The 71,069-nt window shown below is 40.5% G+C and overlaps 1 protein-coding gene and 26 non-coding genes across 27 annotated transcripts; 1 reads left to right on the top strand and 26 right to left on the bottom strand.

The window, feature by feature from the left end:
• Nucleotides 1–3,269: 3,269 nt before the first annotated feature.
• TRNAF-GAA (transfer RNA phenylalanine (anticodon GAA)) lies at nt 3,270–3,342 on the bottom strand. The gene has a single exon. It is a non-coding gene; the product is annotated as a tRNA-Phe (tRNA).
• Nucleotides 3,343–7,424: 4,082 nt separating this feature from the next.
• On the bottom strand, nt 7,425–7,497 carry TRNAF-GAA (transfer RNA phenylalanine (anticodon GAA)). The gene has a single exon. It is a non-coding gene; the product is annotated as a tRNA-Phe (tRNA).
• Nucleotides 7,498–11,057: 3,560 nt separating this feature from the next.
• On the top strand, nt 11,058–13,643 carry LOC147858953 (uncharacterized). The gene has a single exon (XM_087325842.1). It carries the CDS (start codon nt 11,092–11,094, stop codon nt 12,868–12,870), a length of 1,779 nt encoding a protein of 592 aa, XP_087181968.1. The 5' UTR covers nt 11,058–11,091; the 3' UTR covers nt 12,871–13,643.
• Nucleotides 13,644–20,528: 6,885 nt separating this feature from the next.
• Nucleotides 20,529–20,601, bottom strand: TRNAF-AAA (transfer RNA phenylalanine (anticodon AAA)). The gene has a single exon. It is a non-coding gene; the product is annotated as a tRNA-Phe (tRNA).
• A 1,089-nt stretch (nt 20,602–21,690) lies between these two features.
• On the bottom strand, nt 21,691–21,763 carry TRNAF-GAA (transfer RNA phenylalanine (anticodon GAA)). Its single transcript has one exon. It is a non-coding gene; the product is annotated as a tRNA-Phe (tRNA).
• Nucleotides 21,764–24,081: 2,318 nt separating this feature from the next.
• On the bottom strand, nt 24,082–24,154 carry TRNAF-GAA (transfer RNA phenylalanine (anticodon GAA)). Its single transcript has one exon. It is a non-coding gene; the product is annotated as a tRNA-Phe (tRNA).
• Nucleotides 24,155–24,685: 531 nt separating this feature from the next.
• TRNAF-GAA (transfer RNA phenylalanine (anticodon GAA)) lies at nt 24,686–24,758 on the bottom strand. The gene has a single exon. It is a non-coding gene; the product is annotated as a tRNA-Phe (tRNA).
• A 531-nt stretch (nt 24,759–25,289) lies between these two features.
• On the bottom strand, nt 25,290–25,362 carry TRNAF-GAA (transfer RNA phenylalanine (anticodon GAA)). The gene has a single exon. It is a non-coding gene; the product is annotated as a tRNA-Phe (tRNA).
• A 531-nt stretch (nt 25,363–25,893) lies between these two features.
• TRNAF-GAA (transfer RNA phenylalanine (anticodon GAA)) lies at nt 25,894–25,966 on the bottom strand. Its single transcript has one exon. It is a non-coding gene; the product is annotated as a tRNA-Phe (tRNA).
• A 452-nt stretch (nt 25,967–26,418) lies between these two features.
• Nucleotides 26,419–26,491, bottom strand: TRNAF-GAA (transfer RNA phenylalanine (anticodon GAA)). Its single transcript has one exon. It is a non-coding gene; the product is annotated as a tRNA-Phe (tRNA).
• Nucleotides 26,492–26,943: 452 nt separating this feature from the next.
• TRNAF-GAA (transfer RNA phenylalanine (anticodon GAA)) lies at nt 26,944–27,016 on the bottom strand. The gene has a single exon. It is a non-coding gene; the product is annotated as a tRNA-Phe (tRNA).
• Nucleotides 27,017–27,548: 532 nt separating this feature from the next.
• On the bottom strand, nt 27,549–27,621 carry TRNAF-GAA (transfer RNA phenylalanine (anticodon GAA)). Its single transcript has one exon. It is a non-coding gene; the product is annotated as a tRNA-Phe (tRNA).
• A 532-nt stretch (nt 27,622–28,153) lies between these two features.
• TRNAF-GAA (transfer RNA phenylalanine (anticodon GAA)) lies at nt 28,154–28,226 on the bottom strand. Its single transcript has one exon. It is a non-coding gene; the product is annotated as a tRNA-Phe (tRNA).
• Nucleotides 28,227–28,758: 532 nt separating this feature from the next.
• Nucleotides 28,759–28,831, bottom strand: TRNAF-GAA (transfer RNA phenylalanine (anticodon GAA)). The gene has a single exon. It is a non-coding gene; the product is annotated as a tRNA-Phe (tRNA).
• A 532-nt stretch (nt 28,832–29,363) lies between these two features.
• TRNAF-GAA (transfer RNA phenylalanine (anticodon GAA)) lies at nt 29,364–29,436 on the bottom strand. Its single transcript has one exon. It is a non-coding gene; the product is annotated as a tRNA-Phe (tRNA).
• A 532-nt stretch (nt 29,437–29,968) lies between these two features.
• On the bottom strand, nt 29,969–30,041 carry TRNAF-GAA (transfer RNA phenylalanine (anticodon GAA)). Its single transcript has one exon. It is a non-coding gene; the product is annotated as a tRNA-Phe (tRNA).
• A 532-nt stretch (nt 30,042–30,573) lies between these two features.
• On the bottom strand, nt 30,574–30,646 carry TRNAF-GAA (transfer RNA phenylalanine (anticodon GAA)). Its single transcript has one exon. It is a non-coding gene; the product is annotated as a tRNA-Phe (tRNA).
• A 531-nt stretch (nt 30,647–31,177) lies between these two features.
• TRNAF-GAA (transfer RNA phenylalanine (anticodon GAA)) lies at nt 31,178–31,250 on the bottom strand. The gene has a single exon. It is a non-coding gene; the product is annotated as a tRNA-Phe (tRNA).
• A 530-nt stretch (nt 31,251–31,780) lies between these two features.
• On the bottom strand, nt 31,781–31,853 carry TRNAF-GAA (transfer RNA phenylalanine (anticodon GAA)). Its single transcript has one exon. It is a non-coding gene; the product is annotated as a tRNA-Phe (tRNA).
• Nucleotides 31,854–32,374: 521 nt separating this feature from the next.
• TRNAF-GAA (transfer RNA phenylalanine (anticodon GAA)) lies at nt 32,375–32,447 on the bottom strand. Its single transcript has one exon. It is a non-coding gene; the product is annotated as a tRNA-Phe (tRNA).
• A 3,564-nt stretch (nt 32,448–36,011) lies between these two features.
• Nucleotides 36,012–36,084, bottom strand: TRNAF-GAA (transfer RNA phenylalanine (anticodon GAA)). Its single transcript has one exon. It is a non-coding gene; the product is annotated as a tRNA-Phe (tRNA).
• A 533-nt stretch (nt 36,085–36,617) lies between these two features.
• On the bottom strand, nt 36,618–36,690 carry TRNAF-GAA (transfer RNA phenylalanine (anticodon GAA)). The gene has a single exon. It is a non-coding gene; the product is annotated as a tRNA-Phe (tRNA).
• Nucleotides 36,691–52,807: 16,117 nt separating this feature from the next.
• TRNAF-GAA (transfer RNA phenylalanine (anticodon GAA)) lies at nt 52,808–52,880 on the bottom strand. Its single transcript has one exon. It is a non-coding gene; the product is annotated as a tRNA-Phe (tRNA).
• Nucleotides 52,881–53,412: 532 nt separating this feature from the next.
• TRNAF-GAA (transfer RNA phenylalanine (anticodon GAA)) lies at nt 53,413–53,485 on the bottom strand. The gene has a single exon. It is a non-coding gene; the product is annotated as a tRNA-Phe (tRNA).
• Nucleotides 53,486–54,621: 1,136 nt separating this feature from the next.
• TRNAF-GAA (transfer RNA phenylalanine (anticodon GAA)) lies at nt 54,622–54,694 on the bottom strand. The gene has a single exon. It is a non-coding gene; the product is annotated as a tRNA-Phe (tRNA).
• Nucleotides 54,695–55,848: 1,154 nt separating this feature from the next.
• Nucleotides 55,849–55,921, bottom strand: TRNAF-GAA (transfer RNA phenylalanine (anticodon GAA)). The gene has a single exon. It is a non-coding gene; the product is annotated as a tRNA-Phe (tRNA).
• A 533-nt stretch (nt 55,922–56,454) lies between these two features.
• On the bottom strand, nt 56,455–56,527 carry TRNAF-GAA (transfer RNA phenylalanine (anticodon GAA)). Its single transcript has one exon. It is a non-coding gene; the product is annotated as a tRNA-Phe (tRNA).
• Between the last annotated feature and the right edge of the window lie 14,542 nt (nt 56,528–71,069).

Raw genomic sequence — 71,069 nt, 5'->3', positions numbered from 1 at the left:
ACTCAATGAGGTAGATCCATGTGTGCCGCGTATAGTCGTCGATGAAGGAGACGAAATATCGACTCCCGCCAAGACTAACATTCTGTGCCAGTCCCCACACATCCAAATGGATAAGGTCGAGCTTGCTACGGCTCCGGTTACGTTCAGCAGGGAATGGAAGCCGGTGTTGCTTCCCGAGTTGGCAGGCTTCACATACTTGGGCCTTCCGGCCGCTAAACTTCGGCAAACCGAAAACAACTTGTTTCGTTTGCAGGTCTTGAAGCCTCCGGTGATTCACGTGGCCTATCCGCGTGTGCCACAGGTCGATGTCTGATTCGACCTTCTGTCCTTTTGCAAACAGAGCGGTTCTGACGTCATTGGTGTCGAGGATAAACATCCTCCCGTCTCTACGCCCTTGCGCAATAATCTGGCCCTCTTCCTCGATGAAGCATCCGAGGTGCGTAAACCTCACCTGCATCCCTTGGTCGACGATCTGTCCGACCGACACCAAGTTCTTCATGATCGTCGGAATGTGTAATACGTTCATCAGCTTCCCCTTCTGTCCGACATGGCTCAAAGGGACTTCTTCGACGTGCACAATTGGGTGAGGAGTGTCGTCTCCGGTTTCGACTACTCCTGGTTGATCCGGTTTCTCCAAAATGGAGAACCACTCTTTGTGGTTTGTCATGTGGTTCAACGCACCGGAATCAACATACCACACTTCCTCCGATTTGGAAGTGGTCTTCTTCATCGAGTTCGCCTCGTGCTTCATCACCAAGGCTGGCCCGTTACCGTTCTTGGATCCTCCCAATCCCTTCACGTAGTGCAAGCTTTGCCAACCATGCTTGCTGTATCCGGATTTGTCCGAATCGGTGCGTTTTCTCCAGAACCTGCTTTCTCTGTGGCCCTTTTTCCCACAGTACCAGCATTCCATTACAGATTTTTCTTGCCAGCCTCCGGCACCGCCTTGACTCCCCCTGCCTGTGGAGGTCCCGGAACTGTTGTCGGCACGTTCTCTTGCCTTTGTTATTGCTCTTGCCGGTCGCCTCCATTGCGTGCAGACACGCCTCGTCCACCATGCCCACGGGACCGATCCACCTCTGTGTACAGCATCCGGCTGTTAGTGGGTGCGCTAGTTGACGCACCAGCGTGGTTCTCCTCTACAAGGAGCATCAACTGTAAGTCGAAAAATGACGGCGTATTCTCCCTTGTACACACCGTTGTTCGGAACGCTCTGAACTTAGACGCCAGGCCCCCAAGTCAGACCTGTACCATCTCGTCTTCCTCTACGGTAACGTTGATAGAGGCAAGCGAGTCACAGATCTCTTTGATCCGAGCTGTGTAATCCGCCACCGACATGTCCTTCTGTCGGACATTGCTCAACTCCTGTCGGAGTTGCAACTTCCAGGTTGTTGTGCTCGCGACGAACACCTTCTTCAGGTTATCCCAAGCCTCCTTCGGCGTCTTGGCGTCTCGGATGTGGCTCAGCAGTTGGTCTCCGACACTGGACGTGAGGCAGTACATCACTTTTCTTGCCGATTGTTCCCACACTGGAAAGTCCTTATGTGCCACATCAGGTGTTGTTTCGTTGGCTCCTTCGACGAAACTCCAGTAGCCATGCCCAAGCAGGTACTGGTGCATCTTATACAACCAAGATGCATAGTTGGATCTGTCGAGTTTCTCCACAAGGAGCGAGCTAGCCATCCCTCTATCCATCACTTCTCTGTCTATTGTTTTACGACCTGTTAGGGTTTGCTGTCAAGCGTTTGACAGTTGCAGAGGAGGTTCTCAACCCTCACGCTCTGATACCATGTAAACGATTACTTGTAGAAGCGTTAGAAACAGAGAAAGTAGGGAATACACAGAGTACGCGGGAGAGACAGAGAGAGAAGAACGTAAAAGCTATATTCAAAAACGATATATGCCTCTGTCTTTTACAATTGTGCTCAGTAGCACTATTTATCCAAGTCCTCATGGGACTGACAGAAGTACCGCGTACTTCAATGCTCACACGAGCTTCTGACACTTACTACGAGATTATAATTGCCTACTAGTCTAAACTAATACTAGGCTTCCGGTTACCGATTGGACCCGGCTAACCGACTCCCCAGCTCACTAGCTCTGTTGCTTGCCAGCTTACCGATCCGTCTCGCTTGCTGGCTCAGCCTTATTCAGCCGATCCGGCTCCAATTGAGCTTGCCGCTTCAACATTTATCTTGTCTTTCTTGGCATATTTCTGTGATTCGTATTTCAACGCGTAGTTCATTCATTGTGATTTATATTCCACAACAATTTTGCAAAATTTCAGATATTCAATCTCATGTTCTCCCAACTTATATATCCCTACAACTTGCGAGTGTATATATTTCCAACTATTCTGAGTTAATAAAGAAAAATCTCGAATGACTGTGCATTAATGTTTCTCTATCAAGTAGATATTAGGATTACGTTTACTTGTGGTTGTGTAGTTGATTAATTGAATTAACGTTTAATATCTAGTCGCATTGATTCCCCCTTAAACATTGCGCTCAAGATGGAATTAGCATGAAACATGACCATATTGTTACCCAAAAGGAAAAAACTTGTCGACATTAACAAGATGTTTATATGTTCATTTCATTCTTAGATTTCTTGTAAAATAATGCATTCAAATGTGTCTCTTCAAAACGTTTGTTGCCTTTTGAGATGAAAAGGTGGATCGAACACGTAACCTTAAAATCTACAGTCTAACGTTCTCCCACCTGAGCTATCACCGAAACTTCCCATTATATATTGTCTATATGGTTCACAAACAAAATTCCCGAATAACTGTGTATTAAAGTTGAGCGATCAACTAGACATCAAGATTACGTTTAGATATCTAGTCTAATCCACTCCGCATTAACCATGAACGTGTATCGAACAATGATGTTCAGATATTCAATCTCACGCTCTCCCAACTTATATATCCCTGCAACTTGTGAGTGTGTATATTTCCACCTATTTTGGGTTAATAAACAATAATTTCGAGTGATTGTGGATTAAATTTTGTCGATCAAGTAGAGATTAGGATTAATATTTCGTTCTGGTTGTGCAGTTGATTAATTCAATTAACGTTGAATATTTAGTCTCATCGACTGCCCCCTTAAACTTTGCGCTCAAGATGGAATTACCATGAAACATGACCATATTGTTAATGAAAAGAACAAGTCTTGTGGACATTAATATGAGGTTTATATGTTCATTTCATTGGTAGAATTCTTGTCAAATAATGTGTTCAAATATGTCTCTCGAAAATGTCTGTTACCTTTTGTGGTGAACGTGGATCGAACACATGACCTTCAAATCTTCAGTCTAACGCTCTCCCAACTGAGCTATCCCCACAACCTCCCATCAAATACTGTCTATATGGTTCTAAAACAATATTCTTGAATAACTGTGGATTAAAGTTGAGCAATCAACTAGAGATCAACATGAACGTGTATTAAACAATGATATTCAGATATTCAATCTCACGTTCTCCCAACTTATATATCCCTACAACTTGCGAGTGTATATATTTCCACCTACTTTGAGTTAATAAACAAAAATCTCGAATGATTGTGCATTAATGTTTCGCTATCAAGTAGAGATTAGGATTAGGATTAGTTCTGGTTACCTAGTTGATTAATTGAATTAACGTTTAATATCTAGTCGCATGGATTCACCCTTAATGTTTAATATCTAGCGATAAACTAGAGATCAAGATTACGTTTAGATATCTTGTCTCATCCACTCCCCCTTAAACATGAACGTGTATCGAATACTTGATGTTCAAATATTCAATCTCACGCTCGCCCAACTTATCTATCCTTGCAACTTGCGAGTGTGTATATTTCCACCTATTTTAGTTTTATAAACAAATATCTCTAGTGAGTGTGGATTAAAGTTTCGTGATCAAGTAGATATTAGAATTATATTTCGTTCTGGTTGTGCAGTTGATTAATGCAATTAACGTTGAATATTGGGTCTCACCGACTCCCCCTTAAACATTACGCTGAAGATGGAATTAGAATGAAACATATCCTTATTGTCACCCAAAAGGACAGAACTTGTCGACAGTAACATGATGTTTATATGTTCACTTCATTCGTAGATTTCTTGTAAAATAATACGTTCAATTGTATCTCTTGACAGTGTTTGTTGCCTTTTGCGATGAACGTGCATCAAACACGTGACCTTCAGATCTTCAGTCTGACGATCTCCCAACTGAGCTATCCCCATAAATTCCCATCAGATACTATCTATATGGTTCACAAACAAAATTCCCGAATAATTGTGGATTAAATTTGAGCGATCAACTAGTGATCTAGATTACGTTTAGATATCTAGTCTCATCTAGTACCCCTTAAACATGAACGTGTATCGAACAATGATGTTCAGATATTTAATCTCCCGCTCTCCCAAGTTATCTATCCCTACAACTTGCGAGTGTGTATATTTCCACCTATTTTGGGTTTATAAACAAATTTTTCGAGTGAGTGTGCATTAAAGTTTCGCGATCGAGTAGAGATTAGGATTATATTTCGTTGTGGTTGTGCAGTTGATTAATTCAATTAACGTTGAATATTTGGTGTCACCGACTCCCCCTTAAACATTACGCTCAAGATGGAATTTGCATGAAACATGACAATATTGTCACCTAAAGGACAAGACTTGTCGACATTAACATGATGTTTATATGTGTATTCAATTATGTCTCTCTAAAGTGTTTGCTACCTTTTGTGTCGGATGTTTATATGTTCATTTCATGCGTATAATTCTCCTCAAATAATGCATGCAAATGTGTCTCTCGAAAGTGTTTATTACCTTTTCCGGTAAACGTGGATCGAACACAAGACTTTCAAATCTTCAGTCTCACGCTCTCCCAACTGAGCTATCCCCGCAACTTGCGAGTGTGTATATTTCCAAGTATTTTGTGTTAATAAACAAAAATCTCGAATGAGTGTGGATTTAAGTTTCGCTATCAAGTAGAGATTAGGATTATGTTAAGTTGTGGTTGTGAAGTTGATTAGTTCAATTACCATTGAATATCTAGTCTCATCGACTCGCCCTTAAACATTGCGCTCAACATGGAATTAGAATGAAACATAACCATATTGTCACCCAAAAGGACAGGACTTGTCGACATTAACAGGATGTTTATATGTTGATTTCAATCGTAGATTTCTTGTCAAATAATGCATTCAAATGTGTCTCTCAAAAGTGTATGTTGCCTTCTGTGGTGAACGTGGAATTAACACGTGACCTTCAAATCTTCAGTTTAACTCTCCTAACTTAGCTATCCCCGAAACTTCCTATCAAATACTGTCTATATGGTTCACAAACAAAATTCCCGAATAATTGTGGATTAAATTTCAGCGATCAACTAGACATCAAGATTACGTTGTCGTGCCTTTCGGCTCCGGATCGTTTGCGTGAGTCGGGTGGGAACCGCTGGGGTTTTGGACTAGGAAGAGGAGAGTTTTAAGGCTAATAAGAATATAAATATGTTGTAAGAAAGAGTTATAGCAAACTCGTGAATCCCACGAGTGTATTGTATTAGATTAATCAATATGAATATAAGAATATAAACTTCGGTTGAAAGAGAATGATATAGAATCCTCGTGAATCCCACGAGTATAGTTTATTAATTGGTGTTTTTTAGAAACATATCCAGTTTCCAAATATTTTTCACACACCTATTACATTGTGCTCCCCATCCTTATGTAGTGATGGGAGAGACTAAGCATAGCTACATGCTTTTTTTCTAATATGTTCATGCACACTAAATATGCACGTGATGCTTTTCTAATCCTTGCTTTTATTTGCTAAATATAGTGCTCATGCACGCTAGATGTGCATGAGTCACTTTTTAGTTGCTTGCGTTTTTCTATAAAATATTCACGCACTCTAAAAATGCATGATTTACCTTTTAATAAAGGTAGGCGCAAATAAAGGACTTATAGTTATTAAATCTATTTGTAGAACACTAAAGATAAGGTAGCATAATGGTAAAGTTGAGGTTTGGCTACGTGGAGGTACAAGGTTTGAATCTTGCCCTATGCACGTGATAAATATCTTGATATTCTTATTTTATTTATTGGTGATAAATATCTTAATATTCTTATTTTATTTATTTATATGTAATTAAATCGGTTATATTATTTTTACTTTTTCACGTAGTGTACGAAATACACTACGACAACGTTTAGATATCTAGTCAAATCCAGTACCCCTTAAAGATGAACGTGTATCTAACAATGATGTTCAGATATTCAATCTCAAGCTCTCCCAACTTATCTATCCCTGCAACTTGCGAGTGTGTATATTTCCACCTATTTTGGGTTTATAAGCAATAATCTCGAGTGAGTGTGCATTAAAGTTTCGCGATCAAGTAGAGATTAGGATCATATTTCGTTGTGGTTGTGCAGTTGATTAATTCGATTAACGTTGAATATTTGGTCTCACCGACTCCCCCCTTAACATTGGGCTCGAGATGGAATTAGCATGAAACATGACCATATTGTCAACGAAAAGAACAAGCCTTGTCGACATTAACATGAGGTTTACATGTTCATTTCATTCGTAGCTTTCTTGTCAAATCTCGAGTGAGTTGATTAATTCAATAAACATTGAATATCTAGTCGAATCGATTCCCCCTTAAACATTGCACTCAAGATGGAATTAGCATGAAATATGACCATATTGTAACCCAAAAGGACAAGACTTGTCGACATTAACAGGATGTTTATATGTTCATTTCATTCGTAGAATTCTTGTCAAATAATGCATTCAAATGTGTCTCTCGAAATTGTTTCTTACCTTTTGCGTTGAACGTGGATCAAACACATGGCCTTTAGATCTTCAGTCTGACGCTCTCCCAACTCAGTTATCCCCGCAACTTCCCGTCAAGTATTCTCTACATGGTTCACAAACAAAATTCCTGAATAATTGTGGATTAAAGTTGAGCGATCGAGTAGATATCAAGATTACGTTTAGATATCTCATCACTTCCACCCCCTCTTAAACATGAACGTGTCTGGAATAATGATGTTCAGATATTCAATCTCATGCTCTCCCAACTGATATATCCCTGCAACTTGCGAGTGCGTATATTTCGACCTATTTTGGGTTAATAAACAAAAATCTCGAATGAGTGTGCATTATAGTTTCGCGATGAAATAGAGATTAGGATTATATTTCGTTGTGGTTGTGTAGTTGATTAATTCAATTAACGTTGTGGTTGTGCAGTTAAATATATAGTCTCACTGACTCCCGCTTAAACATTATGGTCCAGATGGAATTAGCATGAACCATGACCATATTGTCACCGAAAAGAACAAGACTTGTCGACATTAATATGATGTTTATATGTTCCTTTCATTGGTAGAATTATTGTCAAATAATGCATTCAAATATGTCTCGCGAAAGTGTTTGTTGCCTTTTGCGGTGAACATGGATTGAACACGTGTCCTTCAGATCTTCAGTCTGACGCTCTCCCAACTAAGCTATCCCCGCAAGTTCCCATGAAGTACTATGTATATGGTTCATAAACAAAATTCTCGAATAGCTATGGATTAAAGTTGAGCGATCAACTAGAGATCAAGATTACGTTTAGATATCTAGTCTCATCCACACTCCCTTAAACATGAACGTTATCAAACAATGATATTCAAATATTCAATCTGATGCTCTCCCAACTAATCTATCCCTGCAACTTGCAAGTGTGTATATTTCCACCTATTTTGGGTTAATAAACAAAAATCTCGAATGAGTGTGGACTAAAGTTTCGCAATCAAGTAGAGATTAGGATTACATTTAGTTGTGGTTGTGCAATTGATTAATTCTATTAATGTTCAATATCTAGTCTCATCAACTCCCCCTTAAACATTGCGCTCAAGATGGAATTAGCATGAAACATGACCATATTGAAACCCAAAAGGACAAGACTTGTCTACATTAACAGGATGTTTATATGTTCATTTCATTCATAGATTTCTTGTCAAATAATTCATTCAAATGTGTCTCTTGAAAGTTTTTGTTGCCTTTTGTGGTGAACGTGGATTGAGCACGTGACCTTCATATCTTCAGTTTGACGCTCTCCGAACTGAGTTGTCCCCACAACTTCCCATCAAATACTGTCTATATGGTTCAAGAACAAAATTCTTGAATAACTGTGTATTAAAGTCGAGCGATCAACTAGAGATCAAGATTACGTTTAGATATTTGGTCTCATCCACTCCCCCTTAAACATGAACGTGTATTGAACAATGTTGTTCAGATATTGAATCTCACACTCTCCCAACTGATCTATCCCTAGAACTTGCGAGTGTGTATATTTCCACCTATTTTGGGTTAATAAACAAAAATCTCGAATCTGTGTGCATTAAAGTTTCGCTATCAAGTAGAGATTAGGATTACGTTTAGTTGTGGTTGTGGAGTTGATTAATTCAATTAACGTTTAATATCTAGTCTCATCAACTCGCCCTTAAACATTGTGTTCAAGATGGAATTAGCATGAAACATGACCATATTGTCACCCAAAAGGATAGGACTTGTCGACATTAAAAGGATGTTTATATGTTCATTTCATTCGTACATTTCTCGTAAAATAATGCTTTCAAATGTGTATCTCGAAAGTCTTTGTTGCCTTTTGCGATGAACGTGGATTGAACACGTAAGCTTCAGATCTTTAGTTTGACGCTCTCCAAACTGAGCTATCCCCACAACTTCCCATCAAATACTGGCCATATGGTTCAGAAACAAATTTTTTCAATACCTGTGGATTAAAGTTGAGTGATCAACTAGACATCAAGATTACGTTTAGATATCTGGTCTCATCCACTCCCCCTTAAACATGAACTTGTATCGAACAATGATGTTCAAATATTCAATCTCACGCTCTCCCAACTAATATATCCCTGCAACTTGCGAGTGTGTATATTTCCACCTATTTTGTGTTAATAAAAAAAATAATTTAATTAGTGTACATTAAAGTTTCGCGATCCAGTAGAGATTAGGATTACGTTTAGTTTTGGTTGTGCAGTTGATTAATTCAATTAATGTTGAATATCTAGTCTCATCGACTCCCCCTTAAACATTGCGCTCAACATGGAATTAGCATGAAACATGACCATATTGTTACCCTAAAATACAAGACTTGTCAACATTAACAGGATGTTTCATGCTAATGTTGAACGCAATGTTAAAGGGGGAGTCGATAAGACTAGATATTCAACGTTAATTGAATTAATCAACTGCACCAACACAACTAAACGTAACCCTAATCTCTACTGGATCGCGAAACTTTATATGTTCATTTCATTCGCACAATTCTTGTCAAATAATGCATTTTTTAAAGTGTTTGTTGTCTTTTCTAGTGAACGTGTATCGAACAATGATGTTCAGATCATCAACCTAACGCTCTCCCAATTGATCTATCCCCGCCACTTGCTAGTGTGTATATTTCTATGTATTTTGGGTTAATAAACAAAAATCTCGAATCAGTGTGCATTAAAGTTTCTCGATCAAGTAGAGATTAGGATTACGTTTAGTTGTGGTTGTGCAGTTGATTAATTTAATTAACGTTGAATATCTAGTCTGATCGACTCCCCCTTTAACATTGCTCTCAACATGGAATTAGCATGAAACATGACCATATTGTCACCCAAAAGGACAAGACTCGTCGACATTAACAGATGTTTATATGTTTATTTCATTCGTACACTTCTTGTCAAATAATGTATTCAAATGTGTCACTCCAAAGTGTGTTGTCTTGTGTGGTGAACATGGATTGAACATGTGACCTTTAGATCTTGAATCTGACGCTCTCCCTGCAACTTGCTATCAAAAGTATATATATATTTCTATCTGTTTTGGGTTAGTTAACAAAAATCTCTAATAATTGTAATACTATTTTGACAACTTTTTATTATGAGAAAGTGTTTAATACCATACAAGAGTGGAGTAAGGTTTAGCTTAATTAATGTCTATTGGAATCAAATAGGAGATTAAGGGGATATGGTAATAGCTCTAAATCACTAAGTAAAAGGAGAAAACCCAAGACAAGACAAGACCTACAAAAGTCAGCAAAGATCTTCCACACATTCCCTCTAAATAAGGTGAAGTTGTCTTCACCTTATTAAGAGAGAAAGTTGTAAGTAATGGATTCCGATGTATGTATATTTAGGAGCCACACTTGTATTTCACTGAAGGATACATGAAGTACAAGATCTCTTAGATATGCATTTGATACTTGTATATCGCAAAATGCAAACAAGCATACTATATACAACTCACACTCCACATCCTAGTACTTAATTACCCTTGCATATTAGTCTCTCTCTTTTTTTATTTCTTACATCCATTTTTTTGGCTATCAATTTTGTCTATTTATTTTGCATACTTGCAAGGTGTACATGTTTTGACTATCATGATGGTTTTCGGTTTCCAATGGACATAACCTAATCACATGCAAACAAACATGCATGCACTCTTACATCTTCTTATACGACTAACATGATGTGATTGGGACTATGAAGATGTTCTCGTAGCACACCCGGAGTGCGTCGAGAGGGTGGGTAGGTGGTGTTTTGGTCAGTGTTGTTCATTCTCGTATGTGCTTCATAATAATATATACCAAGTCTAGCTTCACCTTCTGACCATGACCTTAACCTTGACCTTGAACGGACTTCCCTACCAAGAAAAGTACGGGAAATTTGATACCACATAATGTATTATGTTTAGCTCGACCTTCTGACCATGATCTTGACCTTTACCGGACTACCCGACCCTGGGAGGAAAGGGAAATTTACTATTCCAGAATGTATTAGCTCTAGCTTGAACTTCTGAACATGACCTTGACCTTGACCTTGATTGGACTTCCCTATCCAGGAAGCCAAGGGAAATTTACTATTGCTGAATGTATTTATTATGTCTTAGCTTGATCATTTCACCATAATCATGACCTTGACCTTGACCTTGACCTTGACCTTGACCAGATTTCCCCACCCAGACCTGACTTGTCTGCTTGGCCAGACCAGACCCGACCTGACCCAACTCAGACCCAGCACAGAAAAACAGAACGAAGAAACGCACACTCTCGAGCAACAAATGTTGGGGATTCGACTGGCAACATCCATCTCCATCTATCCTGCTCCTGCAGCTCCCTGCAGACCTGTTGGCATCATCGTCTTCAATGATGAGGACGGCTGCGCTTTGACACGTTCAAGAAAGGAAAGGGGGGGAGGAGGAATCGCTGTTGTTAGTAGGGTTTTTGTTGTTCCTTCAGCCCAAAGCAACAGCAGAAGTGGCGATGGCGGCCGTAGTAATGGTCAGAGAAGGAGAAGGATGTGGTCTTCCTCTTCCAACTCCAACTCCGATTCTGAATCCCGATCCGACACAGACTCCATGAAATCCAATTTCAAGGAGGCGCCCTTCACCTTGCCCTCTTTCAAGGTATCAGAGGCCAAAGAAGCGGTAGATGTTTGCAGGATATTGCTTGAAGAAGAAGAAGAAGGAGATGGAGGCGCCGGCCTTGAGCATGCCTTGTCGGCCCTGTTGCCCAAGCTCCAGACACGCATATTGGCTCGCATTCTGAAGCAGTTGAGGCAGCCTGCTGTTGCCTGGAGCCTCTTCCGCTGGGCCCAAAGGCAGCCTTTGTTCATGCACGATTACTACACTTTTTATGCCCTAATCCATGTCCTGGGCAAGGCTGGGGATCTGGACGGCATCTGGACAGTCATCGAGGACATGAGGAATGCTGGGTTGAGAGTGAAACCCATCCCTTTCACCATACTCATCTCTGCATATGCCAAGTCCGGAATGCTGAAAGAAGCAGAAATGACACTTCATTCGATGCGTGAATTCCACTGCAAGCCTAACGTCTACACATACAATGCCATCCTGTTCGCGTTGCTCCACAACAATCGACCAGAAAGAGCACTGTTTACCTTCTCCAAAATGCTGCACTCTGGATGTGCTCCTGATGAGGCCACATTCAACACCTTAATCACAGGATTCTGTGCCAATAATCAAGTCGAGAGCGCCAACTTCTTTCTACAGGAGATGCTGAAGCAGGGTCTTTCACCTGACCTTCGGATGTTCAACACTGTGATGGCCGAGTATCTGAAGCAGGGATGCACACAGGGTGCCCTTCATACATATGGACAAGCCATGGCGAGCAAAAGCAAGCCTAATGCTGTTACATACACTATCTTTCTTCACTGGTTCTTCAGGATGGGTAAGGTAAAGGAGGCTATGCATGTGTTTGAGCAGATGGTCACCAGTGGGTCATGTCAACTAGATACAGTGTCATATACAGCACTCATTCATGGTCTTCTCAAGTCAGGAGAGAGTACATTTGCCTTGTCAGCCTTTGAGAGTCTGGCAGAGCAAGGACATGCAAATGTGGCCACTTTCAACATTGTTGTTGATTGGTTGTGCAAGGAGAGGAGAGTCATGGAAGCAGCAGTGCTGGTGCAGAAGATGGAGAAGGGATCTCCTTCCCCCGACACATTCACCTACAATTCTTTGATTCTTGGGTATGCGAAAGGGGGTCAATCGGATGTAGCCCTGCAGATTGTAAATCATATGATATCCAAGGGTTGTTCCCCAGACTTGGTCACCTACACTTGGCTTATTGAATTCTTCTGTAAGGTGGGGGAATTAAATGATGCTTGGGCATTGATCAATGATATGATGGAGAATGGTTATGAGCCAGATGCAGTTGTTTACAACCCAGTATTACATGCTTTATTTAGGGACGGCAAACATGAATTGGCAATATCTATTGCTAGTACTATGATTGAAAAGGGCTGTCAACTGAATCAGATGACATACTGTATAATGCATGGTTGGCTCCCTAATCCGATGATATCGTATCAGGTGTGATCCATAGAGAGTATTCACATAACTAGATAGAGAATGCACGTTTCGTTCTACAAATTTCCGAGGTTAATCATGATTCTCTGATGCATGGAACACTGGTACATGTGCTATGAATGAAATGAGCATGTGCAAAACAATTCTGCAGAGCAACAACAGCAACATGATGTCTGGTGCTTGAAGGAAGCATATGTTTGGTGTGGAGTAAGGAGAAACTTAGCATCCGCAGAAAGCCTTTCAAGTGTGCTTTCATGTTGTACAGGCTAACAATGATATGCCATGGATGCATGGGTTGGAGCTCTAGGCAATGACACACAACACAATCATTATCTTTGATGCTAAACCTTGTATCAAAAAATTGCAATCAAGCACATGTATTTCATGATGATGAATGAGAGGAGGATTTGTATATAGATATGTTGCCTTAGCTGGTACTACTCTTGTTCTTCTTCTTGAGACCAATGAGACTCCACCATTTCATCGTCATAGGCCTTCCTACCATGATTTGTGACCCTAGCTTGAAGGCCTGCTATGCTTTATTCTGCTGAGCATTTGGTAGAAATTAACAACATTGTCATAGGTATATTCAACGATGGCATGGACATGGGACTTGAGATCAAGCTACAAACATTCTTAGAATCACTTAGTCTATGACATACAGTGATCAATAAACCTAATGTTAAACCTTTCCCTATTTATCGTTATTTGTTTGAGCGATGTTTGCAACAATGTACTCATCCATCTCATTTGGATTTTCTAGCCTCTATGGTGGGCATTCTTGAAGAGAAGAAACATGAATCTAATAACTAAAGCTAAATGATGTCAATAAATTTTTAGTATTTAGGAAATCCTAACAACAGTGTGTCAATTATAATATCATTCTGTTATTGAATGTCTCCAGTTTTAAATGCAGGCAACTATCATAACCCGTAGGTAAACAACATTAATGTATTACGCCTTTGTTTTGTGAAACATTGTTATGTGGAGATCTTTTCCATAGTAGGAGAATTTCTGTTGCACAAACAATTCATTAAAACTTATGTTTTAAAGTACATCAATTATATAGCATGCTTTTCTGTATATCGTCATTTTTAGCTTTTCCTTTCAGAAATGATGTGATGCTAATCGATAGGGTTCGTTGACAAGTCATGATATTTTGTTTTTCCTAAATTTGCAAGTGATACTATGTGGCACAAAGGTAGTCAAGTTAATAACCTTCTACATAGTAATATTGGAATTGAAATTGTCTTGATACAAGAATTGACATGCTTCTTTTGATCATGCATTATTACTCTATTTATGTTTTTGTGTTCTATCATCTCAAGAAGAACACAAGAGATAGAGAAATTGTGGAAAAACTATGCGACATATTTTAACATAAAGGATTAATATGGGAATCTAACGTTATAAGTTTCATGCTTTGTTAATCTTGTTATTGTTTTGTGTGCAAACTACAGTAATAAATGAAATTTGATTTGGTTTTTATTAGCATTGCCCTAGGGCAGCAAATGGTTTTATTTTTAAATTTGGATCATAGTACGTAAAATTCGTGTTCGTCTGCCATATCATTCGTTTTCATACGTTGGAAAACGAACACGAATGATATGCAAATATTCGTATGTTTTTTTTTTTTTCATTTTTTTCATTTTTTTTTTCACTTTTTTTCATTTTTTTTTCAATTTTTTTCAATTTTTCCCTCTTTTCTCCCTTTTCCTCTGCACTAACGTTACGCTCTCTTCTCCTCTACAACCTAGCCTCAAACGATTTGCGATTCTGCAGAGTGCATTCAATCTTCAGGTATATTTAGTGTAGAAATATGGTTTTAATTTCAGTGATGAAATTTCTGTGCTGAAAAATCAGAAATTTCTGTGCTAAAAAATCAGAAATTTCATCACAGAAATTTCTGTGATGAAATTTCATCAACGAAATTTCAGTGATGACTGAAATTTCTGAAATTTCAATCAAATTTTCTGAAATTTCAATCATCACTGAAATTTCAGAAATTTTGATTGAAATTTCAGAAATTTCAGTGATGAAATTTCATCTTTCAGAAATTTCGTGAGTGTTTATCATTTTTTAAATTGATCCAAAAGTATGGTATTTATCATTCTTCGACAGTGTTTATCATTCTCGAATGATTGAATCATTCTCGAACACGAATGCACGAATGGTACGCATGGTTCATACTATGATTTGGATTGTGGCGCTTTGTTAATCTTGTTAATGTTTTTTGTGCAAACTACAGTAATAAATGAAATTTGGTTTGGTTTTTATTAGAATTGCCCCAAGTCAGCAAATGGTTTTATTTTCAAATTTGGATTGTGGCCCATGGGCATGGCAGTCAATTTGTAAAGTCATACAAACAATTAGTATGCATAATCTAAACCCAACATTATGAAGATTTACAATCTCACTATTTGAATCCATAATCTAAAGTTTATGGAGGACAAGCATAAAAATTACACCACATTGTCGCGGAAATCTGCCAGTATGTGTCGAAATGGGGTGGGACCACCGGGGTCTTCGACAAAGGAGCCGATAAGAGAAAGTGAGAGAAATGTGTAGTGAATATCCGAGCCGGTTTTAGGATATCTTCATCGGCACACGCGCATGGGTACGTAACCAATCCAGACTAGTCACCGGATGCCGGATGATGAGCCCACGGGTTCAAACACGTATACTGCTCCGGTCTTGTCGCCGGATTCTAGACAATGAGCACACAGGCCCAGAGACTTAGCTAAACAAGCTAGCGAAGGAAAACAGAAGATGAGAATGTGGACAGAACAGAGAGAGACACTCAATGACACAAGGAGATCCAAATAGTAACAAAGGTGATCGATTAGTCAGTAGCAGTGAGGAATACAACAGGGCACGACCGATAACAAAGCTTCGAGCTCTTAACACACACACACACACACACACACACACACACACACACACAAACTCTAGTGAGCCTCTGATTGGGATCACACAGGCTTCTAACGCTGTCTTGGCATGGCTCGCCTAGAAGCGTATCGTTATGTAGACAAAAGATATTGTGAAAGTGAGGAAGGTATCACTGGGATTATGGACAGAAGAGACGAAAAAGTAGAGATAGAGTAAATAGAGATCAACAAGATATGACAATATAGGATATAAAATGATATTTGAAGGAATAAAAGAAATTTATAATTATTTGATGAAATAGTTACAAAATGACTACGGGCGACGTTGAACCTTTGAACTTTGTCTCACAAGGTAATCACTCTTCTCTTTGTTGATAGTAAGAGCCACAACAATCTTCACTTCACTATTTCGATGAAGATAAGAATCAAACCGTCGCCCTTTCGTTGCGAGTTGAGCACCACAACCGCCAAGCTAGCTCTTGTCTTGTCTTTTCTTCTTCTCTTGCTCTTTTTATCTTATGATATCTCTTATGTAATATAATTCTATTTGATTCTCATGATATAGTATACAATATAGTTCTTCGATTTCAATTCCTTCCATATCCTTGTGACTATACTCCCTTCTCCTTTTATAGGAAGGGGATGGTTTTGCATGTGGGCCATATGTCACACATGCAGAGAGGGCTCTTGCATTTGTGCTATATGGGCATGTAGTAAAGTACATGGTTTGGACTATATATTATCAATTCAAATAATACAACATACATGGATATTGGGTAAATGGTAAGGTTTGAGACTTGTAAGGTAGATGTTGTTGGTTCAAGTCCTCTCTTGCCAATGTAATATATTATATGGTGCACATGTAGTACATTATATGGTTTATGGTATTAAACCAGACAATACTACTTCAAATAAAACAACACAAATAGTTTTATATATATTACAAGTGGTAAGGTAAACCAGACACTTTAAATGGTAAGGTTTGAGAGTCATAAGGTGGGGGTTATTGGTTGAAGTCCTCTCTTGTCCATGTAATATAATATATATGATTTTTTTATTTGCCTCTACATATAACGTATACTATTATTATAGTGTGTTGTTAATATTATCTTTATAAAACATTATCAATATTTATTTTATTTTAGTTACTTATTTATCTTATTGTAAACTTTTAATGTGAAGCTTTCGTACTTCACGACAATGCGAAACAGAGTGCTCACTACTAGCACCGGAAACTCAGAACAGAAAACTGAAACCTGCAACGCTCGGTCCGACAACACTTGGTTCTCCAAAACGATGGATGCCCCCGATTTAGATCCGTTCCTCTCCTTTTATAGAACAAGGGGAGGTCGATTACATTAGCATTGATGACAATCGCTCCTGTCAACAATCCCTCACACGATTTACTCCCATCATATCCTATTATTCCCCTCTTTTTATGGGATACTTAAAGTACTGAATAAACTATCTTTGTCTAGTACTTATTAGACCTCGGTATTTACATATATGTTTTATGTATATAAACCCTAGTTCGTGTGCATCGTTTTTGCACACCCCCGTTCACGCGCATCCGACTCCCCTTTCCTCCTATGGCTGGAATCCTTCACGACATCCACCCCCACCAAACCACACATCCTCCAATATGTGCCAATCTAGTGAAGTAGTGGGGATTCCGGCCCGTTGCTTGTCCTCCTCTGATCCTCATTCGGCTCCTAAGCCTTCCTGTCTTCTTCTTCCACCTCCGGATCCAGTTCTGGCTTGTGTCACTTCTTGAAGGCCTTATTCGCTTCCTTGCGACCGATACCACTATCTTCATTCAGTCGAGCTCCACTAGGTGGTATGTTGCGTTCTCATTGGCGCTCATCACCACGTACATGTACAACCCAAAACACCGTTTTGCGAACGTCAGGGTCGATTGATGTTGGTTGTCGAGGCTGCTGTCGTAGACCAACAACCAGTCGCATTCTTCAATCTTCTTTGGCTTCAGTCTGTGTGTCCGTTCGAACCGTCCCTTGTTCTTCCACTTCGCCTCTTCCACCTTCACCGTCGCTCATTTCACGTCCTCTGGCCTTCGCTTGAGCTGTTGGATCCGCGTTGCTAGCAACTCCTTCCGACTCATCGCGTTTGACCAGTCGACCAACATCCATGATGTTATCATTCGCTCTATCGGCATGATCGGCTCCTGTCCGAACATGAGTTTGGTTGGCATGTATCCGGTTATTGAACTGTGTGTAGTTTGGTCGGCCCATAGTGCATAAGGTAGAAGTCTCGGCCAATTTCCGACTTGTCCGTTGCATGCCCGCACTATCGCCTTGACGATCGGCATGTGCCTTCGTTCGACTTCCCCGTTCGCTTCCAGATTGTATGCCCTTGTAAGGGAGAGGTTGACCCCTATTTGGTAGAACAACTCCTCGACTTCTTGCACATCAGGGTCCCCTCGGTCGGCTACTATCTTCTGGACGCATCCATACCGGCATACTACGTCTTCAATCAGGAACCGGCATACTGCTGCGGTCGTCTTGCTCATTAAGGCCCGATCCTCCACCTGGTTCGTCAGGTCCTCTCTCACGAGCACCAAGTACCTCATTTGCCCTACCCCCATCACCATTGTCACTAGGTTGACCATCCACTTGAAGTGAATGGCTGGCGGGTAGGTCGAGTGCTACTCCTCTTGGTGTCGGATTCCGGAATGCAGTTGGCAACCCTTGCATGTCGTCACGAGCTGGACCACCATCATCTTCCTTCGGTTCACTTCGGGTGTCGTATCAATTAGAGGGACCAGCCCCTTCGGCCATCCCGGCCCGCTTGTCTTCAACCAGAACCTCATAGTTTTGGCACGTGGTTTCTACAAAACCGTTTTTTTCCTCAATCGGGATCGTCCCATCTGGTGACCTCTCAAACCCGCCTCTCCGCGCAGTCTGCTTTCTCCTTCGCCAACTTCTTTCCGGAGAAGCATTCAAGCACTATCGGCCAGAATCCGGCATCGCCTCAGGAGCCAACGCTGCTCTTACCCTTGACCCAGATGCTAGCCGACGCCGAGTAGTGGATGGTCTCTGCGTGTCGCGCCGCAACCTCCTCCATTAGCCTTTTTATCCTGCCCCGACCGATTTTTATTTCTAGTGGACGCCCTCTACGTGTACCCGACTATTCCATAGGTACATGACATTGTTCTTAAGTGCTTCGGCGAAGTCGACGCACTCTTCGAATATGGCTGACAATGTCGCACCACATGCACCTCTAGTTGATCATAGCGTGTTGTTAATATTATCTTTATAAAACATTATCAAGATTTATTAGATCCTTATGGAGTATTCTAGAATGTTCTAGAATATTTTAGATATTTATGATAATATATATAATCATGAAATATTCAAGAATGTTTAAGAATAATATTGAATGCTCTAGAATATTCTAAATATCTTGTAATAACTAAAAATATAATTATTATAATTACACATTATATATGTTATTACAATGGTTAAAGGTTCAACACATAGACCAAAAAGTTGTGGGTTTGACTCCTGATAAGCCAAAATGTATGTCTTTAGGACATTATCCCCCATTTTCGACGACGAGTTCCACGAGTCGGAAGACAAGAGTTTGGACTTGGTTTATGGGGATATTTGTTGTGAAATGCAACAACCATGTCGGAGGTATTAACAAGATTCTCGGTAAGCTCCCATGTTCGATCATTAGGTGTATAACCTAACCAATCAACCAAATAATATAGTTTGTTGCGGATGATCTTGGAGTCGAGAATGGCAATGACCTCATATTCAGATCCATTTAGAAATGTCGATTGGAGGTGGGGGAGGTGTAAGATGACCCAAAATAGAGCTTGTTGTGTAGGTCTCCAAAAGTGAAACATGGAAGACTGGGTGAAGACGCATATGAGGAGGAAGATTAAGGCGAAACGTCACATCATTGACCTTACAAGAGATCACATATGGGCCGAAACGTTGATAATCCAGTTTGTAGGAAGGTCGGGTGGTTTTAATGCTACCTTGATAGAGCCATACTCAATGGCCTACTTGAAACGTAGTCGATGAATCACACTGATGATGGTCAACAACCTTCTTTTAAGTGTTTTGGGCATCACATAAATGGTGCAGAAGTATATCTTGAACTTCTTTGAGTCGGGTGAGCCGATCTTCAAGAACCGGGTTTGCCAGAAGTTTGGGATGTTCAAGCATCGTCCAACGAGGATGGTACCCAATGTTTGCAAAAAGTGGGGAATATCCAGTAGAAGAATGTTCTGAGTTGTTGTAAGAAAATTCCGCCAAATATAATAGATCAACCCAATCATCTTGTTGATAGTGGACAAAACAATGAAGATACTGTTCTAGCTGTTTGGTTGGTGCACTCACTCAGTCTGTTAGTTTTTAGATGGTAGCCGGAAGAGAGTTTGCAAGAAGTATGTAAGAGTTTGAACATGCGTACTTCCTCCTCTTGAGTTTTTGAGTAGATCAAGATATCATCTAGGTAAACTATGATAAAGGTATCGAGGAAGTCCCGAAAAATGTCATTCGTCATATGTTGGAAAATTGTTGGTGCATTCAAAATGGCGATAACGAGTGTGGAAAGCAGTCTTCCATTCATCCCAAGAAGAATTCGAACAAGGTTGTAGGCACCTTGAAGATCTAACTTCGTGAAAAAAAATTGTCACCCAAAGGACAAGACTTGTCGACATTAACAAGATGTTTATATGTTCATTTCATGCCTAGAATTCTTGTCAAATAATGCATTCAAATGTGTCTATCGAAAGTGTTTATTGCCTTTTGCGGTGAACGTGGATCGAACACATGACCTTTAGATCTTTAGTTTGACGCTCTCCCAACTGAGCTATCCCCGCCACTTCCCATGAAATACTGTCTATATGGTTCATAACCAAAATTCTCGAATAACTGTGGATTAAAGTTGAGCGATCAACTAGAGATCAACATTACGTTTAGATATCTTGTTTCATCCACTCCCCCTTAAACATGAAGGTGTATCGAACAATGATATTCATATATTCAATATGATGCTCTCCGAACTTATCTATCCCTGCAACTTGCGAGTGTGTATATTTCCACCTATTTTGACTTAATAAACAAAAATCTCGAATGAGTGTGCATTAAAGTTTCGCGATCAGGTAGAAATTAGGATTACGCTAAGTTGTGGTTGTGCAGTTGATTAATTTAATAAACGTTGAATATCTAGTCTTGTCGACTCACCCTTAAACATTGTGCTCAAGATGGAATTAGCATGAAACATGACCATATTGTCACCCAAAAGAACAAGACTTGTCGACATTAACAAGACGTTTATATGTTCATTTCATTCGTAGATTTCTTGTCAAATAATGCATGCAAATGTGTCTCTCAAAAGTTTTTGTTGCATTTTGTAGTGAATATGGATCGCACACGTGACCTTCAGATTTTCAATCTGACACTCTCCCAACTCAGCTATCCCTGCAACTTCCCATCAAATACAGTCTATATGATTCATACTTAAATTCTCGAATAACTGTAGATTAAAGTTGAGCAATCCACTACAAATTAAGATTACGTTTAGATATCTGGTCTCATCCACTCCCCCTTAAACATGAATATGTATCGAACAATGATATTCATATATTCAATATTAGGCTCTCCCAATTGATCTATCCCTGCAACTTGCGAGTGTGTATATTTCCACCTATTTTCTTGGTCAGGTAGAGATTAGGATTACATTAAGTTGTGGTTGTGCAGTTGATTAATTGAATTAACGTTTAATATCTAGTCTCATCGATTCCCCCATAAACAATATGCTCCAGATGGAATTAGCATGAAACATGACCATATTGTCCACCCAGAAGGACAAGACTTGTTGACATTAATAGGGCATTGATATGTTCATTTCATACGTAGAATTCTTGTCAAATAATGCATTGTGTCTCTCGAAAGTGTTTGTTGCCTTTTGCGGTGAACGTGAATCGAACACGTGACCTTCAGATCTTCAATCTGACGCTCTCCCAACTGAGCTATCCCCGCAACTTCCCATCAAATACTATCTATATGGTTCACAAACAAAATTCCGGAATAATTGTGGATTAAATTTCAGGGATCAACTAGAGATCAAGATTATGTTTAGAGATCGCTTAACTTTAATCCACAGTTATTCGAGAATTTTATTTATGAACAATATAGATAGTATTTAATGGGAAGTTGCAGGAATACCTCAGTTGCAGGAGCGTCAGACTGAAGATTTGAAGGTCATGTGTTCGATCCACATTCTCTGCATAAGGCAACAAACACTTTTGAGAGAGACATTTGAATGCATTATATTACAAGAAATCTATGATTGAAATGAACATATAAACATCCTGTTAATGTCAACAAGGTTTGTCCTTTTGGCTTACAACATGGTCATGTTTCATGCTAATTGTTTCATGTTTCGATCAGACTAGATATTAAACGTTAATTGAATTAATCAATTACACAACGAAAACTAAACGTAATCCTAATCTCTACTTGATAGTGAAACAATAATAACGTTAATTGAATAAATAAACTACACAACGAAAACTAAACGTAATCCTAATCTCTACTTGATAGCGAAACAATAATGCACACTGATTCGAGATTATTGTTTATTAACTCAAAATAGGTGGAAATATACACACTCGCAAGTTGTAGGAATAGCTCCGTTCAGAGAGTGTTAGATTGAATATCTTAATATCATTGTTCGATACACCTTCATGTTTAAGGGGTTGTGGAGGAGACTAGATATCTAAACGTAATGTTGATCTTTAGTTGATCCCTCAATTTTTATCCAGAGTTATTCGAGAATTTTGTTTATGAACCATATAGACAGTTTGGATGGGAAGTTGCGGGGATAACGTCAAACTGAAGATCTGAAGGTCACATGTTCGATCCACATTCACCACAAAAGGTACCAAACACTTTAGGGAGACATATTTGAATGCACATATAAACATCATATTAATGTCATGAATCATGATAATATGATCATGAATCATGATAATTCCATCTTGAGCGCAATGTTTAAGGGGAACTCGATGACACTAGATATTCTACATTATTTGAATAAATCAACTGGACAACCACGACTAAACGTAATCCTAATCTCTACTTGATCGTGAAACTTTGATGTATACTCATTCGAGATATTTGTTTATAGCCTCAAAATAGATGGAAATATACACACTTGCAAGTTGCAAGGATAGATTAGTTCAGAGAACATCAGATTGAATATCTGAATATCATTGTTCGATACACCTTCATGTTTAAGGGGTAGTGGATGAGACTAGATATCTAAACGAAATGTTGATCTCTAGTTGATCGCTCAACTTTAATTCACAGCTACTAGAGAATTTTGTTTATGAATCATATAAACAATATTTGAGGGCATGTTGCGGGGATAGCTCAGGTGGGAGAGCGTCAAACTGAAGATCTGAAGGTCACGTGTTCAATCCACATTCACCGTGAAAGGCATCGAAAGAAACATTTGAATGCATTATTTGACATGAAATCTACGACTAAAATGAACATACAAAAATACTATTAAGGTCGACAAGTCTTGTCCTTTGGGTGAAAATATGGTCATGTTTCATGCTAATTCCATCTTGAGCGCAATGTTTTAGGGCGAGACGACATTAACAAGATGTTTATATGTTCAATTTATTCGTAGATTTCTTGTGAAATAATGCATTCAAATGTGTCTCTTTAAAGTGTTTGTTGCCTTTTTCGATGAACGTGGATCGAACGCGTGATCTTCGGATCTTCAGTCTGACGCTCTTCTGACTGAGCTATCCCTGCAAATTCGCATCAAGTACAATCTATATAGTTCATAAACAAAATTCCCGAATAATTGATCAAAATTTGACCGATCAACTAGAGATCAAGATTACGGTAAAGATATCTAGTCTCATCCACTCCCCATAAACATGAACGTGTATCAAACAATGATGTTCAAATATTCAATCTCACGCTCTCCCAACTTATCAATCCTCGCAAGTTCCGAGTGTGTACATTTACACCTATTTTGGGTTGCTAAACGAAAATCTCGAGTATGTGTGCATTAAAGTTTCGCGATCAAGTAGAGATTAGGATTATATTTCGTTCTGGTTTTCGAGTTGATTAATTAGATTAAAGTTGAATATTTAGTCTCACAGACTCCCCCTTAAACATTACGCTCAAGATAGAATTTGCATGAAACATGACCATATTGTCAACCAAAAGCATAACAATTGTTGACATTAATAGGATGTTTATATGTTCATTTTATTCGTAGACTTCATGTCAAAGAATGCATGCAAATGTGTCTCTCGAAAGTGTTTGTTGCCTTTTGCGGTGAACGTGGATCGAACACGTGACCTTCAGATCTTCAGTCTGACACTCTCCCAACTGAGCTATCCCCGCAACATCCCATCAAATATTGTGTCTATGACTCACAAACAAAATTCCCGAATAACTGTGGATTAAAGTCGAGCGATCAATTAGAGATCAACTTTACGTTTAGATATCTAGTCTCATCCACTACCCCTTAAACATAAAGGTGTATCAACCAAAAATTTCAGATATTCAATCTGACGCTCTCCCAAATTATCTATCCTTCCAACTTGCGAGTGTGTATATTTCCACCTATTTTGACTTAATAAACGAAAATCTTGATTTTGTGTGCATTAATGTTTTGCTATCAAGTAGAGTTTAGGATTACGTTTAGTTCTAGTTGTGTAGTTGATTAATTCAATTAACGTATAATATCTAGTCTAATCGATTCCCCTTTAAACATTGCGATCCAGATGTAATTAGCATGAAACATGACTATATTGTAACGGAACAGAACAAGACTTGTCGCCATTAACATGATGTTTATATGTTAAGTTTATTCGTAGATTCCTCGTAAAATAATGCATGCAAATGTGTCTCTCGAAAGTGTTTCTTGCCTTTTGCAGTGAACGTGGATCGAACACGTGACCTTCAGATCTTCAGTCTGACGCTCTCCCAACTGAGCTATCCCCGCAACATCCCATCAAATATTGTCTCTATGGTTCACAAACAAAATTCTGAATAACAGTGGATTAAAGTTGAACAATCGATTAAAGATCGACTTTACGTTTAGATATCTAGTCTCATCCACAACCTCTTAAACATAAAGGTGTATCGAACAATGATATTCAGATATTCAATCTCACGCTCTCCGAATATATCTATCCCTGCAACATTCGAGTGTGTATATTTCCACCTATCTTTACTTAGTAAACAAAAATCTTGTTTGAGTGTGCATTAATATTTCGCTATCAAGTAGAGATTATGAATAGGTTTCGTTGTAGTTGTGTAGTTGATTAATTCCATTAACGTTTAATATCTAGTCTCATCGATTCCCCTTTAAATATTGCGATCCAGTTGTAATTAGCATGAAACATGACTATATTGTAACTGAACAGAACAAGACTTGTCGCCAGTAACAAGATGTTTAAATGTTAAGTTTATTCGTAGATTCCTCATAAAATAATGCATGCAAATGTATCTCTCGAAAGTGTTTGTTGCCTTTTGCGGTGAACGTGGATCGAACACGTGACCTTCAGATCTTCAGTCTGACGCTCTCCCAACTGAGCTATCCCCGCAACATCCCATCAAATATTGTCTCTATGGTTCACAAACAAAATTCTGAATAACAGTGGATTAAAGTTGAACAATCGATTAAAGATCGACTTTACGTTTAGATATCTAGTCTCATCCACAACCTCTTAAACATAAAGGTGTATCGAACAATGATATTCAGATATTCAATCTCACGCTCTCCGAATATATCTATCCCTGCAACATTCGAGTGTGTATATTTCCACCTATCTTTACTTAGTAAACAAAAATCTTGTTTGAGTGTGCATTAATATTTCGCTATCAAGTAGAGATTATGAATAGGTTTCGTTGTAGTTGTGTAGTTGATTAATTCCATTAACGTTTAATATCTAGTCTCATCGATTCCCCTTTAAATATTGCGATCCAGTTGTAATTAGCATGAAACATGACTATATTGTAACTGAACAGAACAAGACTTGTCGCCAGTAACAAGATGTTTAAATGTTAAGTTTATTCGTAGATTCCTCATAAAATAATGCATGCAAATGTATCTCTCGAAAGTGTTTGTTGCCTTTTGCGGTGAACGTGGATCGAACACGTGACCTTCAGATCTTCAGTCTGACGCTCTCCCAACTGAGCTATCCCCGCAACATCCCACCAAATATTGTCTCTATGGTTCACAAACAAAATTTCGAATAACAGTGGATTAAAGTTGAACGATCAATTAGAGATCAACTTTATGTTTAGATATCTAGTCTCATCCACTATCCCTTAAACATAAAGGTGTATCCAACAATGAAATTCCGGTATAGAATCCAACGCTCTCCGAACATATCTATCGCTGCAAGTTGTTAGTATCTATAATTCCACGTATCTTTACTTAATAAACCAAAATCATGTTTGAGTGTGCATTAATATTTCGCTACCAACTAGAGATTCGGATTATGTTTGGTTGTAGTTGTGCTGTTGATTAATTCAATTAATGTTTAATATCTAGTCTCATGGATGTTTATAACACGATGTTTATATGTTAGGTTTATTCGTAGATTCCTCGTAAAATAATGCATGCAAATGTGTGTTCGAAAGTGTTTGTTGCCTTTTGCGGTGAACGTGGATCGAACACGTGACCTTCAGATCTTCAGTCTGACGCTCTCCCAACTGAACTATCCCCGCAACATCCCACCAAATATTGTCTCTATGGTTCACAAACAAAATTTCGAATAACAGTGGATTAAAGTTGAACGATCAATTAGAGATCAACTTTATGTTTAGATATCTAGTCTCATCCACTATCCCTTAAACATAAAGGTGTATCCAACAATGAAATTCCGGTATTGAATCCAACGCTCTCCGAACATATCTACTGCTGCAAGTTGTTAGTATCTATAATTCCACGTATCTTTACTTAATAAACCAAAATCATGTTTGAGTGTGCATTAATATTTCGCTACCAACTAGAGATTCGGATTATGTTTGGTTGAAGTTGTGCTGTTGATTAATTCAATTAATGTTTAATATCTAGTCTCATGGATGTTTATAACAGGATGTTTATATGTTAGGTTTATTCGTAGATTCCTAGTAAAATAATGCATGCAAATGTGTGTCCGAAAGTGTTTGTTGCCTTTTGCGGTGAACGTGGATCGAACACGTGACCTTCAGATCTTCAGTCTGACGCTCTCCCAACTGAGCTATCCCCGCAACATCCCATCAAATATTGTCTCTATGGTTCACAAACAAAATTCCCGATTAAGAGTGGATTGAGGTTGAACGATCAATTAGAGATCAACTTTACGTTTAGATATCTAGTCTCATCGACCAGCCCATAAACATAAAGGTGTATCCAACAATGATATTCCGGTATTCAATATGACGATCTCCGAACATATCTATCCCTGCAACTTGTCAGTGTGTATATTTCCACGTATCTTTACTTAATAAACCAAAATCTTGTTTGAGTGTGCATTAATATTTCGCTATCAAGTAGACATTTGGATTATGTTTGGTTGTAGTTGCGTAGTTGATTAATTTAATTAATGTTAAATATCTAGTCTCATCGATTGCCCTTTAAACATTGCGATCCAGATGTAGTTAGCATGAAACATAACCATATTGTAACCGAACAGAACAAGACTTGTCGCCAATAACAGGATGTTTATATGTTAAGTTAATTCGTAGATTTCTTGTAAAATAATGCATGCAAATGTGTATCTCGAAAGTGTTTGTTGTCTTTTGCGGTGAACGTGGATCGAACACGTGACCTTCAGATCTTCAGTCTGACGCTCTCCCAACTGAGCTATCCCCGCAAGATCCCATGAAATATTGTCTCTATGGTTCACAAACAAAATTCCCGAATAACAGTGGATTAAAGTTGAATAATCAATTAGAGATCAACTTTACGTTTAGATATCTAGTCTCATCCACTACCCCTTAAACATAAAGGTGTATCCAACAATGATATTCCGGTATTCAATCCGACGCTCTCCGAACATATCTATCCCTGCAACTTGTCGGTGTGTATATTTCAAAGTATCTTTACTTAATAAACCAAAATCTTGTTTGAGTGTGCATTAATATTTCGCTATCAAGTAGAGAATAGGATTATGTTTGGTTGTAGTTGTGTAGATGATTAATTGAATTAACGTTTAACATCTAGTCTCATCGATTCCCCTTTAAACATTGCGATCCAGATGTAATTAGCATGAAACATGACCAGATTGTAACCGAACAGAACAAGACTTGTCGCCATTAAGAGGATGTTTATATGTTAAGTTTATTCGTAGATTCCTCGTAAAAGAATGCATGCAAATGTGTCTCTCAAAAGTGTTTGTTGCCTTTTGCGGTGAACGTGGATTGAACACGTGACCTTCAGATCTTCAGTCTGACGCTCTCCCAACTGAGCTATCCCCGCAACATCCCATGAAATATTGACTCTATGGTTCACAAACAAAATTCCCGAATAACAGTGGATTGAGGTTGAACGATCAATTAGAGATCAAATTTACGTTTAGATATCTTGTCTCATCCACTACCCCTTAAACATAAAGGTGTATCCAACAATGATATTCCGGTATTCAATCCGACGCTCTCCGAATATATCTATCCCTGCAACTTGTCAGTGTGTATATTACCACGTATCTTTACTTAATAAACCAAAATCTTGTTTGAGTGTGCATTAATATTTCGCTATCAAGTAGAGATTAGGATTATGTTTGGTTGTAGTTGTGTAGTTGATTAATTCAATTAACGTTTAATATCTAGTCGCATCGATTGCCCTTTAAACATTGCGATCTAGATGTAATTAGCATGAAACATGACCAGATTGTAACCGAACGGAACAAGACTTGTCCCCATTAAGAGGATGTTTATATGTTAAGTTTATTCGTAGATTCCTCGTAAAAGAATGCATGCAAATGTGTCTCTCAAAAGTGTTTGTTGCCTTTTGCGGTGAACGTGGATTGAACACGTGACCTTCAGATCTTCAGTCTGACGCTCTCCCAACTGAGCTATCCCCGCAACATCCCATGAAATATTGACTCTATGGTTCACAAACAAAATTCCCGAATAACAGTGGATTGAGGTTGAACGATCAATTAGAGATCAAATTTACGTTTAGATATCTTGTCTCATCCACTACCCCTTAAACATAAAGGTGTATCCAACAATGATATTCCGGTATTCAATCCGAGGCTCTCCGAATATATCTATCCCTGCAACTTGTCAGTGTGTATATTACCACGTATCTTTACTTAATAAACCAAAATCTTGTTTGAGTGTGCATTAATATTTCGCTATCAAGTAGAGATTAGGATTATGTTTGGTTGTAGTTGTGTAGTTGATTAATTCAATTAACGTTTAATATCTAGTCGCATCGATTGCCCTTTAAACATTGCGATCCAGATGTAATTAGCATGAAACATGACCAGATTGTAACCGAATAGAACAAGACTTGTCGCCATTAAGAGGATGTTTATATGTTAAGTTTATTCGTAGATTCCTCGTAAAAGAATGCATGCAAATGTGTCTCTCAAAAGTGTTTGTTGCCTTTTGCGGTGAACGTGGATTGAACACGTGACCTTCAGATCTTCAGTCTGACGCTCTCCCAACTGAGCTATCCCCGCAACATCCCATGAGATATTGACTGTATGGTTCACAAACAAAATTCCCGAATAACAGTGGATTGAGGTTGAACGATCAATTAGAGATCAAATTTACGTTTAGATATCTTGTCTCATCCACTACCCCTTAAACATAAAGGTGTATCCAACAATGATATTCCGGTATTCAATCCGACGCTCTCCGAATATATCTATCCCTGCAACTTGTCAGTGTGTATATTACCACGTATCTTTACTTAATAAACCAAAATCTTGTTTGAGTGTGCATTAATATTTCGCTATCAAGTAGAGATTAGGATTATGTTTGGTTGTAGTTGTGTAGTTGATTAATTCAATTAACGTTTAATATCTAGTCGCATCGATTGCCCTTTAAACATTGCGATCCAGATGTAATTAGCATGAAACATGACCAGATTGTAACCGAACAGAACAAGACTTGTCGCCATTAAGAGGATGTTTATATGTTAAGTTTATTCGTAGATTCCTCGTAAAAGAATGCATGCAAATGTGTCTCTCAAAGGTGTTTGTTGCCTTTTGCGGTGAACGTGGATTGAACACGTGACCTTCAGATCTTCAGTCTGACGCTCTCCCAACTGAGCTATCCCCGCAACATCCCATGAGATATTGACTCTATGGTTCACAAACAAAATTCCCGAATAACAGTGGATTGAGGTTGAACGATCAATTAGAGATCAAATTTACGTTTAGATAGCTTGTCTCATCCACTACCCCTTAAACATAAAGGTGTATCCAACAATGATATTCCGGTATTCAATCCGACGCTCTCCGAATATATCTATCCCTGCAACTTGTCAGTGTGTATATTACCACGTATCTTTACTTAATAAACCAAAATCTTGTTTGAGTGTGCATTAATATTTCGCTATCAAGTAGAGATTAGGATTATGTTTGGTTGTAGTTGTGTAGTTGATTAATTCAATTAACGTTTAATATCTAGTCGCATCGATTGCCCTTTAAACATTGCGATCCAGATGTAATTAGCATGAAACATGACCAGATTGTAACCGAACAGAACAAGACTTGTCGCCATTAAGAGGATGTTTATATGTTAAGTTTATTCGTAGATTCCTCGTAAAAGAATGCATGCAAATGTGTCTCTCAAAAGTGTTTGTTGCCTTTTGCGGTGAACGTGGATTGAACACGTGACCTTCAGATCTTCAGTCTGACGCTCTCCCAACTGAGCTATCCCCGCAACATCCCATTAGATATTGACTCTATGGTTCACAAACAAAATTCCCGAATAACAGTGGATTGAGGTTGAACGATCAATTAGAGATCAAATTTACGTTTAGATATTTTGTCTCATCCACTACCCCTTAAACATAAAGGTGTATCCAACAATGATATTCCGGTATTCAATCCGACGCTCTCCGAATATATCTATCCCTGCAACTTGTCAGTGTGTATATTACCACGTATCTTTACTTAATAAACCAAAATCTTGTTTGAGTGTGCATTAATATTTCGCTATCAAGTAGAGATTAGGATTATGTTTGGTTGTAGTTGTGTAGTTGATTAATTCAATTAACGTTTAATATCTAGTCGCATCGATTGCCCTTTAAACATTGCGATCCAGATGTAATTAGCATGAAACATGACTATATTGTAACTGAACAGAACAAGACTTGTCGCCAGTAACAAGATGTTTAAATGTTAAGTTTATTCGTAGATTCCTCATAAAATAATGCATGCAAATGTGTCTCTCGAAGTGTTTGTTGCCTTTTGCGGTGAACGTGGATCGAACACGTGACCTTCAGATCTTCAGTCTGACGCTCTCCCAACTGAGCTATCCCCGCAACATCCCATCAAATATTGTCTCTATGGTTCACAAACAAAATTCCGAATAACAGTGGATTAAAGTTGAACGATCAATTAGAGATCAACTTTACGTTTAGATATCTAGTCTCATCGACTACTCCATAAACATAAAGGTGTATCGAACAATGATATTCCGGTATTCAATATGACGCTCTCCGAACATATCTATCCCTGCAACTTGTCAGTGTGTATATTTCCACGTATCTTTACTTAATAAACCAAAATCTTGTTTGAGTGTGCATTAATATTTCGCTATCATGTAGAGATTAGGATTATGTTTGGTTGTAGTTGTGTAGTTGATTAATTGAATTAACGTTTAATATCTAGTCTCATCGATTGCCCTTTAAACATTGCGATCCAGATGTAATTAGCATGAAACATAACCAGATTGTAACCGAACAGAACAAGACTTGTCGCCAATAATAGGATGTTTATATGTTAAGTTTATTTGTAGATTCCTCGTAAAATAATGCATGAAAATGTGTCTCCGAAATTGTTTGTTGCCTTTTGCGGTGAACGTGGATCGAACACGTGACCTTCAGATCTTCAGTCTGACGCTCTCCCAACTGAGCTATCCCCGCAACATCCCATCAAATATTGTCTCTATAAAATTCCCGAATAACAGTGGATTGAGGTTGAACGATGAATTAGAGATCAACTTTACGTTTTGATATCTAGTCTCATCGACTAGCCCATAAACATAAAGGTGTATCCAACAATGATATTCCGGTATTCAATCCGACGCTCTCCGAATATATCTATCCCTGCAACTGGTCAGTGTGTATATTTCCACATATCTTTACTTAATAAACCAAAATCTTGTTTGAGTGTGCATTAATATTTCGCTATCAAGTAGAGATTAGGATTATGTTTGGTTTTAGTTGTGTAGTTGATTAATTCAATTAACGTTTAATATCTAGTCTCATCGATTCCCCTTTAAACAGTGTGATCCAGATGTAATTAGCATGAAACATGACCAGATTGTAACCGAACAGGACAAGACTTGTCGCCAATAACAGGATGTTTATATGTTAAGTTTATTCGTAGATTTCTTGTAAAATAATGCATGCAAATGTGTCTCTCGAAAGTGTTTGTTGCCTTTTGCGGTGAACGTGGATCGAACATGTGACCTTCAGATGTTCAGTCTGACGCTCTCCCAACTGAGCTATCCCCGCATCATCCCATGAAATATTGTCTCTATGGTTCACAAACAAAATTCCCGAATAACAGTGGATTAAAGTTGAACGATCAATTAGAGATCAACTTTACGTTTAGATATCTAGTCTCATCCATTACCCCTTAAACATAAAGGTGTATCCAACAATGATATTTCGGTATTCAATCCGTCGCTCTCCGAACATATTGACGAGAACTCGACGTTCCTTATGTCCGACGCTCGGCCACAACCGAGATTCTTTCCATACACAGAAAAACAGGTAATGAAACGCGACACAAAGGGGAGAAATGGTACACAGGAGGTTGACGAGGAAAACCCCAAAATAGGGGAAAAACCACGGCAGCTCTCAGGCTGCAAACTGTCACTATGTAGGAATATACAACAGTGAGTTCACTGAGGCAACGACCTCGTGCTCTCAGATCTTCGCCACAGGTGGCGGTTACAACAGAGGCAACGACCTCGTCTCTCTCTCTCTCTCTCTGTGTTCAGTTACGCGCTCTCACTTCTTCTTGCACCAACAAGGAAGAATAACAACAACCCAAAAAAAAAAACGACTCACCTAAAAGTTTGCCCTAAGTCATATTTATACTAATATGACTTTTCGGCTATTTACAAATGTAGCCTCGATGGGCTCTCAGAAACATATTTACCGGTTCATACCGGGCCTACACCATCCGGCTCTCCGCAGTCGGGTACTCCCCATCCGGTTCATACCGGGCCTACACCATCCGGCTCTCCGCAGTCGGGTACTCCCCATCCGGTTCATACCGTTTCGGCCTCGGCCACGGCCGAGTTTGTTCGTCGGCACTGTTCTTCTTCCTTCCCATCCGGACGGACCTGTTTCCCAACACATATCTATCCCTGCAACTTGTCAGTGTGTATATTTCCACGTATCTTTACTTAATAAACCAAAATCTTGTTTGAGTGTGCATTAATATTTCGCTATCAAATAGAGATTAGGATTATGTTTGGTTGTAGTTGTGTAGTAGATGAATTGAATTAACGTTTAATATCTAGACTCATCGATTCCCCTTTAAACATTGCGATCCAGATGTAATTAGGATGAAACATGACCAGATTGTAACCGAACAGAACAAGACTTGTCGCCATTAACAGGATGTTTATATGTTAAGTTTATTCGTAGATTTCTCGTAAAATAGTGCATGCAAATGTGTCTCTCGAAAGTGATTGTTGCCTTTTGCGGTGAACGTGGATCGAACACGTGACCTTCAGATCTTCAGTCTGACGCTCTCCCAACTGAGCTATCCCTTAAACATAAAGGTGTATCCAACAATGATATTCCATCAAATATTGTCTCTATGCTTCACAAACAAAATTCCCGAATAACAGTGGATTAAAGTTGAACGATCAATTAGAGATCAACTTTACGTTTAGATATCTAGTCTCATCCACTATCCCTTAAACATAAAGGTGTATCCAACAATGATATTCCGGTATTCAATTCGACGCTCTCTCTCCTCCTAGATCTACTCACTCCCCTTATGTCTACTCATTCTCTCTCTCTCTCTCTCTCTCTCTCTCTCCTTCCCTTCTCATCATCTCACGTAAGCCTTGTTTCTCCCTCTCTCTTAATGCCCCTTATATTTCCTCACTTTTTACATTTTATATCCTAAACTCTCCCTTTTCTTCTTATCCCTCCTTTTACAATATAACCTCATACCAAAGCCTTCCCCTTATCACATTAAAGCCCATAAAATCCTCTTCCTTCTTCTCCAAATATTTCCACCCCTTTCAATCACATCCATAAGCACAACCCCACTCCCTATTGTCATTTCTCTAAAGCCACTCCGAAAACTCCTTATATAAACCTATCCACCCCGAATGGTCATGGTAGCACTGATGAGCCCCGTAGGGGGCGAAATTAGTTTGCTCATGACCATTACCCATCGTATTGTAATTTTTCCTTTTTCTTAATGAAAATTAGTCTCCTTCTTAATCTCTCCCTCTCTCTAATCTAGACTATTTAGCTTATGGTTATGTTTTACCTTGTTTCTAATTATAATGTTAGAGATTAATTGCTCATCTCTCTCTCTCTCTCTCTCTCCCTCCCCTTCCTCTATCTCTTATTATGCCTCATTTACACCAAGTTTGTCAAATGATTTGGGTGTGTTGAAATTATTCTTGGTGTTTCTTTTCACTTTATCCCCTCTTGCACTTAATCGTAAAGCCTTTTACCCTCTAAAACCTAAGCCCAAAACAAACACTAAACCCTAATTCTTAAACCCTAACCCTAAACCTAAACCTAAACCAAAACTCAAACCCTAATTCCTAAACCCTAAACCTTTTCTCTATAACTCTACATCTTACATATTGCACCCACCGATTGCCTACCGTCCGCACTCCTTGTTTCGACTTCATGGTCCAATTGAGAATATGTCATGCTTTCTATGGAGGCCCTTTCAATGGAGAATGGCACCCACGACGGTCGTGCATCGACACCCATCGAGCATCCGTTTCGTGACGAGTTCCCTCATAACATGTTGATTGGCACTTGCGACGGCGACACCGGTTTTCTTCTTCCATCCCAACATGCAACACCGGCACTCATTACTCGCCCCTTTTATATATCTTCTTTGATTTAATAGCACAGGACTACACATGGTAGCTGTGTGTGCCCACCTCTCCCTCTTTAACTAATGCTCGGGACTACATGTTGTAGCCGGCTTATATGCACAATCCTTATCACTCCCCCTCTTCTCCTTGATTTCTACAAAATTGTAAAAATGCCCCTCGTCTGTTTAACTAATTGTCACTCTACCCCTCTCCCTTTTCATGTTTTCACTCAAAACCCCCCATTTCTCTCTTCTTTCTCTTTCTCTTTTAATTCTTGTTACTCTTTCTCTATCTTTACCCTTCCCATTTTCTTTTCCTATATTTTACGCTACCCTCTCTCACCTCTATTCGTATACTCTACACTTCCCCCTTTCATTTGAAATCACACTCTACCCCGACCGAACACGTGACCTTCAGATTTTCAGTCTGACGCTCTCCCAACTGAGCTATCCCCGCAACATCCCATCAAATATTGTCTCTATGGTTCACAAACAAAATTCCCGAATAACAGTGGATTAAATTTGAATGATCAATTAGAGATCAACTTTACGTTCAGATATCTAGTCTCATCCACTACCCCTTAAACATAAAGGTGTATCCAACAATGATATTCCGATATTCAATACGACGCTCTCCGAACATATCTATCCCTGCAACTTGTTAGTGTGTATATTTCCACCTATATTTACTTAAAAAACCAAAATCTTGTTTGAGTGTGCATTAATATTTCGCTATTAAGTAGAGATTAGGATTATGTTTGGTTGTAGTTGTGTAGTTGATTAATTGAATTAACGTTTAATATCTAGTCTCATCGATTTCCCTTTAAACATTGCGATCCAGATGTAATTAGCATGAAACATGACCATATTGTACCAGACCAGAACAAGACTAGTCTCCATTAACAGGATGTTCATATGTCAAGTTTATTCGTAGATTCCTCGTAAAATAATGCATGCAAATGTGTCTCTCGAAAGTGTTTGTTGCCTTTTGCGGTGAACGTGGATCGAACACGTGACCTTCAGATCTTCAGTCTGACGCTCTCCCAACTGAGCTATCCCCGCACAATCCCATCAAATATTGTCTCTATGGTTCACAAACAAAATTCCCGAATAACAGTGGATTAAAGTTGGACGATCAATTAGAGATCAACTTTACGTTTAGATATCTAGTCTCATCGACTACTCCATAAACATAAAGGTGTATCCAACAATGATATTCCGATATTCAATCTGACGCTCTCCGAACATATCTATCCCTGCAACTTGCGAGTGTGTATATTTCCACGTATCTTTACTTAGTAAACCAAAATCTTGTTTGAGTGTGCATTAATGTTTCGTTATCAAGTAGAGATTAGCATTACATTTGGTTGTAGTTGTGTAGTTGATTAATTCAATTAACGTTTAATATCTAGTCTCATCGATTCCCCTTTAAACATAGCGATCCAGATGTAATTAGCATGAAACATGACCATATTGTAACCGAACAGAACAAGACTTGTCGCCATTAACAGGATGTTTATATGTTAAAGTTTATTCCTAGATTTCTTGTAAAGTAATGCATGCAAATGTGTCTCTCGAAAGTGTTTGTTGCCTTTTGCGGTGAACGTGGATCGAACTCGTGACCTTCAGATCTTCAGTCTGATGCTCTCCCAACTGAGCTATCCCCGCAACATCCCATCAAATATTGTCTCTATGGTTCACAAACGAAACTACCGAATAACAGTGTATTAAAGTTGAAAGATCAATTAGATATCAACATTACGTTTAGATATCTTGTCTCCTCCACTAACCCGTAAACATGAAGGTGTATTGAACAATGATATTCGGATATTCAATCTCACGCTCTCTAAACTAATCTATTCCTGCAACTTGCAAGTGTGTATATTTCCACCTATTTGTGGTTAATAAAGAAAAATCTCAAATGAATGTACATTAAAGTTTCGCGATCTGGTAGAGATTAGGATTATGTTAAGTTAATTAATTTAATGAATGTTGATTATATAGTCTCGTCGTCTCGCCCTTAAACATTGCGCATGTCGACAGTAACAGGATGTTTATATGTTCATTTCAGTATTTTTATATATATTCATTTTAGTCGTAGATTTCATGTCAAATAATGCATTCAAATGTGTCTTTTGAATGTGTTCGTTGCCTTTTGTGGTGAATGTGGATCGATCACGTGACCTTCAGATCTTTCGTCTGACGCTCTCCCAACTGAGCTATCCCCCAACATCCCATCAAATACTGTCTATATGGTTCATAAACAATATTCTCGAATAACTGTGAATTAAAGTTGAGCGATCAACTAGAGATCAACATTACATTTAGATATCGTGTCTCATCGACTACCCCTTAAACATGAAGGTGTATCGAACAATGATATTCAGATATTCAATATGATGCTCTCTGAACTAATCTATCCTTGCAACTTGCAAGTGTGTATATTTCCATCTAGTTTGAGTCCATAATCAAAAATCTTGAATGAGTGTACATCAATTTTTCGCGATCAAGTAGAGATTAGGATTATGTTTAGTCCTGTGTGTGTAGTTGATTAATTCAATTAATGTAGAATATCTAGTGTCATCGAGTTCCCCTTAAACATTGCGCTCAAGATTGAATTAGCATTATTCATGACCATATTGTCACCCAAAGGACAAGACTTGATGACATTAATATGATGTTTATATGTGCATTCAAATATGTCTCCCTGAAGTGTTTGGTACGTTTTGCGGTGAACGTGGATCGAACACGTGACCTTCAGTCTGACGCTCTCCCAACTAAGCTATCCCCACAATTTCCTATCCAATATTGTCTATATGGTTCATAAACAAAATTCTCGAATAACTTTGGATAAAAATTGAGGGATCAACTAAAGGTCAACATTACGTTTAGATATCTAGTCTCCTCCACTTCCCCTTAAACATGAAGGTGTATCTAAGTATGATATTCAGATATTCAATCTGACACTCTATAAACTGAGTTATTCCTGCAACTTGTGAGTGTGTATATTTCCACCTATTTTGAGTTAATAAACAATAACCTCGAATCAGTGTGCATTATTGTTTCGCTATCAAGTACAGATTAGGATTACGTTTAGTTTTTGTTGTGTAGTTGATTAATTTAATTAACGCTTAATATCTAGTCTCATAGATACCCCCTTAAACATTGCGATCAAGATGCAATTAGAGATCAACTTACGTTTAGATATCTAGTCTCATCCACTACCCCTTAAACATGAAGGTTTATCGACCCTTGCCGACCCGCCTCGTCCACCATGCCCACGGGGCCGATCCGCCTCCGTGTACAACATCCGACTATCGGTGGGTGTAGTTGTTGATGCACCGGCGTGGTTCTCCTCTACAAGGAGCATTGACTGTAAGTCAAAAAATGACGGCGTATTGTCCCTTGTACATATTGCTGTCTGGAAAGCTTGGAACCAAGACAGACCTGTACCATCTCGTCTTCCTCTACAGTGACGTTGATAGAGGCAAGCGAGTCACAGATCTCTTTGATTCGGGTCGTGTAATCAGCCACCGACATGTCCTTTTGTCGGACATTGCTCAACTCTTGTCGGCGTTGCAGCTTCCAACTGGGGTGGTTGCGGCGAACACCTTCTTCAGTATTCCCCAAGCCTCTTTCGGCGTCCTGGCATCTCGGACGTGGCTCAGCAGGTGGTCTCCCACACTGGATGCAAAGCAGTACATCACTCTACTTGGCGATTGTTCCCACACCGGGAAGTCCTTGTGTGCCGCATCAGGTGCTGTGTCGTTAACTCCATCGACATAGCTCCATTAACCATGCCCAAGCAGGTACTGGTGCATCTTGTATGACCAAGATGCGTAGTTGGATCTGTCGAGCTTCTCCACTGGAAGCGAGCTAGCCATTCCTCTATCCATTGTTTTTTTTTTCTTCTGTTCTTTACAAAGGTTAGGTTTTCTTCTTGCGAAAGCGAATGTTGGCTGCAAAGGTTCTCAACCCTTGCGCTCTGATACCATGTAAAAACAAATAGCGTGCGGAAGCAATAAAAAAATAGAAAACAGAGAACAGGTTTAATGGAGAGCTTAACAATACGTGGGAGAGATAGAGAGAGAGAACAAGAATCTCTATTCAAAAATTATATCAACGCTCTGTACATCGTATGTGTTCAGTGAACACTTTTATACAGGTCCAAATAAACTTCTTCCCTTTTCTTAAAAGTTGGTAGAGAGGATCTGATACATATGCAAAGTGTGGTAACCAAATATGATCAAACACACATGCACCTAAAAATCTTCTCACCTCTGTTACCGATTCACAAACCTCCTTCATATTTTGTATTGCGTTAATTTTGATCGGTGAAGGCTTCCTGCCATACCAGCCACACATATGACCAACTATCAGAACTTCGTTCTTCATAAAGCTTGACTTTGTTCCTGATAGTGTCAAATGTACCTGCTCAAGCTTATTTAAAATACTTTCACAATCATTAATGTGATAAATCACAAACTTTCTACAACCATTTCCAACCATAGTCTCATCTTTCTAAGCATCCCTTAATAGGAATATCGTCTAAAAATGGCATAGTTACCTTTGGGATTGTAAAGAATTGGATATGATTCTTGTGAAGTGGAAGAGATATGAGTTATGTGTGTGTATGAGAGAGAGAGACAAGGAATCAGACACAGAGAATACGCAAGGTAAAAGTATATTAACAAAGGAGAAGACTCAACCTCATACAAGGTGGGAGGAGGGTGCTTTATATAGTCACCCTCTCTCTTCATTAACTACAAGACTCATGGAGCATGGGGAATGTGAAAGCTCATAAGTTATGTGTCATAGAATATGTGTTAAGTAATTAGGTAATTAACTAGGGTTAATTAGAGACTAATTATATGGTTACGTTAAGCAGCGGAAGATTAGTATGATATGCACGTGAGAGTGTGTGAGAGGAAGAGAGAGAGAGAGAGGAAGTTACACTTATGAACATGAAGATAAATGGGGGATGATTGACTATATTGAAAAGTGTCATCAACATTCAAAAATACCCACAATGAGGTATATATACAACCCATGTGCAAAGGTGCACATGTGTGGGTAGAACATAGGTACTTATGTGTAAGTCCTACATTAAATGTACTAAGGAGTGGAGGATCTAGAATATCCCACTGAAGTACAAGGTCCTATTTAAAGGCTTAAGGTCAACATATTAACTAGATTCGATCTAGGTAACTACTAAGTTACATGTGTTGACTAACTAGATTAAACTAGTTGAGCTTGATATCTCAACAATATGATTCTATGACTCATACTAAATGCTAGAATACAAAGTGGTGACTTAATGGTGACTCTTGACCGTTGGAGTGTCTATTCACTCTCAAGGTGAGTTCACACACTAGACCAAGTTGAGCTTGATTCTCAACACGCCCCCTCAAGCTCAAGTTTGGTCGGTTTTAGACGGTATCCGAAATCCGCTTGATTCTGGAGTCTGCGTCGACTCGCGTCAACTCGCATTTATGCGGAGTTGCGGAATCCGTGCTCTAGCTTGCGTTGTGCATAATTGTGAAGGTTGTGCTTTGACTTGCGTCTTTCTTCGCGGCGTTGCGCGGTAGATCGACTCTTCGCGGGTTCGTTGCGTGGTTGCGTAATCCACGCGATATTTCATAATATCTTCAGTACTCCCCCTCAAGCTTGGCAAGTCAGGGATCGTCAATCCGAGATCGGTCATGAATTGCCACAGCTTGTCGGCTCCTAAGGCTTTAGTGAAGATGTCGGTCGCTTGAAGATTTGGGCTAATGTGTTGTAGGTCGACATCGCCAGCTAGAACGCGCTCTCGTATGAAGTGATAGTGCACTTCGATGTGCTTTGTCCGTGTGTGGAACACCGGGTTCCGACCCAGATAGATACTGCTCATGTTGTCGCAGTAAAGGGAGGTCGGATCCTTGATGGGTACGCCCAGATCTTTCAAAATCGTCTTGAGCCATACGGCTTCACATGCAGCTATGGTTGCACCCTTGTATTCCGCCTCCGTACTCGAAAAAGCGATGGTCGGTGTTAGAAATTGACGCTTTCCAAACCTTCCCCTCTCGGCCACAACCGAGGAAACACGAATCAATGCAGCAGTAAATCGAAAACACAGAGAGAGACTCGAATGCACAGGGTTTAGCGTGGAAAACCCTAGACGGGAAAAACCACGGGAGTGCAAGACTCCAACTATCACTATACGCAGGGAATGTACAATGGCGAACTACAAGGCAACGACCTTGAGCTCGCTGTCCTGGCCACAGGCGGCAGTATTACACAAAGGCGTCGACCTCTTCCTTTCTCTCTCTCTCGCTCTCTCTCTCTCGGCTGCTCTCACTTCGCTCCCTCTAAGTGGAAAACAGAAAAATGAGCAACAACAACAAAACTGTTTACCCTAAGTCATATTTATACACATATGACTTTCGGGCTATTTACAAATATAGCCTCAAGGGCCCTTGGCAAATATATTCACAAATATGTCCTCGCATCCGGATCTCGCTCCGGGTACATTCATCATCCGGCTCCGTAGCCGGGGTCTTCATCATCCGGATCCGGAACCGGGTACTCCTCGTTCGGGTCCTCATTCCCGATTTCCCGGACATCTAACCATCCCATGCGGAGGGACCGTAATCCCAACAAACTCCCCCTTCACTTCGGCATGGGATGTCTTTCCAGTCCGACCCTCTTCCGGCACGCTTCCAGCTTGTCGGGTGTGAGCACTTTGGTCAGCATATCTGACCCGTTCTCGTCCGTGTGGATCTTCGTCAGCACGAACTCCTGGTCTTCTATCCTTTCCCGGATCCAGTGATATCTTCGCTGGATGTGCTTCGTCCGGGAGTGATAGGCCGCGTTCTTCGCAAGGTGGATGGCACTCTGACTGTCGCAGTAGAGTCGGTACTCCTCCTGCCGGATACCGAGCTCTCTAATGAAGTCCTTCATCCATATTATTTCCTTGCCGGCTTCAACAGCCGCCATGTACTCCGCCTCCGTGGTTGACAACGCAACCGTCTTCTGCAGCCTCGACTGCCACGAAACAGCTCCCCCTGCATACGTCATCACATACCCTGATGTGGACCGGCTGGTATCTGCATCAGCGGACATATCCGAATCGGTAAAGCCGTCGAGTTCGGGCTTACCGGAGCCGAATCGGAGGCACACGTTTGCCGTGCCCTTCAGGTATCGGAGTATCCACTTGGCAGCGTTCCAGTGCTCTTTGCCGGGATTGCTCATGTACCGGCTCACCACTCCGACTGCATATCCTATGTCCGGTCTTGTACACACCATTGCGTACATCAAGCTTCCGATGGCAGAGGCATATGGTACTTTCATCATGTCCTCCTTTTCAGCCTTTGTCTTGGGGCTTTGCTTGCTGGACAACTTGCAGTTGGCCGGGAGAGTTGACCCGACCGGTCTTGCTTCCGACATGTTGAACCGGTGAAGCACCTTTGTCACGTACTTCTCCTGTGACAGCCACAATTGCTTCTTCTTCCGGTCCCGGATGATGTGCATCCCTAGTATTTGCCTCGCCGGACCCAGGTCCTTCATTGAGAAGGTTCGGTGAAGCGCTTTCTTCAGCATCCGTACCTTGACCTGGTCCCGTCCGACGATCAACATGTCGTCCACGTACAGGAGGAGTATTAGAGAGTCTCCTCCTTTGAACTTCTTCACAAACACGCAGTGATCGGACTGCGTTTTGTGGTACCCTTCGTCGGTCATGAAAGAGTCGAACTTCCAGTACCATTGCCGGGGAGCCTGCTTCAGTCCGTAAAGGCTCTTCTTCAACCGGCATACCAGGTGCTCCTTCCCTTTCTTCTCGAATCCTTCCGGTTGCTGCATGTAGATCTCTTCTTCGAGGTCACCGTGAAGGAATGCCGTCTTCACGTCCATCTGTTCTACCTCGAGGTCCATGCTTGCCGCTATGCTCAGCACCGTCCGGATGGAGGTCATCTTCACTACCGGGGCAAATATCTCGTCGAAGTCGACGCCCTTCTTCTGCTGGAACCCCTTCACCACGATCCTGGCTTTGTATCTCGGGGGGTTTTCGGCATCTCCCGGTTTCAGCTTGAACACCCACTTGTTTCGAAGTGCCCGCTTTCCTTTCGGCAACTCAACAAGTTCATATGTGTGGTTCTCATGCAGGGAATCCATCTCCTCCTGCATGGCACTTAACCACCTGCGGCTATGGGTGTCAAGCTTTGCTTCTTCAAAACTCTCCGGCTCCCCCTCGTCGGTTAGCAGCACGTGCTCTGGTTCCGGAAATCTCCGGGGGGCCCTTCTCTCTCTTAGAGGATATCTCCGTTCCGGAGCTTCGGTAACCGGCTCCTCCGTTTCCTCTTCATCCGAATCCATTTCGGGATCGGGGCCGGTTCCGGTATCAGTTTCATCTTCCTCGGCCGGTTCTGTTTCTTCACCATCTTCGGCCGGATCCTCGAGTGCTAACCGGTCCCTTGCCGGTCGGGACAGCTCCTCGTAGAGTTGATCCTCACCGGTCGACTTGGAGCTCTTCATCTTCTTCTCCGACTCCCAGTCGGCGAGTGTCTTGTCCTCCATGAAGATGATATCACGACTCCGGAATATCTTTTTGTCGACCGGGTCCCATACTCGGTAGCCGAACTCGTCATTGCCGTAACCGAGGAATATGCATGGCCGGGTCTTTGGATCTAGCTTTCCTCTCCGGTCCTTTGCCACATGCACATATGCGAGACACCCGAACACCTTCAGATGCCGGTAGGATACTTCCCTACCGGTCCACACTCTCTGCGGCGTGTCTCCGTCCAAAGGTACTGAGGGTGATCTGTTTATCACGTATGTCGCCGTCGACATTGCCTCAGCCCAAAACCCCTTGGGTAATTTCGCATGCGCCAGCATACTCCGGACCCTCTCCATTATGGTCCGGTTCATCCTCTCAGCCAGCCCGTTCAGTTCCGGCGTCTTCGGCACAGTAAACTCGAGCCGGATTCCCTTCGAGCGACAGTACTCCTCGAACTGCCCCCGGTATTCCCCTCCGTTATCCGCTCGTATCGCTTTCAGCTTCTTGCCGGATTCCCTTTCCACTCTCGCGTGGAGTTCTTTGAAGACGCACAACACTTGGTCCTTTGTCTTCAACGGTGTCGTCCACAGCTTCTGGCTGTGGTCATCAATGAATGTCACGAAGTACTGGGCTCCGCCATGTGACTTCGTTTCTACTTGATACACGTCAGTGTGCACCAACTCCAATGGTGCGCTACGTCTCGTCGGTGGCCTTGAGTGGAAGGAGGTTCGGTTCTGCTTACCGGCCAAGCAGTCGGTGCACTTCTCCAGGTGCACATGCTTCACTGGAATAAGGTTGTCTTCTGCAAGCCTCTTCATCCCCTTCTCACTCATGTGGCACAGTCTCTTGTGCCACAGCTCACCGGTAGTGTCGGCTGCCACGTTCAACTCCTCCGGACACAACCAGGCATTCATAAGGTACAGTGTGTTGACTTTCCGGGCCCGAGCCACTATCAGGCTCCCCTTGCTGAACTTCATTACGCAGTTCCGGATGCTACCTGTGTAGCCTTCATCGTCTAGCCTCCCGGCCGAAATCAGGTTCAATCGAACCTCCGGAACGTGTCAGACATCCTTCAGCAACATTTTGCATCCGGTCGAGGTTGTCAACCACACGTCTCCTATGCCGGCAATCCGGCACGTACCTTCATTTCCCATCCGAACACAGCCATGCTCATCGGCTGTGTAGGATGAGAAGTATCTTCTTTCCGGGGTCAGGTGGAACGACGCTCCGGAATCGACCACCCAGGTAGTCTCGTCGCCGGCAATGTTTAGTTCACCTTCTTCGGTGATGAGCATGATCTCCTCTTCACTTGCCGCGAGTGCCGTCGTTCCTTTCCGGTCCTGCCCTCGCCGATCAGAACCATTCCGGTCCGTGGCTCCCCGGTAAGCACCGTTCCGTTCCGAAGAATTCTTCGAATCGGTGTCGTCGGCTCCGTTGTGTTTTCGGTAATGCCGACAATTCTTTCGGAAGTGCCCCGGCTTCCCACAGTGGAAGCATGTGGGCCTTCCTCTTGACTGCGACCGGGTCCCCGACTTCTCCCGTCTTTGTGGACTCCGGTTCCGTTGTCTTCCCCGATCCGATTCGGCAAGCAGCATCTTCGGATCGGAGGCCGGTTCTTTATCTCTCCGACGCGCTTCTTCGTTCAAAATGCTTGTCTTTACCGTTTGTAGGGACAAGTTATCTTCGGTGCAGGAGGTGCTGAGAGTCACCACCAAGTTCTCCGAGCTTTCCGGCAATGTACACATCAGTATGATGGCTTGCATTGCATCCTCCAATGGGAACTTGATCGCCGCAAGCTGGTTCACGAATCCCATGAACGTGCTTACGTGTTCCACCATACTCTCGCCGTCCCGGTACTTGAGGTTCACTATCTTCCTTATCAGGGAGGTCCGGTTCAATGCATTCTTCCTCTCGTAGAGGCCCGACAGCTTCTGCCACATCTCATATGTGTTGGTGTCGTTCGCCACATGTTGTAGAACGCTCACGTCGACGTATTGCCGAATGGTTGCAACGGCTTTCCGGTTCAGAAGCCTCCATTCCGTCTCAAGTACCCCCTTGGGTATTTCCGACCTGTCGATCGGTTCATACAGGTCCCGAACAATGAGCAGATCCTCCATCTTTATCTTGCAGTCGGCGTAGTTCTGCGCATTCAGCACTATCATCCCCGGCTGCCCGCTGCTGCCGCCTTCCATTTTCTGCACTGCAGTCGCTCTGATACCAGATTGTTAGAAATTGACGCTTTCCAAACCTTCCCCTCTCGGCCACAACCGAGGAAACACGAATCAATGCAGCAGTAAATCGAAAACACAGAGAGAGACTCGAATGCACAGGGTTTAGCGTGGAAAACCCTAGACGGGAAAAACCACGGGAGTGCAAGACTCCAACTATCACTATACGCAGGGAATGTACAATGGCGAACTGCAAGGCGACGACCTTGAGCTCACTGTCCTCGCCACAGGCGGCGGTATTACACAGAGGTGTCGACCTCTTCCTTTCTCTCTCTCTCGCTCTCTCTCTCTCGGCTGCTCTCACTTCGCTCCCTCTAAGTGGAAAACAGAAAAATGAGCAACAACAACAAAACTGTTTACCCTAAGTCATATTTATACACATATGACTTTTGGGCTATTTACAAATATAGCCTCAAGGGCCCTTGGCAAACATATTCACAAATATGTCCTCGCATCCGGATCTCGCTCCGGGTACATTCATCATCCGGCTCCGTAGCTAGGTTCTTCATCATCCGGCTCCGTAGCCGGGGTCTTCATCATCCGGATCCGGAACCGGGTCTTCATCATCCGGCTCCGGAACCGGGTACTCCTCGTTCGGGTCTTCAGTCCCGATTTCGCGGACATCTGACCATCCCATCCGGAGGGACCGTAATCCCAACAGTCGGCTGCTTTTTGCTACTCCAGGATATTGCTCCGTTGCCGAGGGAGCAAACAAATACGGAGGTTGACCTTCTATCGTCTTTGTATCCGGCCCAATCGGCGTTTGTGTACCCCTCGAGTTGTCTTGGCATCACGGTCTTGTAGAGGATGTTGTACTCCATTGTGCCGCTCACATATCGTAGAACTCGCTTAGCGCAATCCAAGTGAGCATCACGCGGTGTTTGCATGAATTGTCTAAGGAGACCAACCGGATAACTGAGATCGGGTCGAGTGATCGTGAGTTACATGAGACTCCCAATGAGTTGCCGATACTAAGTCAGCTCACATGCTTTGGTGCCGGAGTTCGCATCTAGTTGGAGATTGCGATCGAGCGGGGTTGCCGCGGATTTGCACTCAGCCATACCGAACTTGTATAACAAGTTGAGGATGTAGTGTCGTTGAGAGATTAGGATTCCGGCCGGAGTCCGAATTACCTCGATGCCGAGGAAAGCTCCTTCATGTCCGTCATCTCGAACTTGTCGGAAAGGAGGGATTTGACCTTATTGATTTCGACGAGATGCTCACCTCCAATGACTAGGTCATCCACATATAAGATGATGACGATCGGACTTGCGGAATCGGTTTGGATGTAAAGGGAGTTGTCCGATTTTGACATACGGAAGCCGATTTGATGAAGATATTGTGTTATCTTTAAATGCCAAGCACGCGGTGCTTCCTTGAGGCCATAGAGTGGCTTCTTGAGTCGGCATACAGCTTTCGGATGGGTGCTCGAGTTGAACTCGGGTGGTTATATCATGTACACCTCCTCTTCTAATTCACCTTGTAGAAAGGCGTTCTTGACGTCCATTTGATGGAGGTGCCACCCTTTCGCCGCGGCAAGTGCAATTACGGTCTGCACCGTCGTCATCTTTGCCACCAGGGCAAAGGTCTTTTCATAGTCAACTCCGTGCGTTTGTGTGTAGCCTTTCGCTACGAGTCGCGCTTTGTAGCGGTTGACGAAACCGTCGGTGTTGTACTTCACTTTGTAAATCCATCTGCATCCAATCGCCTTTTTGTGTGGTGAGGTGGGAACGAGATCCCACGTCTCGTTCTTCCGAAGTGCCTGCATCTCCTCGTTCATTGCTTTGATCCATCGCGGGTCCTTCGCGGCTTCGGAAAAGGTTTCCAGCTCCCGTACTGTCGCTACCTTCATCATGAAGGCGTAATGGTACGCCATATAATCGTTGTAGCCGAATCGGCTTACGGGGTTCTTTTCACGTGTGGATTGGCAAAGCTTTTCATTTGGAGAGATGAGGGCTTTCTTAGCTCTGATTGGTAACTCAAAACCGCCGAACTCACTGTCGAGTGAGTGTGTCTACTCACCGTCGTCAAAGCAATCGTCTGCGTATTCCGCCATTTTCGCCTTGCCTTTGTCCATCTTCAGGCTAGGCCCTGATGTGCTTTGATCGCTGAAAGGCTCTTGTGGTCTGCTCAGTCAGGTCATGATCGAACTTTCTTCGATCATGCACGTATGGCGATCTTCATCCTCTATCTCTTGTTCAGCAGATTCCAGGTCCATCGGAGTCGAAGTTGTCTCTGGTGCGTACTAGGATGTGGACTCGTCAAAGACGACGTCTCGACTTACTCGAGATTTTCGAGTTAAGGGGTTGTAGCACTTGTACCCCTTTTGCTCCAGTGAGTATCCCACGAGGATACATTTCTCCGACTTCGGGTCAAGCTTTTGACGCTTCTCGTCGGGGATGTGCACGTACGCTATTGCACCGAATATCCAGGTGTGCAATAAGTCCGACTTCTTTCCGAAGTATTTTTCGTGCAGAGTGACCTCGTGCACGCCGGATGTTGTGCACCAGTTCATTAGGTAGACGGCCGTATTTGCAGCTTCGGCCCAATATGACTTGGGCATATGCTTCTCGTTCATCATGGCCCACGCTACTTCGAGGATGTGCCGATTTTTGTGCTCGGCTACTCCGTTTTGTTGCGGACTGTGTCGGCAAGTGAATTATCACCGAGTTCCTTCCTTTTGGAGATACGCCGTGAAATCGTCTGAGAAGTACTCCTTGCCGCCATCCGATCGAAGGCATCGTACATGTCGGCCCGTGGCTTTCTCGACTTCATTCTTAAAATTTTGGAAGTGTCCGAACACTTCGCTCTTTTTCCGCATCGGGTAGATCCAAGTGTGCCCAGAAAAGTCGTCGATGAAGAGCACGTAATATCGGCATCCGCCGAATGTAGCTGTCTGCGTCGGTCCTTTATCTTGACATAATCCTTTAGCAGCTCCAACAACTGAAGCAATCGAGCTCTCCATACTACAATAGGTTTAAAATTCCAAGGAATATGAGGGATAATAATATTACCATTGGCATCACCACGTTTGGATCTACACAACCAATCTCCTCAGATTTGAATGCAAACGTTTTCGCATGCCTAAAGATCATTTCTTTGAAAGTCGCGATATCTGATTGCAGAAGAAATTCATCCCCTCCGATTCTCAAGTTATTTATTGTGTCCGAAGTGAAGTGATGTCCGATCTTTTGTATTAGTCAAAGCATAGGCTTGGTTGTTGCTGCCTTCATCTTCTCTTCGTTACCAATAGGTAATGGTACTGCAACAGGTTTAACCTTTTTATCTAATGTTTTGTATTTTATATTACATAAACTTTCTACTTCTTCATATTTACAATTATACCTATCAATCTCGTATTACATATCAATTGAGTTTACATGTATCTTTTTAACACTCTCATCATCCTCTTTCAAATACATTTCTAACTCTTCTATAGTATTTGCAAAAGAAATTTCTTCCATAACACTTTGAATCTGCTCTTCCATTTCATGTACTCCATTACCTTTCAATGCTTGTTGAAACAAATTAGCATTCTTTTTCAAGTTCCTCTTGCATTCCTACATCCTAGTCACACATATAGCACCACTTTCAGAAACATGAAATGACTTATTCATATGTTGTAATGCCCCACATCAAGGTCTTTTAATAATGGGACTATTGCAACCCTCATTTGCAACAGTCCTAGTCAAAAACCTAATTATTAAAATCGTCAAAGTCTTTTGGTATCGAATGATCACGAAGCTCTTGCTTGTTCCTCTCATGATTTGGGCGAAATGTTATAAACTGTTCAGTTCGTCGTCCATCTTGGCTGCTGATCTTTGCATAGGCAGAACCATTGTCAAGGACTTTGGTCTCCATCCAAACCTCTACGATGTATGGTTGCCCCAAGATTATTGGATAGGTAGATCCTTCTTGCACAAAGAAATGTTGATCTACCTCTATATCACCAATAATAACCTTTACATTTGGGCATACACCAAATAAATCTTCACTGACTAATGTGGCTGCTTTTACTCACCAACCATGCTGAGTATACATTGGCCATCTACCTTTCTTGTAAAAATCAGCACTCATTATAATTATTTCAGAACCATGATCAATAAGTGCCATCACCGGGTCTGGAACATTTCCAATCTTCACATGATGCTCAGTAGTGGCTCTTGCACAACATTTGTGAGAGTAGTGCCTTCTTGTATATGTTGAACTTATCATTGAGGTTATGCATGCTGAGAGTCAACAATGATATTGTTCGACTCGTTGCTCACCACTTCATATCCACCCTCGGATTTGTCTCTTTAACCTGCTCATTTACTTGCTTCTGTCTTCGCACAAATATCAATTATTTCATTATGAAATTCCTTTTTTGCAATACCTAATACTTCTCTTAGTGTAAATTCTACTAGACTGTCTAGTATTCTTGTTTCTAAAATTTTCTTTAATCTGTATCCTTTTCAATATCAAACATTAATTTGAATGAAGGACCAGATTTACCTTTATCGACTTTTGCATCCATCTCTTTTTTCTTTTGCTTTCTCTTGTTTAATGCTTCTTTGTAAGGCCAATCTCATCATCCGACTTTTCCTTTTTTCTTCCATTATCACTTCATGGTCTCGGTGTTTTGCCATCTGAGCATAGATTGTCATAGCATCTACCGGAACATCCCATCCAATATTTTTGCTTACAAAATCTCTGGCAACACGAAGGTCTTCCATCTTCAGCTTTTGCTTTTGTGTGGAACTTACAACCTTCTCCCAGAGTGATGATCGACATGGCCTGTCATCAAGACACATTCCTGTCGTTGTCGAGTAGTACATTGCAGAAGCCTTTTTTGCTTCAGCTTCTTCAAACTTAACCTTAACACCACTATCACCAAAGTTCTTTGTAAGTGGACTTCTAGTTTCAGTTAACAAAATGTTACCATTTTTCCAATAGACCAAGTCTCGATTTTCGATGTCTTTATATTCCGCACAATCACGGAATCAATGTCTGAGACTATCACACCACATGCATCGAGGTCTAAATGGTTCCCTTGACCTTGAACTCTAACCATTCTCAAGCTTTGCCACTTTAATTGTTTAATCTTTCATACTTTGAACTAAATCATCAAGCAAAGACTCACTCTTAGTTTTGATCATTTCTTGTGGTTGATGGACCATTTCGTGTGATGTTTTTCGACCAAGTCTTTGAACTTCAATGTTTTGCTCAAGCCGATTTGTGATTCCCACATGTGGTATTTGTAGCATTGCACCATTCCTTTGCATTCTTTTCATAAATTTATTAAAAGCATTTGTTACCTCATTCCAATCTGCAGTTATACCATCCTCGGTATTTGGTACTTCAAGCATAAATTCCAATTCTTTTGTATATCTCTTGTCAACTGCCTACAAAAATGAAGCCATATTTTGCCAAGACAAAGAATTTCTTTCTTTTGGATTTAATTGTTCATACAATCTATCAAACTCTTTTTTCATGTCAACTACAGATAATGCTTTCTTTTCTTCTAGGACCCATTCATTGAATGAACGCATAGTAACGTGAGAGAAATCTTCACGATGTCGTGAAGATTTTCAGCAATGGTGTGAAATTTACATAAGACGTACAAAATCAAGTGTCAATCATATAAAACAATAATAGTGAATATACTAATTCTAAGTAAGTTTAATATCTTAGTACAAAGAATTTCTTTCTAAACCTTACCCCTCCTCTTCCTTTTTTCTGCTTACCTTACCCCTCCTCTTCCTTTTTTCTAAACCCTTAGCCTCCTCTTTGTAAGTCCCTTCGTTTTCTTTTTACTCTTTCTCCACCTTTCTATTTTATATTTCTACCCTCACCCATGTTCTACTTTTTCTTACCCTACCCCTCCCCTCCTCCTCCTAAATCTATAGCCTTCCCCTTTATTTTTCCCACACATGTCTCTCTCCCTTACCTCTCTCCTCTTTCCTTTCTCTCTCTTACTTTTTCTAGTTTACACACACATCTCTCTCCTCTCTCTCCCCTTTTGCTCTCTCTTAATTTTTTCACGTTTTCCCACTCTCTCTCCTCCTAGATCTACTCACTCCCCTTATGTCTACTCATTCTCTCTCTCTCTCTCTCCTTCCCTTCTCATCATCTCACGTGAGCCTTGTTTCCCCCTCTCTCTTAATGCCCCTTATATTTCCTCACTTTTTACATTTTATATCCTAACCTCTCCCTTTTCTTCTTATCCCTCCTTTTACAATATAACCTCATACCAAAGCCTTCCCCTTATCACATTAAAGACCATAAAATCCTCTTCCTTCTTCTCCAAATCTTTCCACCCCTTTCAATCACATCCATAAGCACAACCCCACTCCCTATTGTCATTTCTCTAAAGCCACTCCGAAAACTCCCTATATAAACCTATCCACCCCAAATGGTCATGGTAGCACTGATGAGCCCCGTAGGGGGCGAAATTAGTTTGCTCATGACCATTACCCATCGTATTGTAATTTTTCCTTTTTCTTAATGAAAATTAGTCTCCTTCTTAATCTCTCCCTCTCTCTAATCTAGACTATTTAGCTTATGGTTATGTTTTACCTTGTTACTAATTATAATGTTAGTGATTAATCCCTCGTCTCTCTCTCTCTCTCTCTCCCTCCCATTCCTCTATCTCTTATTATGCCTCACTTACACCAAGTTTGTCAAATGATTTGGGTGTGCTCAAATTATTCTTGGTGTTTCTTTTCACTTTTATCCCCTCTTGCACTTAATCGTAAACCCTTTTACCCTCTAAACCCTAAGCCCAAAACAAACACTAAACCCTAACTCTTAAACCCTAACCCTAACCCTAAACCTAAACCAAAACTCAAACCCTAATTCCTAAACCCTAAACCTTTTCTCTATAACTCTACATCTTACATATTGCACCCACCGATTGCCTACCGTCCGCACTCCTTGTTTCGACTTCACGGTCCAATTGAGAATATGTTTATATGTTAAGTTTATTCGTAGATTCCTCGTAAAATAATGCCTGCAAATGTGTCTCTCGAAAGTGTTTGTTGCCTTTTGCGGTGAACGTGGATCGAACACGTGACCTTCAGATCTTCAGTCTGACGCTCTCCCAACTGAGCTCTCCCCGCAACATCCCATCAAATATTGTCTCTATGGTTCACAAACAAAATTCCCGAATAACAGTGGATTAAATTTGAATGATCAATTAGAGATCAACTTTACGTTCAGATATCTAGTCTCATCCACTACCCCTTAAACATAAAGGTGTATCCAACAATGATATTCTGATATTCAATACGACGCTCTCCGAACATATCTATCACTGCAATTTGCGAGTCTGTATATTTCCACCTATATTTACTTAAAAAACCAAAATCTTGTTTGAGTGTGCATTAATATTTCGCTATTAAGTAGAGATTAGGATTATGTTTGGTTGTAGTTGTGTAGTTGATTAATTCAATTAACGTATAATATCTAGTCTAATCGATTCCCCTTTAAACATTGCGATCCAGATGTAATTAGCATGAAACATGACCACATTGTAACCGAACAGAACAAGACTTGTCGCCATTAAGAGGATGTTTATATGTTAAGTTTATTCGTAGATTTCTCATAGAATAATACTTGCAAATGTGTCTCTCGAAAGTGTTTGTTGCCTTTTGCGGTGAACGTGGATCGAACACGTGGCCTTCAGATCTTCAGTCTGACGCCCTCCCAACTGAGCTATCCCCGCACAATCCCATCAAATATTGTCTCTATGGTTCACAAACAAAATTCCCGAATTACAGTGGATTAAAGTTGAACGATCAATTAGAGATCAACTTTACGTTTAGATATCTAGTCTCATCCACTACCCCTTAAGTATAAAGGTGTATCCAACAATGATATTCATATATTCAATCTCACGGTCTCCGAGCATATCTATTACTGCAACTTGCGAGTCTTTATATTTCCACCTATATTTACTTAAAAAACAAAAATATTGTTTGAGTGTGCATTAATATTTCCCTATCAAGTAGAGATTATGAATAGGTTTGGTTGTAGTTGTGCAGTTGATTAATTCAATTAACAAATAATATCTAGTCTAATCGATTGCCCTTTAAACATTGCGATATAGATGTAATTAGCATGAAACATGACCAGATTGTAACCGACGAGAACAAGACTTGTCGCCATTAACATGATGTTTATATGTTAAGATTATTCGTAGATTTCTCGTAAAATAATGCATGCAAATGTGTCTCTCGAATGTGTTTGTTGCCTTTTGCGGTGAACGTGGATGAAACACGTGACCTTAAGATCTTCAGTCTGACGCTTTCCAAACTGAGCTATCCCCGCAACATCCCATCAAATATTGTCTCTATGCTTCATAAACAAAATTCCCGAATAACAGTGGATTAAAGTTGAACGATCAATTAGAGATCAACTTTACGTTTAGATATCTAGTCTCATCCACTACCCTTTAAACTTAAAGGTGTATCCAACAATGATATTCCGATATTCAATCCGACGCTTTCCGAAATATCTATCCCTGCAACTTGCAGGTGTGTATATTTCCCCTTATCTTTACCTAATAAATCAAAATCTTGTTTTAGTGTACATTAATGTTTCACTATCAAGTAGAGATTAGTATTACGTTTGGTTGTAGTTGTGCAATTGATTAATTCAATTAACATTTAATATCTAGTCTCATCGATTGCCCTTTAAACATTGCGATCAAGATGTAATTAGCATGAAACATGACCATATTGTAACCGAATAGAACAGGGCTTGTCGCCATTAACATGATCTTTATATGTTAAGTTTATTCGTAGATTTCTTGTAAAAGAATGCATGGAAATGTGTCTCTCGAAAGTGTTTGTTGTCTTTTGCGGTGAACGTGGATCGAACACGTGACCTTTAGATCTTCAGTCTGACGCTCTCCCAACTGAGCTATCCCCGCAACATCCCATCAAATATTGTCTCTATGGTTCACAAACAAAATTCCCGAATAACAGTGGATTAAAGTTGAACGATCAATTAGAGATCAACTTTACATTTAGATATCTACTTTACGTTTAGATATCTAGTCTCATCCACTACCCCTCAAACATAAGGGTGTATCAAACAATGATATTCATATACTAAATCTGACGCTCTCCGAACATATGTATCCCTGCAACTTGCGAGTGTGTATATTTCCCCTTATCCTTACTTAATAAATCAAAATCTTGTTTTAGTGTACATTAATGTCGCGCTACCAAGTGGAGATTAGTATTACGTTGGTTGTAGTTGTGCAATTGATTAATTCAATTAACGTTTAATATCTAATCTCATCGATTGCCTATTAAACATTGCGATCCAGATGTAATTAGCATGAAACATGACCATATTGTAACCGAACAGAACAACACTTGTCACCATTAACAGGATGTTTATATGTTAAGTTTATTCGTAGATTTCTTGTAAAATAATGCATGCAAATGTGTCTCTCAAAAGTGTTTGTTGCCTTTTGCGATGAACGTGGATCGAACACGTGACTTTCAGATCTTCAGTTTGACGCTCTCCCAACTGAGCTATCCCCGCAACATCCCATCAAATATTGCTCTATGCTTCACAAACAAAATTTCCGAATAACAGTGGATTAAAGTTGAACGATCAATTAGAGATCAACTTTACGTTTAGATATCTAGTCTCATCCACTACCCTTTAAACATAAAGGTGTATCGAACAATGATATTCATTTATTGAATCTCACGGTCTCCGAACATATTTATCACTGCAATTTGCGAGTCTGTATATTTCCACCTATATTTACTTAAAAAACGGAAATCTTGTTTGAGTGTGCATTAATATTTCGCTATCAAGTAGAGATTATGAATAGTTTTGGTTGTAGTTGTGTTGTTGATTAATTTAATTAACGTATAATATCTAGTCTGATCGATTCCCCTTTAAACATTGCGATCCAGATGTAATTAGCATGAAACATGACCACATTGTAACCGAACAGAACAAGACTTGTCGCCATTAACAGGATGTTTATATGTTAAGTTTATTCGTAGATTTCTCATATAATAATACTTGCAAATGTGTCTCTCGAAAGTGTTTGTTGCCTTTTGCGGTGAACGTGGATCGAACACGTGGCCTTCAGATCTTCAGTCTGACGCCCTCCCAACTGAGCTATCCCCGCAACATCCCATCAAATATTGTCTCTATGCTTCACAAACAAAATTCCCGAATTACAGTGGATTAAAGTTGAACGATCAATTAGAGATCAACTTTACGTTTAGATATCTAGTCTCATCCACTACCCCTTAAACATAAAGGTGTATCCAACAATGATATTCCGATATTCAATCTGACGCTCTCCGAACATATCTATCCCTGCAACTTGCGAGTGTGTATATTTCCACGTATCTTTACTTAGTAAACCAAAATCTTGTTTGAGTGTGCATTAATGTTTCGTTATCAAGTAGAGATTAGCATTACATTTGGTTGTAGTTGTGTAGTTGATTAATTCAATTAACGTTTAATATCTAGTCTCATCGATTCCCCTTTAAACATAGCGATCCAGATGTAATTTGCATGAAACATGACCATATTGTAACTGAACAGAACAAGACTTGTCGCCATTAACAGGATGTTTATATGTTAAAGTTTATTCGTAGATTTCTTGTAAAGTAATGCATGCAAATGTGTCTCTCGAAAGTGTTTGTTGCCTTTTGCGGTGAACGTGGATCGAACTCGTGACCTTCAGATCTTCAGTCTAATGCTCTCCCAACTGAGCTATCCCCGCAACATCCCATCAAATATTGTCTCTATGGTTCACAAACGAAACTACCGAATAACAGTGTATTAAAGTTGAAAGATCAATTAGATATCAACATTACGTTTAGATATCTTGTCTCCTCCACTAACCCGTAAACATGAAGGTGTATTGAACAATGATATTCGGATATTCAATCTTACGCTCTCTAAACTAATCTATTCCTGCAACTTGCGAGTGTGTATATTTCCACCTATTTTGGGTTAATAAAGAAAAATCTCAAATGAATGTACATTAAAGTTTCGCGATCTGGTAGAGATTAGGATTATGTTAAGTTAATTAATTTAATGAATGTTGATTATATAGTCTCGTCGTCTCGCCCTTAAACATTGCGCATGTCGACAGTAACAGGATGTTTATATGTTCATTTCAGTATTTTTATATATTCATTTTAGTCGTAGATTTCATGTCAAATAATGCATTCAAATGTGTCTTTTGAATGTGTTCGTTGCCTTTTGTGGTGAATGTGGATCGATCACGTGACCTTCAGATCTTTCGTCTGACGCTCTCCCAACTGAGCTATCCCCCAACATCCCATCAAATACTGTCTATATGGTTCATAAACAATATTCTCGAATAACTGTGAATTAAAGTTGAGCGATCAACTAGAGATCAACATTACATTTAGATATCTTGTCTCATCGACTACCCCTTAAACATGAAGGTGTATCGAACAATGATATTCAGATATTCAATATGATGCTCTCTGAACTAATCTATCCTTGCAACTTGCAAGTGTGTATATTTCCATCTAGTTTGAGTCCATAATCAAAAATCTTGAATGAGTGTACATCAATTTTTCGCGATCAAGTAGAGAGTAGGATTATGTTTAGTCCTGTGTGTGTAGTTGATTAATTCAATTAATGTAGAATATCTAGTGTCATCGAGTTCCCCTTAAACATTGCGCTCAAGATTGAATTAGCATTATTCATGACCATATTGTCACCCAAAGGACAAGACTTGATGACATTAATATGATGTTTATATGTGCATTCAAATATGTCTCCCTGAAGTGTTTGGTACGTTTTGCGGTGAACGTGGATCGAACACGTGACCTTCAGTCTGACGCTCTCCCAACTGAGCTATCCCCACAATTTCCTATCCAATATTGTCTATATGGTTCATAAACAAAATTCTCGAATAACTTTGGATAAAAATTGAGGGATCAACTAAAGGTCAACATTATGTTTAGATATCTAGTCTCCTCCACTTCCCCTTAAACATGAAGGTGTATCTAAGTATGATATTCAGATATTCAATCTGACACTCTATAAACTGAGTTATTCCTGCAACTTGTGAGTGTGTATATTTCCACCTATTTTGAGTTAATAAACAATAACCTCGAATCAGTGTGCATTATTGTTTCGCTATCAAGTACAGATTAGGATTACGTTTAGTTTTTGTTGTGTAGTTGATTAATTTAATTAACGCTTAATATCTAGTCTCATCAATACCCCCTTAAACATTGCGATCAAGATGCAATTAGAGATCAACTTACGTTTAGATATCTAGTCTCATCCACTACCCCTTAAACATGAAGGTTTATCGACCCTTGCCGACCCGCCTCGTCCACCACGCCCACGGGGCCGATCCGCCTCCGTGTACAACATCCGACTGTCGGTGGGTGTAGTTGTTGATGCACCGGCGTGGTTCTCCTCTACAAGGAGCATTGACTGTAAGTCAAAAAATGACGGCGTATTGTCCCTTGTACATATTGCTGTCTGGAAAGCTTGGAACCAAGACAGACCTGTACCATCTCGTCTCCCTCTACAGTGACGTTGATAGAGGCAAGCGAGTCACAGATCTCTTTGATTCGGGTCGTGTAATCAGCCACCGACATGTCCTTCTGTCGGACATTGCTCAACTCTTGTCGGCGTTGCAGCTTCCAGCTGGGGTGGTTGCGGCGAACACCTTCTTCAGTATTCCCCAAGCCTCTTTCGGCGTCCTGGCATCTCGGACGTGGCTCAGCAGGTGGTCTCCCACACTGGATGCAAAGCAGTACATCACTCTACTTGGCGATTGTTCCCACACCGGGAAGTCCTTGTGTGCCGCATCAGGTGCTGTGTCGTTAACTCCATCGACATAGCTCCATTAACCATGCCCAAGCAGGTACTGGTGCATCTTGTATGACCAAGATGCGTAGTTGGATCTGTCGAGCTTCTCCACTGGAAGCGAGCTAGCCATTCCTCTATCCATTGTTTTTTTTTTCTTCTGTTCTTTACAAAGGTTAGGTTTTCTTCTTGCAAAAGCGAATGTTGGCTGCAAAGGTTCTCAACCCTTGCGCTCTGATACCATGTAAAAACAAATAGCGTGCGGAAGCAATAAAAAAATAGAAAACAGAGAACAGGTTTAATGGAGAGCTTAACAATACGTGGGAGAGATAGAGAGAGAGAACAAGAATCTCTATTCAAAAATTATATCAACGCTCTGTACATCGTATGAACTTCTTCCCTTTTCTTAAAAGTTGGTAGAGAGGATCTGATACATATGCAAAGTGTGGTAACCAAATATGATCAAACACACATGCACCTAAAAATCTTCTCACCTTTGTTACCGATTCACAAACCTCCTTCATATTTTGTATTGCGTTAATTTTGATCGGTGAAGGCTTCCTGCCATACCAGCCACACATATGACCAACTATCAGAACTTCGTTCTTCATAAAGCTTGACTTTGTTCCTGATAGTGTCAAATGTACCTGCTCAAGCTTATTTAAAATACTTTCACAATCATTAATGTGATAAATCACAAACTTTCTACAACCATTTCCAACCATAGTCTCATCTTTCTAAGCATCCCTTAATAGGAATATCGTCTAAAAATGGCATAGTTACCTTTGGGATTGTAAAGAATTGGATATGATTCTTGTGAAGTGGAAGAGATATGAGTTATGTGTGTGTATGAGAGAGAGAGACAAGGAATCAGACACAGAGAATACGCAAGGTAAAAGTATATTAACAAAGGAGAAGACTCAACCTCATACAAGGTGGGAGGAGGGTGCTTTATATAGTCACCCTCTCTCTTCATTAACTACAAGACTCATGGAGCATGGGGAATGTGAAAGCTCATAAGTTATGTGTCATAGAATATGTGTTACGTAATTAGGTAATTAACTAGGGTTAATTAGAGACTAATTATATGGTTACGTTAAGCAGCGGAAGATTAGTATGATATGCACGTGAGAGTGTGTGAGAGGAAGAGAGAGAGAGAGAGGAAGTTACACTTATGAACATGAAGATAAATGGGGGATGATTGACTATATTGAAAAGTGTCATCAACATTCAAAAATACCCACAATGAGGTATATATACAACCCATGTGCAAAGGTGCACATGTGTGGGTAGAACATAGGTACTTATGTGTAAGTCCTACATTAAATGTACTAAGGAGTGGAGGATCTAGAATATCCCACTGAAGTACAAGGTCCTATTTAAAGGCTTAAGGTCAACATATTAACTAGATTCGATCTAGGTAACTACTAAGTTACATGTGTTGACTAACTAGATTAAACTAGTTGAGCTTGATATCTCAACAATATGATTCTATGACTCATACTAAATGCTAGAATACAAAGTGGTGACTTAATGGTGACTCTTGACCGTTGGAGTGTCTATTCACTCTCAAGGTGAGTTCACACACTAGACCAAGTTGAGCTTGATTCTCAACACGCCCCCTCAAGCTCAAGTCTGGTCGGTTTTAGACGGTATCCGAAATCCGCTTCGACTCGCATTCTGGAGTCTGCGTCGACTCGCGTCGACTCGCATTTATGCGGAGTTGCGGAATCCGTGCTCTAGCTTGCGTTGTGCATAGTTGTGAAGGTTGTGCTTTGACTTGCGTCTTTCTTCGCGGCGTTGCGCGGTAGATCGACTCTTCGCGGGTTCGTTGCGTGGTTGCGTAATCCACGCGATATTTCATAATATCTTCAGTACTCCCCCTCAAGCTTGGCAAGTCAGGGATCGTCAATCCGAGATCGGTCATGAATTGCCACAGCTTGTCGGCTCCTAAGGCTTTAGTGAAGATGTCGGTCGCTTGAAGATTTGGGCTAATGTGTTGTAGGTCGACATCGCCAGCTAGAACGCGCTCTCGTATGAAGTGATAGTGCACTTCGATGTGCTTTGTCCGTGTGTGGAACACCGGGTTCCGACCCAGATAGATACTGCTCATGTTGTCGCAGTAAAGGGAGGTCGGATCCTTGATGGGTACGCCCAGATCTTTCAAAATCGTCTTGAGCCATACGGCTTCACATGCAGCTATGGTTGCACCCTTGTATTCCGCCTCCGTACTCGAAAAAGCGATGGTCGGTGTTAGAAATTGACGCTTTCCAAACCTTCCCCTCTCGGCCACAACCGAGGAAACACGAATCAATGCAGCAGTAAATCGAAAACACAGAGAGAGACTCGAATGCACAGGGTTTAGCGTGGAAAACCCTAGACGGGAAAAACCACGGGAGTGCAAGACTCCAACTATCACTATACGCAGGGAATGTACAATGGCGAACTGCAAGGCAACGACCTTGAGCTCGCTGTCCTCGCCACAGGCGGCAGTATTACACAGAGGCGTCGACCTCTTCCTTTCTCTCTCTCTCGCTCTCTCTCTCTCGGCTGCTCTCACTTCGCTCCCTCTAAGTGGAAAACAGAAAAATGAGCAACAACAACAAAACTGTTTACCCTAAGTCATATTTATACACATATGACTTTCGGGCTATTTACAAATATAGCCTCAAGGGCCCTTGGCAAACATATTCACAAATATGTCCTCGCATCCGGATCTCGCTCCGGGTACATTCATCATCCGGCTCCGTAGCCGGGGTCTTCATCATCCGGCTCCGTAGCCGGGTTTTCATCATCCGGATCCGGAACCGGGTCTTCATCATCCGGCTCCGGAACCGGGTACTCCTCGTTCGGGTCTTCATTCCCGATTTCGCGGACATCTGACCATCCCATCCGGAGGGACCGTAATCCCAACAGTCGGCTGCTTTTTGCTACTCCAGGATATTGCTCCGTTGCCGAGGGAGCAAACAAATACGGAGGTTGACCTTCTATCGTCTTTGTATTCGGCCCAATCGGCGTTTGTGTACCCCTCGAGTTGTCTTGGCATCACGGTCTTGTAGAGGATGTTGTACTCCATTGTGCCGCTCACGTATCGTAGAACTCGCTTAGCGCAATCCAAGTGAACATCACGCGGTGTTTGCATGAATTGTCTAAGGAGACCAACCGGATAACTGAGATCGGGTCGAGTGATTGTGAGTTACATGAGACTCCCAATGAGTTGCCGATACTAAGTCAGCTCACATGCTTTGGTGCCGGAGTTCGCATCTAGTTGGAGATTGCGATCGAGCGGGGTTGCCGCGGATTTGCACTCAGCCATACCAAACTTGTATAACAAGTTGAGGATGTAGTGTCGTTGAGAGATTAGGATTCCGGCCGGAGTCCGAATTACCTCGATGCCGAGGAAAGCTCCTTCATGTCCGTCATCTCGAACTTGTCGGAAAGGAGGGATTTGACCTTATTGATTTCGACGACATGCTCACCTCCAATGACTAGGTCATCCACATATAAGATGATGACGATCGGACTTGCGGAATCGGTTTGGATGTAAAGGGAGTTGTCCGATTTTGACATACGGAAGCCGATTTGATGAAGATATTGTGTTATCTTTAAATGCCAAGCACGTGGTGCTTCCTTGAGGCCATAGAGTGGCTTCTTGAGTCGGCATACAGCTTTCGGATGGGTGCTCGAGTTGAAGTCGGGTGGTTATATCATGTACACCTCCTCTTCTAATTCACCTTGTAGAAAGGCGTTCTTGACGTCCATTTGATGGAGGTGCCACCCTTTCGCCGCGGCAAGTGCAATTACGGTCTGCACCGTCGTCATCTTTGCCACCAGGGCAAAGGTCTTTTCATAGTCAACTCCGTGCGTTTGTGTGTAGCCTTTCGCTACGAGTCGCGCTTTGTAGCGGTTGACGAAACCGTCAGTGTTGTACTTCACTTTGTAAATCCATCTGCATCTAATCGCCTTTTTGTGTGGTGAGGTGGGAACGAGATCCCACGTCTCGTTCTTCCGAAGTGCCTCCATCTCCTCGTTCATTGCTTTGATCCATCGCGGGTCCTTCGCGGCTTCGGAAAAGGTTTCCGGCTCCCGTACTGTCGCTACCTTCATCATGAAGGCGTAATGGTACGCCATATAATCGTTGTAGCCGAATCGGCTTACGGGGTTCTTTTCACGTGTGGATCGGCAAAGCTTTTCATTTGGAGAGATGAGGGCTTTCTTAGCTCCGATTGGTAACTCAAAACCGCCGAACTCACTGTCGAGTGAGTGTGTCTACTCACCGTCGTCAAAGCAATCGTCTGCGTATTCCGCCATTTTCGCCTTGCCTTTGTCCATCTTCAGGCTAGGCCCTGATGTGCTTTGATCGCTGAAAGGCTCTTGTGGTCTGCTCAGTCAGGTCATGATCGAACTTTCTTCGATCATGCACGTAAGGCGATCTTCATCCTCTATCTCTTGTTCAGCAGATTCCAGGTCCATCGGAGTCGAAGTTGTCTCTGGTGCGTACTAGGATGCGGACTCGTCAAAGATGACGTCTCGACTTACTCGAGATTTTCGAGTTAAGGGGTTGTAGCACTTGTACCCCTTTTGCTCCAGTGAGTATCCCACGAGGATACATTTCTCCGACTTCGGGTCAAGCTTTTGACGCTTCTCGTCGGGGATGTGCACGTACGCTATTGCACCGAATATCCAGGTGTGCAATAAGTCCGACTTCTTTCCGAAGTATTTTTCGTGCAGAGTGACCTCGTGCACGCCGGATGTTGTGCACCAGTTCATTAGGTAGACGGCCGTATTTGCAGCTTCGGCCCAATATGACTTGGGCATATGCTTCTCGTTCATCATGGCCCACGCTACTTCGAGGATGTGCCGATTTTTGTGCTCGGCTACTCCGTTTTGTTGCGGACTGTGTCGGCAAGTGAATTATCACCGAGTTCCTTCCTTTTGGAGATACGCCGTGAAATCGTCCGAGAAGTACTCCTTGCCGCCATCCGATCGAAGGCATCGTACATGTCGGCCCGTGGCTTTCTCGACTTCATTCTTAAAATTTTGGAAGTGTCCGAACACTTCGCTCTTTTTCCGCATCGGGTAGATCCAAGTGTGCCCAGAAAAGTCGTCGATGAAGAGCACGTAATATCGGCATCCGCCGAATGTAGCTGTCTGCGTCGGTCCTTTATCTTGACATAATCCTTTAGCAGCTCCAACAACTGAAGCAATCGAGCTCTCCATACTACAATAGGTTTAAAATTCCAAGGAATATGAGGGATAATAATATTACCATTGGCATCACCACGTTTGGATCTACACAACCAATCTCCTCAGATTTGAATGCAAACGTTTTCGCATGCCTAAAGATCATTTCTTTGAAAGTCGCGATATCTGATTGCAGAAGAAATTCATCCCCTCCGATTCTCAAGTTATTTATTGTGTCCGAAGTGAAGTGATGTCCGATCTTTTGTATTAGTCAAAGCATAGGCTTGGTTGTTGCTGCCTTCATCTTCTCTTCGTTACCAATAGGTAATGGTACTGCAACAGGTTTAACCTTTTTATCTAATGTTTTGTATTTTATATTACATAAACTTTCTACTTCTTCATATTTACAATTATACCTATCAATCTCGTATTACATATCAATTGAGTTTACATGTATCTTTTTAACACTCTCATCATCCTCTTTCAAATACATTTCTAACTCTTCTATAGTATTTGCAAAAGAAATTTCTTCCATAACACTTTGAATCTGCTCTTCCATTTCAAGTACTCCATTACCTTTCAATGCTTGTTGAAACAAATTAGCATTCTTTTTCAAGTTCCTCTTGCATTCCTACATCCTAGTCACACATATAGCACCACTTTCAGAAACATGAAATGACTTATTCATATGTTGTAATGCCCCACATCAAGGTCTTTTAATAATGGGACTATTGTAACCCTCATTTGCAACAGTCCTAGTCAAAAACCTAATTATTAAAATCGTCAAAGTCTTTTGGTATCGAATGATCACGAAGCTCTTGCTTGTTCCTCTCATGATTTGGGCGAAATGTTATAAACTGTTCAGTTCGTCGTCCATCTTGGCTGCTGATCCATTGTCAAGGACTTTGGTCTCCATCCAAACCTCTGCGATGTATGGTTGCCCCAAGATTATTGGATAGGTAGATCCTTCTTGCACAAAGAAATGTTGATCTACCTCTATATCACCAATAATAACCTTTACATTTGGGCATACACCAAATAAATCTTCACTGACTGATGTGGCTGCTTTTACTCACCAACCATGCTGAGTATACATTGGCCATCTACCTTTCTTGTAAAAATCAGCACTCATTATAATTATTTCAGAACCATGATCAATAAGTGCCATCACCGGGTCTGGAACATTTCCAATCTTCACATGATGCTCAGTAGTGGCTCTTGCACAACATTTGTGAGAGTAGTGCCTTCTTGTATATGTTGAACTTATCATTGAGGTTATGCATGCTGAGAGTCAACAATGATATTGTTCGACTCGTTGCTCACCACTTCATATCCACCCTCGGATTTGTCTCTTTAACCTGCTCATTTACTTGCTTCTGTCTTCGCACAAATATCAATTATTTCATTATGAAATTCCTTTTTTGCAATACCTAATACTTCTCTTAGTGTAAATTCTACTAGACTGTCTAGTATTCTTGTTTCTAAAATTTTCTTTAATCTGTATCCTTTTCAATATCAAACATTAATTTGAATGAAGGACCAGATTTACCTTTATCGACTTTTGCATCCATCTCTTTTTTCTTTTGCTTTCTCTTGTTTAATGCTTCTTTGTAAGGCCAATCTCATCATCCGACTTTTCCTTTTTTCTTCCATTATCACTTCATGGTCTCGGTGTTTTGCCATCTGAGCATAGATTGTCATAGCATCTACCGGAACATCCCATCCAATATTTTTGCTTACAAAATCTCTGGCAACACGAAGGTCTTCCATCTTCAGCTTTTGCTTTTGTGTGGAACTTACAACCTTCTCCTAGAGTGATGATCGACATGGCCTGTCATCAAGACACATTCCTGTCGTTGTCGAGTAGTACATTGCAGAAGCCTTTTTTGCTTCAGCTTCTTCAAACTTAACCTTAACACCACTATCACCAAAGTTCTTTGTAAGTGGACTTCTAGTTTCAGTTAACAAAATGTTACCATTTTTCCAATAGACCAAGTCTCGATTTTCGATGTCTTTATATTCCGCACAATCACGGAATCAATGTCTGAGACTATCACACCACATGCATCGAGGTCTAAATGGTTCCCTTGACCTTGAACTCTAACCATTCTCAAGCTTTGCCACTTTAATTGTTTAATCTTTCATACTTTGAACTAAATCATCAAGCAAAGACTCACTCTTAGTTTTGATCATTTCTTGTGGTTGATGGACCATTTCGTGTGATGTTTTTCGACCAAGTCTTTGAACTTCAATGTTTTGCTCAAGCCGATTTGTGATTCCCACATGTGGTATTTGTAGCATTGCACCATTCCTTTGCATTCTTTTCATAAATTTATTAAAAGCATTTGTTACCTCATTCCAATCTGCAGTTATACCATCCTCGGTATTTGGTACTTCAAGCATAAATTCCAATTCTTTTGTATATCTCTTGTCAACTGCCTACAAAAATGAAGCCATATTTTGCCAAGACAAAGAATTTCTTTCTTTTGGATTTAATTGTTCATACAATCTATCAAACTCTTTTTTCATGTCAACTACAGATAATGCTTTATTTTCTTCTAGGACCCATTCATTGAATGAACGCATAGTAACGTGAGAGAAATCTTCACGATGTCGTGAAGATTTTCAGCAATGGTGTGAAATTTACATAAGACGTACAAAATCAAGTGTCAATCATATAAAACAATAATAGTGAATATACTAATTCTAAGTAAGTTTAATATCTTAGTACAAAGAATTTCTTTCTTTTGGCTTTAATTGTTCATACAATCTATCAAACTCTTTTTTCATGTCAACTACAGATAATGCTTTATTTTCTTCTAGGACCCATTCATTGAATGAACGCATAGTAACGTGAGAGAAATCTTCACGATGTCGTGAAGATTTTCAGCAATGGTGTGAAATTTACATAAGACGTACAAAATCAAGTGTCAATCATATAAAACAATAATAGTGAATATACTAATTCTAAGTAAGTTTAATATCTTAGTACAAAAGACGAAGATCTTGAAGAGATGCACTTTACTACATAAGAAACAGGCATCTAAGTGACAAGTTATGTGGGAGTGAAGTATGAGAAGGAAGAAGAGAAAAATAAAACTATGAGATATCCCACATAGACAGGAAAATAAGGATCGCACCATATATAAGGTAGAGCAAAAGCTATTATCTTTGTGTCTATGTGTGGAGCATAGAGAGTTCAAGGTGACTTGAACTAAGCTATTGGATGAATCGGTGTGGCCTAGCTACTTGCAAAAGTTTCGCCCAACCAAAAACAGACTGGCAACGGAACCGGGACCCGGTGCCCGGCATCCGACGACGGAACCGGGATCCGGTGACCGAAAGGAAATCGGCATCCAGCAACCGGCGGTAACCGGTGTCATCCGACAATCGACGATAACCGGCGGTGACCGGCATCCGGCGACCAAATAGATATATAAATAGATAAATAAATATATGTATACACACATATATATATACACAAGGAGTGCAAGTGTGGATTCAAACCTTGCACCTCTTAGTTAAGAGTTAGTAGGCTTACCACTAAGTCATAACATTTAATTAAATTTTTGTTTCTATCATTGTACTTTTACATGTAAATTCTCATACATGAGATCTAAAATGAGTGACATGGTTATCATGCACCACATGTAATACATGAGTGCCAACAAGAACCCTGGCGGTTCCGCCTCACGATCCGTGCGTAGTGACGTATCTTCACGACAACGGGAATATTCAAACACAAGTGCTTCTTTGAATGCATTCCAAGCCAAACTATGCAATGCTTGTATTTAACGAATTCTATCTCTTAATTCCATCTCCACTAATTTATAAAAGTTTGCTATCATATTGACATCATTCACACAAGACATTTCCATTTCATCATAATATATAGTGACATACTTTAAAATATTTGTTTCATCAAACACACCAATCTCCTCTTGGACTTCTCATAAGGCATGAAATAATTGAGCTAGATTCAATTTTTCAATAAATAACCTTACCGGTTCCATTGTACTCGTACTTGCCATGTTGATGTGACGCTCTCCGAACTTATCTATCCCTGCAACTTGCGAGTGTGTATATTTCCACCTATTTTGAATTAATAAACAAAAATCTTGATTGAGTGTGCATTAATGTTTTGCTATCAAGTAGAGATTAGGATTATGTTTAGTTTTCGTTGTGTAGTTGATTAATTCAATTAACGCTTAATATCTAGTCTCATCGATACCCCCTTAAACATTGCGATCAAGATGCAATTAGCATGAAACATGACCATGTGTTAACCCAAAAGGACAAACCTTGTTGACCTTAGCAGGATGTTTATACGTTCATTTCAGTCGTAGATTTCCTATAAAATAATGCATTCAAATGTGTCTCTCGAAAGTGTTTGTTGCCTTATGTAGAGAACGTGGATCGAACACATGACCTTCAGATCTTCAGTTTGACGCTCCTCCAACTAAGGTATTCCTGCAACTTCGCATTAAATACTTTCTATATTGTTCATAAACAAAATTCTCGAATAACTGTGGAGTAAAGTTGAGCGATCTCTAAACGTAATCTTGATCTCTAGTTAATCCCTGAAATTTAATCCACAATTATTCGGGAATTTTGTTTGTGAACCATATAGATAATATTTGATGGGAAGTTGCGGGGATAGCTCAATTGGTGTTCGATCCACGTTCACCACAAAAGGCAACAAACACTTTGGAGAGACACATGCAATGCATTATTTGACAAAAATTCTACGCATGAAATGAACATATCAACGCTCTATTAATGTCAACAAGTCTTGTCCTTTTGGGTGGACAATATGGTCATGTTTCATGCTAATTCCATCTGGAGCGTATTGTTTAAGGGGGAATCGATGAGACTAGATATTAAACATGAATTCAATTAATCAACTACACATCCACAACTTAATGTAATCCTAATCTCTACCTGATCGAGAAACTTTAATGCTCACTCATTCAAGATTTTTGTTTTTTACCACAAAATAGGTGGAAATATACACACTCGCAAGTTGCAGGGCTAGATCAATTGGGAGAGCCTCATATTGAATATATGAATATCATTGTTCGATACATATTCATGTTTCAGGGGGAGTGTATGAGACAAGATATCTAAACGTAATCTTAATCTCTAGTGGATCGCTCAACTTTAATCCATAGTTATTCGAGAAATTTAAGTATGAATCATATAGACAGTATTTGATGGGAAGTTGCGGGGATAGTTGAGTTGGGAGAGCGTCAGATTGAAAATCTAAAGGTCACATGTTCGATCCATATTCACTACAAAATACAACAAAAACTTTCGAGAGACACATTTGCATGCATTATTTGACAAGAAACATATAAACATCCTGTTAATGTCGACAAGTCTTGTTCTTTTGGGTGACAATATGGTCACGTTTCATTCTAATTCCATCTTGAGCGTAATGTTTAAGGGGAAGTCGGTGACACTAGATATTAGATGTTAATTTAATTAATCAACTACATAACCACAACAAAAAGTAATCCTACTCTTTACTTGATAGTGAAACTTTAATGCACACTCATTCCAGATTTTTGTTTATTAACTCAAAATAAGTGGAAATCTACACACTCGTAAGTTGTAGGGATAAATTAGTTGGGAGAGCATTAGATTGAATATCTTAATGTCATTGTTCGATACACATTCATGTTTAAGGGGTAGTGGATGAGACTAGATATCCATACGTAATGTTGATCTCTAGTTGATCGTTCAACTTTAATCCACAATTATTCGAGAATTTTGTTTATGAACCATATAGACGGTATTTGATGGGGAGTTATGGGGAAAGGTCAGTTGGGAGAGTGTCAGACTAAAGATTTGAAGGTCACATGTTAGATCTACGTTCATCGCAAAAGGCAACAAACACTTTCCAAAGACACATTATTTGACAAGAAATCTACGCATGAAATGAACATATAAACATCTTGTTCATGTCGACAATTCTTGTCCTTTCGGTGACAATATGGTCACGTTTCATGGTCACTCCATGTTAAGCACAATGTTTAAGGGGGCGTCGATGACACTAGATATTCAACATTAATTAAATTAATCAACTACAAAATCACAACGAAATATAATCCTAATCTCTACTTGATTGCAAAACTATAATGCACATGCATTCGAGATTTTTGTTTATCAACCCAAAATAGGTGGAAATATACACACTCGCAAGTTGCAAGGATAGATCAGTTAGGAGAGCGTGATATGGAATATCTGAACGTTATTGTTCGATACACGTTGATGTTTAAGGGGGAGTGGATGAGACTAGATATCTAAACGTAATCTTGATATCTAGTTGATCGCTCTTTAATGCATAGTTATTAGAGAATTTTATTTGTGAATCATATAGACAATATTTGATGGGAAGTTGGGGGGATAGCTCATTTGGGAGAGCATCAAACAAAAGATCTAAAGGTTACGTGTTCAATCCACGTTCACCGTAAAAGGTAACAAACATTTTCGAGAGTCACATTTGAATGCATTATTTGAGAAGAATTCTACGAATGAAATGAAGATTTAAACATCCTGTTAATGTTGACAATATGGTCATGTTTCATGCTAATTCAATTTTGGGTGACAATATGGTCATGTTTCATGCTAATTCAATTTTGATGGCAATGTTTAAGGGGGTGTCGATGAGACTAGATATTCAACGTTAATTGAATTAATAAATTGCCCAACCACAACTAACCGTAATCTTAATCTCTACTTGATCGCGAAACTTTAATGCACATTCATTCTAGATTTTTGTTTATTAACCCAAAATCGGTGCAAATATGCACACTCGCAAGTTGCAGGGATAGATCAGTTGGGAGAGCATTAGATTGAATATTTGAACATCATTGTTCGATTTACAGTCATGTTTAAGGGGGAGTGGATGAGACTAGATATCTAAACATAATCTCGATATCTAATTGATCGCTCAACTTTAATCCACAGTTATTTGAGAATTTTGCTTATGAACCATAGAGACAGTATTAGCGAAGCCCTTCATTGCATTGTTGCGACTTGCTTTCTGCAAGGACATAAGACTTTCTTTCTAGGCCCTTTTCCCTTCCCGAGATTGAGTGATGAGAGATCCTGTGCCAACCAATCGGCTTAGGCGATAATCGATAGCTTACGTCGGCCCGATGGGTAGTTGCAGGGATAGCTCAGTTGGGAGATCGTCAGACTGAAGATCTAAAGGTCACGTGTTCGATCCACGTTCACCGCAAAAGGTAACAAACACGTTCGAGAGACACATT

Source organism: Azolla caroliniana, unplaced genomic scaffold (assembly GCF_043228905.1).
Source record: "Azolla caroliniana isolate FFs.n. ecotype wild unplaced genomic scaffold, voAzoCaro1.0.p SCAF_10, whole genome shotgun sequence".
In the NCBI taxonomy this organism is placed as follows: Eukaryota; Viridiplantae; Streptophyta; class Polypodiopsida; order Salviniales; family Salviniaceae; genus Azolla; species Azolla caroliniana.
This window is presented reverse-complemented; position numbering and strand designations above follow the sequence as displayed.

Bases quoted from the DNA above. Each gene is read 5' to 3' on its own strand.
- LOC147858953 (XM_087325842.1), top strand. From the start codon at position 11,092: ATGTTGGGGATTCGACTGGCAACATCCATCTCCATCTATCCTGCTCCT.